The 59605-nt window shown below is 43.9% G+C and overlaps 1 protein-coding gene across 1 annotated transcript; it reads left to right on the top strand.

The window, feature by feature from the left end:
• The first annotated feature begins 22028 nt into the window (after positions 1–22028).
• On the top strand, positions 22029–50338 carry LOC144726515 (homeobox protein Mohawk-like). Its single transcript, XM_078605680.1, has 7 exons — positions 22029–22087; positions 32678–32923; positions 43510–43669; positions 45942–46098; positions 47580–47957; positions 48224–48257; positions 49135–50338. The coding sequence occupies exons 1-7, from the start codon at positions 22029–22031 to the stop codon at positions 49313–49315; spliced, it is 1215 nt and encodes a 404-aa protein (XP_078461806.1). The 3' UTR covers positions 49316–50338.
• Positions 50339–59605: the final 9267 nt, after the last annotated feature.

Raw genomic sequence — 59605 nt, 5'->3', positions numbered from 1 at the left:
TATATACATTATACACAAATACAAAGGTGCTCATATAGCCTTATGGACTGTTGGGGAAAGTGCTCTTAACAGGCACATACTACGGATAGCATGAGATTAGAAGGGATGGTGTGGCCAACACCACACTCCGCCACATTTGGCTCCCCAAGCGCTGATGATTACTTACCACACCGGGTATTAGTTTAAGGCTGAGTTGACCTAAGGGAGGCCCAAGACAAGTTGAAATATCACTCGCAACCCATGTGATGTTTGCCCTCGCCGAGAATCAAACACAAGTCGTCAAGTTAGAATATTGTGCGTTAACCACTGCACACATACGACATACAAACACTTGGATGGTTGGCATGTAGCCAACTCTTCTGTTTTGAGAATGAATTCGTACCGGTGAGTGCTTGTTAGAGAACAACTAAACTGACTCCAGAAACAGTTTTGCAGTGTCACCTTCCGTGCCGTTCCCTTATGTAAGGTGGTGTTCTGTTGTAATTCTGGAAAGACAATTATTTATATTGTGACATATCTATATGCGTACCATTAGGATGAATTGGTGATAAAATACCCAAGGCATATTTACTGTAAGCTGATAATAAAAATATCATTGGTTTATCCAGGAAAGCCTAAGTCGGAATACTACTTCCATCAGTATTTCAATGAAAATATTAGTGATTCATATGTAGAAGGGAAACTGGAGTTCCTGGAGAAACCACTTAAATAGAATGGGATAGTACTCAAAAGTCTACCCACTCTCTGTCTTGCCATATTCTGGTGAGCTTAGAAGACAACATGATGGAGGTTGATAATATAATCTCTCCATGATACATCAGCCCCACCCTCAACGCACTAGATTACAGGTGCGTGCCACCACAAGATGTAAGAGAAATGGAAAATGTGCTTTTCCAATGCCACCTGTGCCTATACCCAAACCCATCCAGAGCCTGCATCCAATTTTCGACGTCCCCCACTTTGGCGCAGCCTCCACAACCCCTCTCCCTCCAGTCAGTACACGTTCGCTCGCTCCATCCACCACCGATTCTGCCGCTTTCTCGCCATCCCTCCTAAGTCCTTCCCCCACGAAGACCTGGGACTCGGCCGTGGCTCTCCACTTCCACTGTTTCACAGAATTTGTTTGTTGAAAAAAGAAGAGGGGGAAAGTACGTTGGGCCACTAATCCGCGCCACATTTTCACAAGTGCGGCCTTAACGCCACAAGTATGTTGGCTCCGAGAACAAAAGGCGTCTCTCCTCCGTCTTGCTCTGAACCCAATATCGTACGTTGCGGAGGCTGCCGTGTTGGGATTGCAGGGACCTGCAGTTGCCGGGGTTAGTGCCGACATGCTGCCCGACCCAGGAGCACAGCGATGTGTTCTTTTGTTTTTGTTGTAAGGCTCCAAAGAGCATTAACGTTTATGTTGGAGTGCAAGAGAAACTCTTCGGCCTCAGAGAGACAAAGTAAAGCAGTCTTACGAGAGACGAGTGTAGTGCCATGATGCTGGAGAATACGTGTTATGGACGCCATTTGAAAAAACATTGTTTATGCTTACAACACAAATGAAATGGTGACGTGTGCCTTAAGGTGCATTCAACAGAAGGCTGTGTGGTCCACCTACAGAGCAACTGACCAGAAATGTGTATAAATATACTTTATTCAATTCTTGCAGAAAGCATTTTCACATCATCTTGGATAACAACAGGGAAAAGTGATATTTCAAAACAATATCTGGTGTCTCTTAAATAACTATTGAAGAGGATTATAATCCTCTTACCACACAATGCAGTACCTCTTTATGCTGTGTGAATGTGTTATTTCATAGAGTATATCCAATCTAAACATCACATACATCTGTAGTGCTGAACATTACGCAGACAACTTATTTTTCCGTCACTTTATTTTACAAAACTCTTCACATTCCACAACCAAGACTTCAGCGCGTTCTCTGCTCGCTCGCCGCGCTCCGCTGGCCTCGCTCGCTCCGTTCCCTCCCTCTCTCTCTCCGTCCCTCTCTCCCAGACTCTCCTCTCTGCTTCGACTGTCTCACTCCGACTGTCTCTCCCCCTCATCTCTCTCGTGTCTTCTCTGTTCCCGTTCCACTGCTAGCCTATACTATCTCTTCTTCTCCTGCTCCACTGCTAACCTATTCTATCTCCCATATCTTCTTCTCCGACTCTACTGCTAACCTATTCTTCTTCTCCTCGATTGTCTCCATCCAGCTCCCAGCACAACTCCCCGTTTAACTCTCACGCTCCCGTATTTATCCCCGTCCTCATTAATGACCAATTAATTAACCAGCATCCTCACCGACGCCCCGCGCCCGCGGCCCCCCCTGCCACCTGGTCCCATCCCCAGACTTGCTGGCGCCATCTTGTCCCTGACAACAACAACAGGCCAATCACTGCACTGAATCCCATATTCACCGAACGAGCCGTTTCTCTCCGGCCGTTATCTCCCAGCAACACCTGCTTGCCCTGATGCAACCCCACTGTCCATAACCCACACGTGTTTCCAATTTCCCCCCTTGGCGCGCGTTAATCCACTACACATCTAACACGCAGGTGATCTTCTTTGAGTGTGTGATGTAAATTATAACGAAATTCTAGAAGGCCACGATCTATCCACTGGTGAATGAAGATCTCACCATCCTTCATGATTTCACGATGCAACAATCCATCCGGCACCTCCAGATCCTCTACATTAGCAAATCTGATCGCTTCATCGCCACAATGGATGTCCTCTTGGACCTGTTCCCCTACTTTGGCTGTCACACCGAGACACGCACTTGTTTGTCTTGGTGTGTGTCTCGCTCGGTGTGTCTCTGCATGTGTGTCTGCCGATATTGTTTCTGTGTCTGTGTTTTATCATTCATTCTTACCTGATGATGACTGCTTGTGTTGCAACCGAAACGTCGTATTCTATTATCATTTGATTTGATTTTCTACATGACTTTACCAAAAGAACCAAAGAGTAATTCCTGCAGTCACGAAAACTTTTAATCTCGTCTGGTGTTAATTTTGGTAAATGATGAACGTCCATGTGAATGCCTTAAGTAAGTGAATTATGGCATCTATGTGGCCAATCGCTGGTCCCAAAATGCAGAAATTGGAAGGTTTCATTGGCAGAAAATATTTTTAATCGAGAATGTTTCGGGTAAAATATTGAGTGTATATCAACGGGATGAATCATCATTATGTTATCGAGCTGTTGGCTATCCAGTATGTAGTTAGGTGCTTGGGTGCGTATGCATATCAAATTCAACATGCGTACATTTAAGTAAATTATCGTAATTTTACCAGGTGAAAGTTCATTGAGACAGTTCAGTGCCTTTGCATGTTTGAGCCAGGTTCCTAGTAATGTTAAATTTACAATAATGATTAGACACATCTTTAATACACGAGTCTTGTGGTCACTCCCATGGCATAATAACTCTGGAGAGCAATGCAATGTGCCACATGCCATGCTGCACTTGGCCAGAAAAGCTGAAAACCCAATGTGCTGTTTGTTTTTCCAGATAGATTTTTAAACGAAGCCACTCCTGCGCACAGGTACTATATGTGTCGGCTAGAGGCCGACCTGAAACTGAATGTCTGGTTTCGGCCGAAAACGAAACCGAAAGTAAAAAATTTACTTTCGGCCGAAACCGAAAGTAAACCGAAAGTTAACTTTTTGGCTTCGGCCGAAAGAGGCCATTTGCCAAGTTTCGGCCTCTAGTGACCACATTTCAAGTCGAAAGTTTATCGCTGCCTAAAGGAGATACACATCTCCATTGGTGGACCGATTCCAGCGTTGGCAATTCCACATTTACATGGTACAGGACCAGTCTCTTCGTAAAGTGATCATGCCTGTAATCACACGATTTGGAGACAAGGGTCAGTGGCTCACAGGGATTTGTGACACTCTCACTCCGACCGGTATGTGAGGTTACCAAGATATTACAGTACAACACGTACATTTGTGCGCCAATCTCTGGCATGTATGGATTTTCTCTGGGTACTTCAGTATCCTTCCATATCCAAAATATTCATCCAAATAAAACTGGTCAAACATCCCAATGCAATACTTAAATAAGCATCCTACGTCTCAGTGAGGCATTTTTTGGTAAATAATGGCATCGTTATTATATTAGTACCATATATTATTATTTAAAAATATCAAGGCCTGTAAATCTCGTGGGGGTTTACCGAATGTTAATGGAAACCTTTTGAACACAGAAAGTTGACAAATATCGGTGGATTTCTATGGGAAGGATAGAGCCATCAGGCTGTCAAGCTAAAATTGGGGCTTTTATGAATCGCAGTTCTGTAATTAACCTGATACTGCTGCCTATCGTGTAATTATATTAGACATTCATGTTTTTTCCATAAATCCATCATTCTCAACGGTATACAGTATATTGTCCTGGCAAATTCATAAACTATATATTTGAGAAAAATGTACAATCAGTACTGCTTTAGTGTTTAATTATTGCGATCCACGTCTAAAGTAAAATTATAATTAATGTGGCATGGTACTAATTTCCATTGGCAGCCCAGGACCAGCAATAAGAATTCGTCTACCAAGACGTCAGGTCAGCAGGAAAGAATCGGCTACAATGCCATGGAGCTGTTTTGAGTGGAAGCCCTGCCACCAGCAGTTTGTGACCAAGTAACCAACGTATGAACTTATTATGTATTTTGATTATAGTGCACTGCTACTGCTATTGTTAATCCGGCTGTTATGGATTGAATTATGCAGTTAGCAAAGGATGCTAGATTTAGTGATGTGTGCTGTGTGTGTCGCTATTGTAAACTTTTTATCACATTTGTTGGGAAAATTGTTACGTTGTTTATATAGCATTGTTTGAGTAAGTTTTAGAGGGGCTTGTTTTGGCCCGATTTTTTGATTTAGCATAGATTTATACTTAAAATTTTGATCTGTATTGTATTATGATTGTTATTGGGATCAAACATCGAAATTGAATTTTTTGCACTTTTTTTACGCAGCATGGACGGGTTGTGCTTTTTCTGTAGGATTTAATTGTTTACGTATGTGATGTTTAGATTTGTGTACAATGAATTTTCGGTGTATCTTGTAATTGTATTGTTTGTTGCGGTTGAACCCAAATCAAGAGCCGAATGGCTCACAGGGTAAATCCTAATAACCTCTGTCAGAGAAAACTCACAAATACAAGAGGGTGACACTCAAGTTGCACGATGTAGATATCCTGCCATAACCCTACTTGCAGCACTGCTTTCTGCAGCATCCGACATCCGCCTCAGTATACTGTAGGGTTGGAGTCTCCAGCAGCCTCGATCTCTGCTTGTGTGATCCACCAAACCTACCTAAATGCAACTGGATTACAGGTGCGCACCACCACGCGTGGCAGAGGAGTGCTGTAATCAGAGCCGTAGCTGGATATTGTTGTGGTGTCCAAGGCGAGGTGCCATTCCCCCCTCACCCCCCTCCTCCCCGGTGTTTTTCAGCCTGCTGGTTGCGGGAGCTGCACACACGGCTTTGCTTCTCCGTGCTCTCTTTCTCGATAAGCAGACCAATAAATCTCGGCATAATACAGTGCATGCACACAGTTGGTCTATTCAACCGCACGATGAATGCTTTACCAGGTGTGACTACTGCAGATGTTACATTCGGTTTAGGCGTAGTTTAGAGCAGGGCTTGCAGATTATTTACGTAATCGATGACCGATTATCGGTGTGATTAACCAACGAATATTGCTAACATGAAAATTGTTGGGCAAAAAAAATATCTCACCTCTGTTACCATATGTGCCGCTGCACGGGAGGTGATGGCCGGGGTTTGTGACATCAACGGCGTCATCACGCTGGGCGGGCCTTGTAGGAGGGGTGAGGATTTCCCACCTTCAGGAGGCATGTTGTTGAGGCACCTGCCATTTTGAAAGTCACCACAGTAAGTGACGACAAAAGGTGGTCAATAACAAAAATTAGTCTGGCAATGGACATAGTTGGAATTGGCACGCTGCTCAGTGTGGGCACAAGTGTGGGGAGGCCTTCACCCAGCAGTGCACTGACAAAGGGCTGTTTGCGAAAAATAATTAAGCATACATTACAATATAATTAACTCCAAAGGTTATTTTAACATGAAAAGGTGCTGTTTGCGTGAAAACAGTGTTCACTATTAAGGCAATTGGCTTTCATGGGGGCAAAAGGATATTCATAGTAATAACCTCCCTCCCATCTATAACACCACATATGATCGCGGCTATTTCGATGGGTATAATTAGTCAAACACAAACCTGAGGTTGATTCCCAGACACGGCTAACATCAGCGATGTGTCATAACTGAAGCAGTCCTGGGCACCTACCTTCACCAACTCGCACTTTTCAGGGTGAAGTGAACGAAAAATATTGTTCTATTCCAGCCATTATCTCGGCTCTATTTGAGCACAAACAAGCCGGGAATATTTGTTTTTACATGTATACATATATATTTTCCGCAGACGAAATGAACGTCTAAAAAGCACAATGCAGAGACACTCCAGAACCCCTCTATGGGCATAAGAAGCATCAGGACCTGGGGAATGCCATCCCTTAATCCCTAAAGGTCCATCATTTTCCACCAGAACACACGAATATACACCCAGGACCCAATTAGTATACTCTGCTGCCATCGAATACTTTGCCAAATCAGATGACCCCCCCCCTCTTTTCACTGCAACGTCACAACAATGTGATACCTATGATTCTGCTCAACGTGTCCTGTACTTCATCTCTTAAATGAAAAGTCAAAGTGTGCATGTGTGAATGGTTTTTGCTCTCTAGACACTCCTTGCATTGTCTCAAGGTGTTCTGACTGTAAGCACACTGAACGTATTTCAAGAAGAGAACTAATATTAGCAGGTTACATACAAATAAAACAGTCACCAAGAGATCAGAAAGGGCTGATTGTGCCAGTTGACTGGCTTTCTTCATGATATATTGCGGGGTTATATATTGAGAGTAAAAACAATCAAATTGTCTTCCTGCTACTTTGAGCATGGGGCAGCAACTGCCTTCATTAGTGGCCATGAGCCATTATGAACAATTTAACTTTCCTTTGGCAATAATTAGGGCATCCTAAAATAACTATGCTGGACTTCTGATAAAGTCGTACGCTTATATGACCCAAGGGGGTGATGGTGATCTTTCTGTCTTTAACTTCACAGGGAGGAAGATGACGACCTACCAATGGTCTTCTCTGTTACGCGTGAAAACAATGAATGCCATCAAACCAGCGACCGATCGATGCTAATCGCCCTCAGGGTAATTAAACTAGCAGCAAAAGCTATGAGGGCCAAGTCTACACACCCCATCGTATATATCCTTCACAAATATAAAATAAAAGAGTCGCTCGATTGTGAATGTGGCAAAATGCAATCTGCTCGTCGCATATTCAACCACTGCAGGTTTTTACCGTTATACATTGAGAGCCTTCATCTGCTAAACCTGAACACAGTCCCTGTGCTCTATCACAGTGAGTTTTATGCAGCATTCATATTTCCCCTACCCCACATACATCCGCGATAATTGCACGTTACACACATCATTACCCTGCACCAACAAATTACTCACACCGGTGGCATATGGAAGTTCCTAGAATATGTAGACCTACACGGCCGTGTCATTATTATTGTTCATGTTGCGCAGAAAATGCCACTGATTAATGCTGCATTCATGTATAAACAAGTACATTTATTATAGCCTCTCTTAGCTTTGCAGTGCCTCTTTATTTATATATAATATGTGGATGTTGCACACTGTTTAGGCAGGCATTAAAACACATTTTGCAATCCATCATGACAAATAAGCCATGAAGGAGGCTCAGGATCCCCACCACTCAATCAGATTCCAAGTGTTGAAAGTGTTGTGGTCAGATGAGACCAAAATGGAGCTCTTTGGCATCAACTCAACTCGCCGTGTTTGGAGGAGGAGGAATGCTGCCTATGACCCCAAGGACACCATCCCCACCGTCAAACATAGAGGTGGAAACATTATGCTTTGGGGGTGTTTTTCTGATAAGGGGACAGGACAACTTCACCGCATCAAAGGGACGATGGACGTGGCCATGTACCATCAAATCTTGGGTGAGAACATCCTTCCCTCAGCCAGGGCATTGAAAATGGGTCGTGAATGGGTATTCCAGCATGACAATGACCCAAAACACACGGCCAAGGCAACAAAGGAGTGGCTCAAGAATAAGCACATTAAGGTCCTGGAGTGGCCTAATCCCATAGAAAATCTGTGGAGGGAGCTGAAGGTTCGAGTTGCCAAACGTCAGTCTCGAAACCTTAATGACTTGGAGAAGATCTACAAAGAGGAGTGGGACAAAATCCCTCCTGAGATGTGTGCAAACCTGGTGGCCAACTACAAGAAACGTCTGACCTCTGTGATTGCCAACAAGGGTTTTGCCACCAAGTACTAAGTCATGTTTTGCAGAGGGGTCAAATACTTATTTCCCTTATTAAAATGCAAATCAATTGATAAAATTTTTGACATGCGTTTTCTGGATTTTTTGTTGTTATTCTGTCTCTCACTGTTCAAATAAACCTACCATTAAAATTATAGACTGATCATTTCTTTGTCAGTGGGCAAACGTACAAAATCAGCAGGGGATCAAATACTTTTTTCCGTCACTGTAGATGTTTTGTTCATTCGAGAATTATCTTTCGTTGGTGTTTATCTCTATGGAGTGCCCTTGAAACTGATACTGGCAAAGGAGGTATAATGATGTAGATGCTCACCCCAAGCCCTCATTACTTTGATAGTGCATTGTCTTTGAGCTGTACGCCTTTTGGCGTCCTCTGGTCGAGCACCAATTAGGTCGAGGCTCAAAAGAAAGCCGCCCCTTGGTGTGGACCAATCAGTTTCAAGGACAATGCATATATTATCATAGTGTGTTTTTTGTTTGCATCTTAACTGCAAGTATTGTGGTTAATGCAGACATGAATCCTCGTGAAAAGGTTTCAGTTTTGTTGCCAGAAAAAAAGGGGAAAAACCCTATTATTATGTATTATTCTATTATTGTGGAGGAGATGAGCGTGTGTGTGTGTGAAGACGGTTGGGGGCGTTACGAGATGGGTGCAGCATTCGGTTTTCAGTGGCTTGCTGACTGAAACCGTTCGAGTAACCTCATACAACTTGGATAAAATGCAGCATTCCTGCTTGAAATATTTTCCATAAGGATAGCCGGCAATGTCTGGAAGAACAATTTGGAAACATGCACATTGGACAGCTCACAATTCAAATAAAGCCATTATGTGCAGCCACAGCACAGGCAAAACACCCACGGGGACATGTCCATCAATGTTACGCCTGGCCCTGCCCTGCCCAGCCTATGCACACACGCGCATTGTGCTCCTCTGCAGAACCCAAGGCTTGGTGGAGCCGCTGGAACATTTGAAATTGGGTCAATTTTGTGCCCTGGAACATTTTAAATGTATATTGCAATTAAGCTATTGGCATATTGTCACGGGACCAAGTTATTTTCATTTTGGACCTCTCATAGTGAGATAGTGTACCCTCACACTTTGTCAAGGAATGGGCCCGATAGGATAATAACATATAACTGTTTTCTGGAGTAGCTTCAATACGCATGTAATGAAATACTACAAAATGCCCTTTTATGTGCCCTGAAAAGAGCACTTGTCGCAAGACAATAAAAACCTCGTATTTGTTCAAAGCTGGAATATGTCAAATTAAGCGAACAAACTAATCAATCTTGACTTAAAGCTTTCGTTACTGCAGGGATTCATATTCTTTGGGTCTTTCGGGAAAGCCACGTAGATAGAGTTGCCGAGGCAGGAGAAAATACAGTGGGAGAGCTGCTTAAACACGAAGATATATAGGCTTGAGATGGGCTGTGCCCAAGGGTAAGCGGGCGGGGCTAGAGGTGGAATTTGCATGTAAATGTAAAATCGGTGATGTACCTCCATTGTATGGTGAGAGACACAGACACAATTTCAACCGACAAGATGGATACAAACTGAGCAATCATTGGAAGGAGGTTATTAACCAGTTTAAGTCATAACTGGCTGTGATGTTTCCATTCTACCTGCCGATACTAGCAGTTATTTCAGTCTCTCTGAGTTACATACACGCTAAATGTCTCATTAACACAGCCACCGTTGCTCCTTTTCCTCGATGTGGTGTTGTCCCTCGTTTTTTTTTACGAGCTGGATGTCTTACTAGCACAGCCACCGTTACGTTGGTTCGTTTACATTGACATGCTAATCTCTCACAATACAATGGCCACCTCTACAGCTGTGTCGTCGTGGAGGTACATCACCGATCTTACATTTATATGCAAATTCCACGTCTAGCCCCGCCCACTTACCCTGGGCTGAGCCCATCTCAAGCCTATGTAACTTCGTGTTTCAACAGCTCTCCCACTGTATTTTCTCCTGCCTCGGAAACTCTCTCGCTATACTTTTTTCACCTGATGATAATTGCTTGTGTTGCGATCGAAACGTCGTGATAATTTTATAATTTTTCTATCTATGTGGCTTTACCGAAAGACCCAAATAATATAAACTAATCAATGTTTGCCCCTTTTTTGCAGTTATGGTGATCGCTCTAAAGCATCAACTCAATACACCCAAACACCCAAATTAATAAAATACATCTGAAAATACATCTGAAACTCTTATTCAAACGCAGAATACCAGGGGTGACGGCACTGGCCTCAGACATGGCCATAATGAGCCTCGAACCAGTCACCTCAGATGTCTTTAAACTTGGGTTTCCAAGAGACTGGATTTCAGGCCAACGCATGAAGGCCAATGTTTTTGGCTGAACAAAAAAATTACAACCAAAATTAGTTGGTGGCATTTTAAGCAATGGCTGTTCCATATAAATGTCCTTTCTATCTTGGTAATGTGGGATTGCAGGACAGTGGTTTGTTGGCATACAGGAGAGTTTTCCTTCTTAAGCACGCTTTTACCAAATACACCACAATATTGACGCCAAGCGTTTGTGAAAGCTTTTTTTGTAGAATGGCTGCCTTGTGCAGCCCTGGGTAGCGCGCGTGGATAGGAAGAGGCAGGCAGGGGGCAGGCATGACACATGCGGAGTCTTCGGTTCTGCTTGATGCACCAACACTCAAGTAAGTGGGGGCTTAAACCCCCACTGCACCAGCCAATATGAAAGCGTTCCCATGTAGGTTTGCAGGCTCTCGCTGGCACTAAGACTGACTACCAACCAAATTTTCTCACAGTTTCTGCACACCCCATTCCTATTTCTCCCTGCAGGGAGCAAGGTGACAATTTGGCTTGGCTTTTATTGATTTTGTTTTGAATGTAATCCAAGTGACACCTGCTCCCAAAAGTCTTGACTTTATCCGAATTTCCAAGACGCATGATTTTTGTCTCCTTTGTTACGAAATTTCACCCAAACCCTCCCTTGCCATACTTATGGTATTGAGAGTACTGTTTGAGAAAAGTTATTCATATGCTTGACGTGTAATGTAATACCTTATTTGTCATTACTAACTAAATGTAATCTGATTACATTATTACTGTAATGTGCTGTACTTGTATTGTTTAATTCGAATATAAAGTAGCATGATTTAACCTACCAAGTCAAGCACATGACTGTGAATATAGATGGGGAGCGGTGGTGTTGTGGTTAGCACGCTGAGCGACCCGAGTTCGTTCACGGCCAACACCGGTGACAATTATCTGAACCGGTCCTGGGCCTCTCCTAGTTTAGCTCAGCCTCAAATGAGTACCTGATGCAGTGTGTAAACATCGCCACGAGAGAGACAAAGGCCTTCATAGGTGCTCGCTAACAGCACTTGCGCCAACAGTCTATTAAGGCTATAAGGGGGATCTTTGTCTTCATGGCTTGGTCGAAATACTTTTGCTGCCTCTGACTTTCCATCAAAACCCAAGCTTTTTGCAACATAATTTTTCTATTTTAATTATTTAGCAAATTGTTGTTTTCTTCATAATATAATGAAATTGTAAACAAACAAAAAAAACACCCTGGCACATACAATGTAATAGTAATCTTTCACTTGATTAAAATTAAGTCATACTGTGGGATTATCGGTACTGGCCTTTAACAATGTTATTCATTTGTCAACGATTTTACATCGTTATCTATCCAGAAAAGAGTCTTAAGAGTCTTCTTCAAAAGTTGTCCAGCATTAGGACGTTTATTTAATTCCATGTTACAGGAATACCTGTTTATGGAAAATTAACCGGAGTAGCCAGATAAAACCCAAACATTAGGAATTGGCAACACTCAAACCACTGCACCGATTGACTCAATAATACTGGTAGGAACCTCCTGGTCACACCAGCCCACAGGGGATTATTGTGTCCGTCGTGCAGGGAGGGGCTGGGTGGGGAGGGAGGGGCTGGGTGGGGAGGGGAGGGTGTGGAGGGGCTGGGTGGGGAGGGTGGGGCTGGGTGGGATGGGTGGGGCTGGGTGAAGAGGGGCTGGTTAACCCGTGGTGCCCTTATAAAACTCAACGTTTAACCTACTCACGCCGGCTTGTGCCCGCCCTCACAGTCGGGCATATTTGCGGAATACACCACGCCGCCGTTGACCCTGGCCATTGACCGAGCAACCCAACGTTCCTACCAGCTCCCTCCGCAGGAATGTGTTACATTGCTGTACTTCCATCTTCTGGCCAACTTACAGGTACAAGTCAAGCATTATTGTAATCCCATGCTTGCCACATGTTACTGCCCTACACTGAATACTTGTTACTGTATCTTGGAAATAGATAGCTCAAGTATTCTTTTTTTGTCTGAGATCATCAACATTTCTGTATTCGGTAAAAATGAACAAGACACTTATATTTTTCCACCGCAGGTCTTGAACCCACACGCTGTGCCCTGCCACGAATACTAGCCCTCCGCGAGTCTCCCAGCATTAATTAGGACTCACTTCCTCAACACTCTGTAATATTAAGCAGATCACCAAACCTGGTCTCATGGGATTTGTCTCCACCTTCCAGTAGGCATCCCATATCCTCCCAGCGAAATCAGTGCACAAGAACGGTAGCTCTCAGAAATTAACTTTTCGGAGACAATAGAGTTGAAGTCTTCCTGCCCAAATGAGCATTTGGTGGTACCTATCTCAATTGGTGGCTCTGAGCAAGTGGTGAAGATTCCGCATTCCCATGATGGGGACCAGTCTTTATACAGGACAAGCTACAGCAACTGTATAGAGAGTGGATGTATGCTTGTTGGTTAAAGTGAAGTTTACGGAAATGGAACACTAAGGGCTAAACAGTGTTGGTCTTTACTCAGTGTTTCCGTATGAAACTGCTCTTGACGTCCTATAAAGCAGCACTCATGTTATCAATCCTAGAGACATTATTACGGACGAAGTTTACTCCTTACCCACCCCCCTCCCCGGCTGGATATGGTATTTGAATTCACAACATTTAAATTGTGAATTGAGCACTCTGGCACAGTCATATCCAGCTTAAACACGCACACACACGTGTAAAATAACACAGCGCGAAGAAGAATCCGCGCACTCTTTCGTGGCTGAAAATCCTCACGGAGCACTTTTCACAGATCGTTCTACGATGCGTGGAAAACAAATTGAAAGGCACTTGTGAAAGCACCGCTTAACATCACAAAGCGCGGTCCTCACTCAGGAGTCTCATCTTGCAAGGCGAGGCAGCAGCACAACTGCCTGCTGCCTCTGTGGTGGGAAGCAGGCTGTCGGGGTAGCCATTAGTCACCCTGCATCTCTTATTGTGGCCGTTTCATTTACATAATTAAATGATCTTTGATTAAAATGCGGTGCGGAACCGTGTTATTATTGCAAATCTGGCTGCTTGTGTTTCCTGGCAATTTAAACCGTGGTGTTGCACGCTGTCATCATTAAATGTGTATGATTCCGGAACAAACTGAGGTTCAGTGTCTGGGATCGATCAGCTGAAATTAAAGTAATACTGCAGGTAGGTAGGTCTTTGAGAAACGAACATTACGCTGTGAACTCTATAACAAGACACAGAGCAACACGTGTGCATGCACCATCAGCGACTGAGTCTGTCTGTCTTGTTTCTAAAATAGAAAACGCTTTTCAGAATCACTCAAAAGTAACATGTATAGGAAAAAAGCATTAATGGTTTCCAAAAACGAATGGCATGAGGGTATTCACTTTTTTTAAAAAAAATTAAGCCTTTAAACTGCGGCACGAACACGTTGTTTGTAGGTACTGCTCGCATATGAACATGAACGTGGTTTTCTTTGGTAAATTGTGTGCCTCTTAATTTCATCATCGTGGAGTGCTTCTTAGAAGAGAAAAAAAACATGTTGATTATTTAAAGCAATCTAGATTTGATCGAGATTTGTTGTTAAAGCAACAACAACAAATGTGCCTGTAGAGGAAAGTTTTTAATCAGTGCGTATTACCCACTGTAACACACGAATCAGACACATTGGACACTGACGAGGAAAACCACTGTGGAGATGGAGCGATAAGGTTCATGTGCAGAAATGAAATCGTTTGATACATCACTGTACCATAAACGATGGTGATGGCATGGGTGGCCTTCATTTAGCAGTGGGTAGACAATTGCTGATTAGTATGATAATGATGAAATTCTATTAAGTTTTTTTTTTCAGATTGTTAATTTGTTATGTTTTCCCTTTCGCTTGCATGTTTGTTTTAAAAAACAGATGTATATCTCGATGTGGTTTTAAAGATGTTTGTCTATGCAGTGCTAATGATGAATGTGGGGAGTTTGTTTTATATATCGATATCTCTCTTCGGGAACATGGTAACACAATATGATTATCATAATTGTCCCTGTAATAGTCATGTGGATTTGCCAGCACTGGCTGAGGGCCTCCAACTGAGAAAAGCACCAATTAACACTTGATTAAGCAGAAAGTTTTTGAGCTTTCATATTTTTAGATTATGTCTGACTTTTAAAGCATTTTAGTCCATTGCGTAACTGCTCAAACCTCGGAGACCATTTTTTTTTAATTTCCAAGTTAAGTATTACAAATAAATGTTTACTTAAAATGTAGATCACGACCCAGGGACATCGTGGCACACTAATGAGAATGATAACAAGAATATGACAGCGAATTTGGTAAAACTCCTCTGAAAATTGCTGAGCAGCTCCAGGAATCACAAATCAAACCGGTGGCTCTGGAAACTTGCTCGGTGGAGAGGGTAGACTCACCGCAAGTAAAAGGTGCTTGTCAAGAATTGTTTCAGTCTGAATATCATACATTTCAAAAAAAATAAATGCATGCCCCTTGCTCTATTTGTACACAATATATATCTACATAAAAATGCACATAGCCCAAGTTAACTCTCAGATTAAAAGTAATGCATTCCAGGTACAACAGTTGAAGGAGTAAATTCTGTATCTTCTATTCTGTCCTTTGGAATAAATATTGTCGTGTCCAAAAACGAGAAACCTCCTGGAACGGATTATATAACTGTAGACATCACGAAAGATGCAGCACCAACTGACTGCTGGGACATGTTGATTAATTGTTTAAGCTGATTCGGAGATAAAAAAAACGACCTGATTTAGACCCATCAGCCCCTTATTTGCACATCAACCACGTATATTAGTTAGAGTCTAAAATAGACCAATGCATTTCAGTTACCATTGTGTCTCGCCTTTGTACACTATGAAAAAGCACTTAATTCAGAAAGAAATGATGCCGTCATCCAAGCTCACACAAACCTAAAATAAAAACTGCAAATTATTAAAAAACTAATTAGAAACCTTGAACATCGACACTAAGTATACACGAAGAAAGTACTAAAATCCATATATAAAGGGCTGTAAGAAAAGGCGATAATTTTACTTGCCAAAATTGAATTGGAGAAACTAATCCATCGACTGCTGCTCCGGCCCCTGCTGTCCCTCCGACCGCTCCATCTCATTCCCAACAGGCAAGTCGGTACACATCAGACACCCAGCCCATTTTGCAATCTCAGACATTTGATAATTCGGGGTTCATTCGCTCTCAGCATAACCCACACGTTGGCACCAGGCACCAGGGTTCAGTTGCGCGAGGGTGGCCTAGCTCGAGGACACAGTGGAAAAAATTGGCGCGTCGCGTGGTCGCGGCGGCTGCGGATTCTTCAGCGGTATCGGGTTCCGTGCAGGGAGTGGAGGTACGTGTCTTGGTGGACACAGGTACCTCGGCTAACATTATTTCAGACGTTATATTTCAATTGTTGTCGATTCAGGCTCGTCAAATACGACCTGCTGGTAATGCTTGTGTAGCGGCAATTGGTGGAAGCATGGGCATCATTGGTCAGGTGGATGCCCGCATCGTAATTGGCGAAGTGGCTGTGCTTGGGCCTATCTTGATCTCGAGGTTGCTAGCGGTCCCCTGCCTTTTGGGTACCGATTTCCTTAAGAGGATGCCCATCAAAATCCTCGTTGACCAGGGATGTTTGGAAATGCCGTCGGGTCAAGTTTGTTTTGCCGTCGTTGCAACCATATTCGGCAGCATGCGTCATGGTACAAGCCCTTGTTGATGTTGTGGTGGAGATCCCACCGGGATCCCAGATGCTTGTACTGCTACGCTATCATAAGGCAATTAAAAGTGTTGATTCGGCGGCTGGGGTCCTTTTGACCCCGTCGAATACGGCGACTCGTGGACTGGTGCTAGTTGGTGCACAGACGGTCCTTCTCTCCGACTAGGCCCCGTTCTTGCAAGTGCTTAACGGGGGCCCAGGTGCGGTGGTGGTTCATGCGGGCATGGTGTTGGCTCACGCCACCACCGCGTTTAGTGAACATAATGCCGTTACATCACAGACTTTTGTGGGTGCCATTAATCGCGTTGGGGTCATGGATGAGATGTGGGCTGAAGCTCTGTGTCAGGAGAATTCGCAGTTGTATTTTGAGCAACGGAACGACTTGCGGTTGCTATTGTGCGAATTCTCGGACGTTTTCAGTAAAAGTGAATTTGATATCGGGCAGACCTCCCCGTTGCATCACCGTATCGACACAGGGGAGGCCGGCCCTATTCGTCAGAATTCGTACTGTTTGAGCCCAGTGGAAAAAGAACGTATACAACGGGCGGTCGACGACATGTTGGCCGCCGATATTATTTCTCCATCTAAAAGCCCTTGGCGAGCGCCCGTCGTGCTTGTTAAGAATAAGGACAGTAGTCTTAGATTTTTTTTTGACTTCCGTAAGTTGAACAAAGTTTCTGTGGCTGACGCGTACCCACTCCCGTGCATGGTCGACTCCCTGGATGCCTTGTCCGGTGCGCGGTTTTTCTCTACTCTCGATTTGTCTTCAGGGTTTTGGCAACTTCCCCTTGACGATTAATCAAAGCTGAAAACCACGTTCCGCACGCCCTAGGGACTCTTTCAGTTTAATTGCCTTCCGATCGGCTTGAATTCGGCTCCGGCCATCTTTCAGAGACTCATGGAACTCGTCTTAACTAGCCTTCAGTGAGACTCTTGTCGTATTTATTTAGACGATGTTATTGTGTTCAGCTGCACTTTTGACGAACATCTCCGACGTCTGCATTCTGTTTTCGCTAGGATGCGCTCAGCCAATCTGAAATTTAAGCCAGCGAAATGTCATTTGTTACAAAATTCAGTGTGCTATTTGGGTCACATTGTTAGCGCTGAGGGCATCGCCATAGATCCGGAAAAAACGGCCTGTGTACGCGATTGGCCAAACCCTAAGTGTGTGGGTGATGTGCGCAGTTTCATTGGGTTTGTGTCATACTACCGTAGGTTTGTGCCGCAATTTGCTATGGTCGCCAAACCCTTGCATGCTTTGACTGCTAAGAATCAAAGGTTCCGGTGGGGTCCAGAGGAAGAGACAGCGTTTTTAGCCCTTCGTGAGCTGCTGTCGGACGCGCCAACCCTCGAATATCCCGATTTCTCCCTCAAATTTATCCTGCATACTGACGCCAGTGACACGGGCATAGGCGTCGTTTTGTCTCAAGTTAAAAACGGGGTTGAAAAGGTGGTCGCGTACGGCAGCCGTGTCCTCTCCCCCGCGGAACGTCGTTATTGTGTCACTCAGAGGGAATAATTTGCCATTGTTTATTTCATCCGACAATACAGGCCTTACTTCTACGGCAGAGAGTTCGTTCATACGGATCATGCGGCCCTCCAGTATTCCCTGAACGTCGAACAACCTTCTGGCCAACTTTCGCGTTGACTTGAAATCTTGCAGGAATTCTCGTTCCATGTGATATATCGGAAGGGTGCTCGACATTGTAATGCAGTTGCCTTGTCCCGGTTGCCTCAATCGCCTCGTTGTCCATGTTCGTCAGGGGCGGGCCCTTGTAGACCCTCTGTGTTGCAGCTGGCTGCCGTTATGTCTGCGGTTGCTGGTTCGGATCCCGCTGGGCCGGCTGTGCCGGTTGATAGCGTGTTGCAGCTTGCACGCTCTGCTTGAGTGCACGAGCAGCTGAATGACGATTCCTTAGGGGTCTTGCGGGGTCGCGTGGAAATGCACTATCGCGTCAGCTGATGGGCCCCTGTTGATCCTTCATGACGGCCTTTTTACGTGGAGAGAGGACATGTTGGATCGCTGGCGGCTTGTCTTCTCCACCACTCTTCGGGGTGACTTGGTTCGCGTGTCCAGAAGTCCCTCTTGACACTGCAGCGTGACTATTATTGGCTGGGGATGACAGCCGATGTTTCCAGATGGATCCAAGTGTAATAAACGACTCTGGACCACGATGTCTGGCTCAGTGTCCTTTATTATTCGGTTCGTGCTGTACACCCACACGGCTGTCTTGACTCGGTAGCTTCTCCACGGTGCTGACTCCAATATCAGCCCGATCCACAACAGCAGCTCCGCTGCTGTTTCTCTCACACAGCCCCCTTTGGCTGTACTCGCTGCTGCTCTTCTCCCTCCGCAGCTCTCACAGCTTCTTGCTCTCTCTCTCTCTCTCCGCAGCTCCTCCTGGCAGCCACACCGCTGCCTCTAACACACAGCCTTCCTGGCTGTACTCTCCTCTCTCTTCGTCGCTCCTGCGACTCTCTGCAGCCACACCGCTGCCTCTAACACACAGCCTTCCTGGCTGTCCTCTGGGGTCGGCCCCCGCTCGCCGGCGGTGCCTCCCTCCTCTCGTTCGCCCTCGTGGCCTCTCCACACTCGCCCCCGTGGCCTCACTCTTTTCCGCTCACACCCCGACTGCCTTCCCCTTCCGGTTTACCCGCTTAAAGCCCCGAACCTTTCACCCACGTCACCTGGCTCCGCCTCCTTGTGACGTCACATCCGGAAGGTCGCTTTCGCCCGCATTACACAAGGATGTGTTAAATGTGCGTGCAGGAAACCGCCACAACGGAAGTCCCATCTGCCGCTGCAATCCATTTCGGTTTCGCGTATCAACGAATTGGTGGCGCTCGATATCCTTGGGCCCTTTCCGGCCACTCCACGAGGAAATACATTTATTTTAGTGGGGGTCGAATATTTTTCCCGATGGCCGATGGCTTGGCCGCTGCCTGACCAGTCGGCGGCCTCCATTGCGGAGGCGTTTTTATATGATTATGTGATGGACATGGGAGCCCCGGAGCAATTCCTCACTGACCAGGGGCGCAATTTCTCATCTAAATTGCTGCGTGAGGTTTGCGACGCTTTGGGTACTAGGAAAATTAAGACGTCACCGTACCACCCACAGATGGATGGGATGGTGCAGCGCCTGAATATAACTTTGACCTCCATGCTCTGTCAGGCGGTCGACGCTGGGCAGATGGATTGGGATTTGCATGTGCCGAGTGTACTCGCCGCGTATAGGGTGGCCCCTCATACTTCCATGGGGTTTTCGCCGTTTTTTCTCATGTATGAGAGGGAGAATGTGCCCCCTATAGATGCCCAATTGGGTTTGTCGCTGGATAAAAGGAAGTCCAGATTGTCTGAGCATGTGCAAATTTCCCTACAGCGCATTTCTACGGCTCGAGAGGCAGCCAGAGTTAACGCCACAAAATCACAGGCACGCAATGAACGCATTGCGGGGAAGCGGGATCACGTGTTGCCATGGTCCATCAGCGACAAAGCATGGTTGCATTGCCTCCAGGTGCTGGTTGGTACATCTCCTAAGTTACATAAGCCCCAGCAAGGACCCGTGGAAGTGGTCGAGGTGAAACGGCCACAATGTGTGCGTATCTGGGTGGGCCGTCGCCATTAGTTCGTCCATCCTTCTGGATTGAAGCCGTTTGTCCCTCCACGTATCGCCTCTTCATCTCCAACGATTGGCCTGCCGGTATCTGATGTGTCCGACGGGCCTGGGATGGTGCGTTCGGAGGGCATGTGTCGGAAGGACTGTGTCGTGCCATCCACAGCATCCGGGCCTGTGACCGTGGACGGGGCTCGGGACCTCGCCGGGATCGAGGATGCGCCTGCTGCTGCTGAACCTGCTGCTCCTGTGCTTCCTGTGCTGCAGTCCGCGCCCCCGGTTGACCCGCTGGTTGGGGCGCCGCCCGAGCAGGAGCAGAAGTCCGTCCCCGTTGACAGACCAGCATTGCGAACTCGGCCCAAATGCTTACGGTTACGTTAATCCTTCCTCTGGAGTTGCTCGGGAATGTCGGAGTGTCTAGGGTTGTTGCATTTTGTTCCCTTCCTCTGTCGTGACCCTTATATATCCCCTTCTCATCGTGTTCCCTCGTATTGCGGGCTATTTGTTCCACGCGTTGTCCCACTCTTTAAGGCACACGTCACGAGTCCTCTTTTGCACCTCTTTTATTGTGCGCATATGTGCTCTTACGGGGGGGGGGGTAATATAATGAGATAGTGAAATCTACTGGTTGGTAAAGGGAAGCAGTTACCATTACAAACATTATCCAATCCCCAAAGGGGAAGGTATCTACGAGAACCGGCTACTCGCCATGCATCTCTCTTCGTCGTTCGGCCACGTGGCGGATCTCCGGCGGAGCTCCACAGCCCTCCCCGGCACGCCGTCAGCCAGCGGCGAGACCGGGAGCAGACGGGCGGAACCCGCCGTGTGATCGACCGTGTGTGTAGTCTGTAGAACGTAACATCTCAGTGTGTATCTTGGAAGCCGATAACGTTGGCCTGTTCCGTGTCGTACGTGAAATAAAGAAGAGTACCCTCTACACGACTTGTCGTGGAAGTCGCTCATTACAGTATTACTAAACGATAAATGTGTAATATCACGATCAAATATATAAACAAATATATACATATATATCTTTCTATCGAAAACAGTACTCACTTGTTCAAAAACACTAAAATTGGGAAATTCTCAGAAGCAATGCAAAAACATTATTAAAGTGGCAAAATTTAAAATGTTTAATTTAAGTTACAACTTTTTATATAACCCACTGTGGTCGAGTTTGTATAGTTGCATTCAAAACTTATCAAAAGACGCTAAAAAAAGGAATTGGCCAAACATCACATACAGGAGCCTCAATGAGGCTTTTCTGAGTTAATCGTAAGTTTTATAAATCATGACTTTATTTCGCTCAATTTTTTTTACACTTACACCGAAAGTTACCTTCATTATTTTTTATGGTCCAAGTTCTTCCCCGCAAAGAGATTTAATTTCTCAATTTGCCCCTCACTTGTTAATAAAATTAAGTTTTACCAAAACAGTACTTAACTGTTCCTCCTGCCATAAGAATGTGGAATTACCACCACTGTGAGCAGAGTTAAACATTGCTATTTATATTTACATTAGATTCTCTTGAGTGCATCTTGTATGGAAAATGATCAGTCCGAAGGTTGTGAGTTCCAATCCCATAATTCATCAAGAGTTTATAAAAATACATACAACTCTGTGAGATACCGAAACGTCCACCTTGTATAAGAGAATGACCTCCCCCCCCCCATCATAAGAATGTGGAATTTCAACCACTGCCCGGAGAAAATGCACCCTCGTCGCAGCACGTTTGACAAATTCACGTGTTGTTTTGTTTGGTTTGGCAATGTTAAAGTTAGACACCGGCACCTCCAAACGCCGTTCTCTGGTGTGCGATTGGCCGTGGTGAATGCTCCGCCTACCACATAAGGCATGCAGCCCGTGCACCGGCCGGGTGCCCTTATGAACGCAGCGATCATCACTTCTGATGTAGAGCAGCGCCGTCTCATGCGCTCCTCACCCAGCAGCGTGAATGAACCGCTTGCGAGGACCTCCTTCCTACATTGCAGAGTGGGTGCTCATCTGCCCGGGGTAAGTGCATCTCGATACGCGCACGTCATCGCCAACAAGTGTGTGTGCTCTTGTGTGCGTGCGTGCGTGCACGTGGGGCAGCTGTGGCGCAGTGGTCATTGCACTGCGTCTGCGAACCCAAGTTCATTTCTCGCTTATGGCCAATATCGGTGCCAATTAGCTGAACCGGTCCTGAGCCTCCCCTATGTCAACTTAGCCTGAAATGGGTACCTAGTGCAGTGTGTAAACATCAGCACTGGGGAGACAAAGGCGGGTGGGCGTAGTGCTGGCTACCAACCTCTGCTTTTAGCGTGCCGGCCTTAATTGGTGCTAACATAACTTTTCCAAACAGTCTAGTCAAGACTATATGGTTGATATTTGTCTTTATGCGTGTGCATATGCGTAATCGTATCTTGTAGTGCTGTGTTAGAATCTCGCGCTTGATTCACAATCAAAAGGTTGCGGCTTCGGGTCTTTGTAGCGGTCTACTCAACTCATTATCACCATCATTACCTGTTTGGGGTCGATAAAATAGGTACTAGTGTTTTGGAAAGTCAACGGTGGTTATTTTATTTTCCTGTGGAAAGTGATGAGCACAACCTGTGTGTGATACAGAAATGTGGAATTTCTACTTATTTGATATTCGAGACACCGACTGAAATATACTGCGTGTAACTAATGTACCAATCATCTTCATCCGAGAAAACTTAACCGAGCCTCAAGACTATTTTAAAATCAGGAGGATTTTTATTATTATTATCATCTTTGTCCATTTCCATTAATGAGCGTCTGAAATGAATCCGATCGCTCGCAGAAAACCCACGCATTGTGTACAGAGTCTCGGGAAATCAGATCATCAAAGGCAGGCGGGTACAAGTCGTTGCAAATTTTTGCTGCCCTCATGAAGCGTGCAAACAAATTATCGTAAGCCTCAATCGGTTGGTTGGATTTAATTGTTGATTTTAACCTTTTGAATATTATTTCAATCGGGATTAAAAATGGGGGAATATGACAACAACGCTGTTAAATTTCGATTTAAACTCACTCTGTCTTCTCGACAAACCTGTTCTCCACCTGAGGACGGCTGCTTGCGTTGTGGCCGAAACGTCGTGAGAATTATTTTATTATGTTTTATTTTAATTATTTTATTATTTCCATTCTACGTGACTTTACCGAAAGAACCAAGAAAAAAACAACGCTGTTACGTATTTCTGTGATAATTATACATAAATAACTAAGGTGCTATGAAGAAGGGACATTGCCCGAAACGTCGCCTATTATGGTTTAATTTATTTATTTGAAAGTCACAGTGCTAGTGGGCGGATGTGATGACGGGATTTTTTTTGTTCTTAAAAAAGTGATTCAAGCAATCGACGTTTGTGCAATTGAAAATGCGAATGCTTTTATGACATGGCGTTTCGAGTCCGTCAACGGGCAGAACAATGACCTCAATCAAGTCTCCCAACACGATACGTACAGCATATGCGTTTACATACCTGTCAACCCCTTATCAGTGCCTACCTCATTACAGACCAGTTCAGACCTTATTTATCACCCTGTGCCCTGATAAATCTCAACGTTCATCCTACAAAGTCCCATCACAAGGGAAAAACACAAACAAATCGATATTTTTTGCCCGTATTGAAACGGCTGATACGCCGTATAACACCTGAAAATTATATTTCCCTGTACAAGAAAACGAATAAACCGTATGAGTTGACAGGAGTGCGTTTATCTGAAGTCACCCGATACTGGTATTGTCGATGTTGCTTCTATAATTATTTACACAAATATGCGTTCTACATATATGGTGTATGTAAGTGTTTTGAATGAGAGGTATGAATCTTATACACGCTGGTATCAGTCTCGTAATACAAACGTCGCGTAACATCACGAAGGTGAGATCAAACATCGGATAAAGTTTTCGTGCGAGACCCTAATATAAATTGTATACTTGCAGTACATTGTACAGCACGTATATATACTTCGGCTATACATGTGAGTACACGTGCGTATGATGTATAACGTAATATCGTAATATGTCACACGAATGCAAACATATTGTAAATTTGGCATTGTATATGCTGCTTTGCCTTACAATGCACTTTGTTTTCTGATGGTTATTCAACCGAACCTGGAAGGGAGCGGCGGCGCAGTGATTGGCGCACTGCGCTCTGAATCCGGCTAACATCAGTGGTGACTGATGTTTGATATACGCATTAAGAACCGTTCCTGGAGTCCCTCAACTCAATGCCCAGCGTGGTGAAGTAAGATGAAACAATCCTGATGACCGACATGCGTGGGGGAAGGGGGTCATTGATCCACCAGTGGATTGATAAGGGTCAGCAATATATATTTTTAGATATATAGGCAAACAAAATGTACCTGAGCATACATACATGCACACCGTGCCGATAGCACGCATGCTACAACAAATACCATTTTAAACATGAACCAAGCGATGCTTGTTCCTGTGATTCTAATAGCGGACATTCCAAATGGTTTCGTGCGGTGGACGTGGTGTAGGCTCCCGTTTCATCTGTTCCCTGCGGGCACTGCGTGCTCTGACCGTGAGAGAGGATCGGCAGCAGCAGCTTCTGTGTAAAACCAGACGTGGAATAACAATGGACAGGCGACTTAACAGTGAACACGGTCAAGAGTCAAAGAAGTGTCTCCCTCCTCCCGCGAGCCATGAGTCCCGCAGGCATCGCCTTTCGCGGCGCTCAGCCTAGTGGAAATTGTACCTTACCATGGCGGGGAACTAGATTGTCCCCAAGACAACCAATGTGGATGTCTTACAACGTGGTATTTATTGTATCAACCATGGCGATGATAATGATGATGTGCTGAGTCGACCGCCGACCAAAAGTTGTAGCTGACGATCTCGCTACTACATTAGAAGTGATCGCTGCGTAATAATGATCGTTGTCAAGCCACCGCTGGATGAAGACCTCCCCAACGCCTGGCTCGTCATTGGGATGAGCGGGGGGTTGTGATCGGGCTGACCATGCTTAACCATGCTGGCCAGTGCCGGTTGGTGAAGGGGTGGGGGCAGGACCGGCTTAGATGTCACTCGCCTCTGAAAGTATCCCTGGCCGCGAATTAAACTCAGTTCTGCGTGCTTATCTAGCTGCACGTAATGGTGTCTTAATGCGAAACCCACTGACTGACGTTCACTCCTGTTGATCCTGTTGATCTGTGCCAGCCCGTGGCAGTGAGTATACTCAGTATACTGGACACTCGCAGCCGAGCCATGTCATATGCACAGGGATATTATCAATCCGCTGCTGGATGAGGACCTCCCCCCGCTCTGCGGGTCCATGGGGAGAAGGGATGTGGTTATTTGATGGGTAGGGGAAATTACAAACGTTCATCGTTATTACCAATTCGTGTTATCCGCCATAAAGTGGATATTAAAGACAATTTGTCTCGCTTGAAGAAATAGGTCATTGTGTTTGAGTGTCAAAAATAAAATCCTCACTGTGATCATCAACTTTTAATAAAGAAAAAATATATAATTGTTGCTCTTGTCAGAGTTAATACTAGCCCGGGATAAAATGTTATAATACATTTAATTGTATAAATTTAACACGTAGACTTTCGCTACCAATATTATTATTCATCATTTATATTAATTGTCTATGCCTGGTAGAAGAGGGTGCATGACATACATTTTACTTAATTCTGAAAAATTTAATTGCGTAAATATTGCATTAAACAATTGGGAATGTACGCTATTAGCATGATAGGGAAACTGTATTGCTTGGTTCATGTTTAAAACAGTAATGTTGCAATATTGTATATAGCTTCAGGTGAAATGTGCTTCTTCTGAGTTAATTATGAATAGTTGCTGATTGCTTGCATGTCTCTTTCACATGATAATGGCTATGTTAATGTGCTTTATACACAATGCGATGTCATTGATTGTCTGAAAAGAAGTAAGTTTATTTTATTTACTCCGCTTACAACCCACTTGGATTCGCGTATATAATTCAAGGTGGACGTGCGTGAATTACAAACACGTACAAGCAGGAGAGAAAAGTGAACACGTAAAAATGTAAATAAACAACCCAACATCGAAGAAAATACAATTACCCATGCAACATAAATCATACAGCAAGACTCGCGTTTTAACACGTCAAATCAACAACCTATATAACACCCAACATACATGTCTCGCATCAATGAAGCAGAACGTATACCCCTGCAGTGGTTGGGGAAACAACTTGCACGCCTTGACTTTGATTTGTCACTTGAAGCGTTACGATTAAACAACCGCCGTGGTTTCGCACGCCACACGCTTGCGTCCACTGGCCGTGTAAGTTAATTCTATAGCACGATCTGTGCCCGTTCCGGGCCCCAAGGTAACGTACTGCACGCGCTGTTCCAGTACCCAGGGGAGGCAGACGCCTTGGGTGCAATGCCAGCCCGGCGCTCTCTCGTTGGCGGCGTCATCACGGTGCCGTGGGACAGACAGAGAGACGGGAGAGTTTTTGCGAGAGCAACTGGTTAAGAAAGGGATAGTTCGCCCCCCCCCCTCGTGTGTCTTATGGGCTGCATCCGCATTATCGTTCGGCACGATGTCCGATGTTTCGCTCCGCGTGCCGGGAGCTCATTCTGGAACTTAAACGAGTAGCTTCCTCGATTATACGGTATAGCAAATAAATAACATCGGCCTCCATCAGACAACATTAGCAACAGCTGGCAACCCCTATATAATCCAGAGAGAGAACGTGAGCTGCTCTCATCAGTTCGGTGTTATGAGCTCGGAACTTTCTCGAGTCGACTATTAGCCCAACGGGATCTGCATCATCTATCTGGAAAGCATTACGACCCAGGGACTATTCAGTGAGTGTTATATTTAACGAAGAGGCAGCGCGTTTCGCCGCTTGTTGTCGATGTTTACAGATTGAGGAGAGCGGTCGCAATTACCGTAAATATACGCGCCGTCTGCTTCAAAGCGGACATTAAAGTATCCTGTGGATAGGCCGTCGTGTGGTCCAAATTTGCCAATTTAGAAAATTTCCACCGCAAATTACTCAATTGCGGTATTCACGGCATTCATCGCCCCCTCCTGTGAACATCCGGCAGGATCCTCCTGAAAAAGAGTCCATCGGTTGCCTGGGTAAACAAGCGTAATAAATAAATACCCAGACGCAAGCGTCGATTGCATTGCACCCACCCACACAAAGGGACGCCCGCGATTATCGAGCACCTGTTCAGGGCTGTGGGGCACGCGGGTGATGATGATCAGTGCGGAGTCAACAAAATCCAGCACCCAAAGTCCCCCGTGCTGGTGTGTGTATACACACACACACCGATAGCATATGCAAGTCTCAGTAAACACAGGCGTAGGCTGAGTCGGTGTATGCTCGAATACATTTTAACCGAACCGAGGTGACCGGGATTGAACCCCTTGGTCCGCCTTGCGTTACTAAAAATATGACGACAGTTTTTTTATTTTACCATGTAAGGCCCACTGAGCTATATAGCTATTTTTCAGTAGCGACTTGGCCACAAATGATAGCTCAACGAAGTGGCTTATCGTGTGGAAATTTATCGTAGCCAAATCCTCTAAACGCGTGTTTTCTATGTGGAGGGAAAAACCGGAGGACCCGGAGAAAAATCCACGCGACCACGGAGATAAACATGCAAACTCCAAATATACAACCCACAACCTTCTGGATACCAGGCGAGGTAGTTAACATCTTGCCACCGTGGCGTGCTATCCCAGTCATCTAGGTCTTACGCTTTCTCACGTTTAGAGAACATTTGTACATAAGTAAACATTGTACCGCATTGGAAGCAACACAATTTATTTGTATTTATCTGTCACAAAGTAAAAACGTTGTTTAAATTAAAATTAGACAAATACCTCACATTTTAGTGCCCTACAGAAATATGTATAGCGAATTTAAATGTTCAACTCTAACTGTCCGTGTAATGTGATATATTTATATATGTTGGTGATCCAAAAACTGCCCTTGTACTGCATTGCTTTCTTTACTTTTTGCAATAACGTAAGGCTAGCATAATTTTCGTGAATTCCAATAATTGTGGATTGAAACACGCTATGCGCAGTCGAATATATATATGTGCCAACTATTGCTTTGTGGCAGTTTGATTAAGAGATTCAACTGAAAGTCGCATTATCAATGACGTGTTTTAGTCATCGTGTGTACTCATACATACTTGACCATCACGCACAGCGCACAGGTATCGCCCATATAAATGCTGTGTCTGGATCAAAATAACACATGCCTCACACGAACTTTTTCAATTGTGCTGCATCAAATAATACTTGGCCTCTTATGCACCAATGAAAAAAAACAATCGTAGCCACAGTATCACAATGATTTCAGTGATCAAACAAGCATGGGTCGGTAGATGTGTCCATTGGCGCCTTAAGCTCGTGGTGGAAATCCAGTTACATATGTTGGTGGAAGTCTCCTTAAAAGACAATGAATGTAGACCTCCCATTAAGAGGCTCTCGTTGAGGATATATAGATACCAGGTGGCATTTAGTTTTCGTATGAGTAGGCTATTCTGGATGACAGTCCCATACGCGTAGGAATAAGACCGTGCAATACTGAATACTAATGTATCCTTGTAGCCTGTTGTCAATCCACTGCTGGATTAAAGCCTCCGCACGCCTTCACAGCAGGAGGGTGGGGTGGTGTTGGCGGGGGGGGGACCATACTTAACCATGGTGGTCAGTGCGGGTTATGAAAATTATTTAATAGTCAACGTTTCAGGCAATGGCCCTTGAAAAAGAGTCGTTTCCTAAAATGTCACATATATATTACATAACATATCTTTTAAGGCAGTGTTATTGACGGATGTGTTGAGTTTTCTGTTATCTGTGCTTGTGCACCACGTCCATCGCGAAGTACAGTACTCATATCAATAAATCTACCATGTATAATATAGTCGCTAATTTGCCACATTTAATGGTTGCTATAAGGGTTAAATCAAGGTTCATTCGGGTGTCTAATAATCATAACAATACGGTTGGCAGCAATGCATGCAATTTAATCATGGATGTTGAAGCATGATCGCAAATGCTTTGTAACAGATGAAGACAGACGTCTTTTGGTGCATACATATTCGAACATCGATCAGTCCCGTAGACTGTCAGGTGATCGCTGTAAAACAGTCAGAATAATTTGTGACTGCGTGGTGAAAGTAGTTTGCATAAATACAAATATACATGCAAACATGGATGCACATATTTTATTGAATATTATTTGAAAATTAGGGTGGAGCGATAGCGTGATGGAACAGTGGGTCGTGCACTGCGCCATGAATGCGACAGGCTTCCAATCTGGTCCACGGTTAACATCAGTAGCAAGTGATATCCGAATCGTTTTCCCACATTCCCCGCCGACTTATCTACTCTACCCCCAACCACCTCACCAACTCGCACCAACCGGCGTAGTGAAGTATGGTAAAACAACAACCTAACATTGGATTGTCAAAGGGCTGTAATTATTCTATAAATATGCGCGGCATAACGCGTGCATCAACGCACACACACCGCGCATAGCGTGGCGAATTGGTCATGGATTACACGATGTAATAAAATTTTTGTTCCTGGGTACGAAGTGTTATTTTTGAATTGCCTATGCCTAAAAAGTCTAGAAAATGGCTATTATTCCCCACAAACTTTGCTTTTGTGACCAGGACTTTACGTGAAGGAATGACACAAATGCACACGTTTTCTCATTAAAAATAGGTAAATTTCAAAATATCACTGTCCTGGTCACAAAAGCAAAGTTTGTGGGGAATAATAGCCATTTTATTTCCAATTAGGAAATAACACTTACTACCTAGGAACAAAAAAAATGATTGTGTTACACAGTGTTATTCATGCTTTTGTTTTTGTTACACTGTTATTACAGTGTCGAAAGAATAAAGAAAATCCCTTTGGTCAATACAATACTGGACATCTGTGAAAAAAGATCTTTAATAGCTCGTCGGATTCCTCAAGTATACATAAATATTCAGATTCTGATTTGTAGCTAATTAATTACCGAAATAATTTCAACACGCAACGAGCCATTATGGCTATTACTAATAGCGGGAGATCAAGACTTTTAATGGCATCGTTAAGTTCTACGGCTGCGTCCAAACCGCCCTCACAGTGCGCAGTTCACGGTTTAACCACGCTAGCTACTTTGGATAGTCTGGCCCCCGTCATGGCAATGTCGACTTCCATCACTGGCTCAGGGCCGTCAAAGGAGTTAAAGTGTCGCCCCAAAGTTTGTTTGAGCAGGGAGAATTCTGGATTGATAAAAAAAACCTTGCAGAATATCCTGGTCTCGCATTTGATTTTAGCGCGGAACAAATATGTGCAATGTGTTCGAAAAAAATGCACGTGCACAATTCTTGGCCATTGCCTATTTATTTATGTGAAGGCCCATGCGGCCAGTAGATTAAAAAAACTACGTTACATGAGAGTTTACTAATTTAATTATGTATGTGCGCTAAGTACTATATCTATCGTTGTGCTGTGTTTCTATATCAAATACCTGTTTGTATATATACTACTGTATATATGTCAAATATACAGTATGTGGTTAATATACAAGTGTTTTATATGAATGTGTGTTATACTTATGGATGTGCTTTGCATATACTGTCCTGTTTTATTTTGTGGATATGCACAATGCTTGGTTTAACGGGTTAGAAAACGGGATATAACAAAAAAACACAATTTATCCTCAGTAATTGTAAAATATATTTGCACCCTCATTATTCAATTGCGGTACACGGTATATATTTTAGTATGTTTGCTTCAACACTGCGAAGCACTACCGATATGACCTCTGGGCCAAGAACAGAACATTGCCCAATTATCAGTGTTCTGGAATATGAATCACCATCATAAATAACACGGCTCACACATCCTCAAGTTAACCTCATGAGAGTTTACTGGTTTGTTTATTTGTTTGATGCTGCTGCTGCATAATCAAATAATTCGATCTTAATCGTGGCCCACCTTGATTGTCACAAGTGGAATACCTGGAAATATTCAGTGATTGATGCAGAGTCCTTGTAACATAACAGGCTTTTATTGAAAAAAATGGAAGACATATACTATAACCACTTGGGCCACCCGATTCCAAATAAGTTTCAGTGTCTCTTACACCTTCCGACAGGCATGCACAAGGGTACACTTCACGCATTGTTAGTGAGCGGCAATGTCGGAATGTCTCCCTTGCTCTAGCAAGTGAGAGGTAGTCCTGGAGCATTGGTGGGAATTCAACATTTTATGGGTAGGAGGAGCAGTGATGCAGTGATTTGCACACTGCACTATGAAACTAGCGACGTAAGTCCGATTGCTGGTCACGGCTCACGTCCATGGCGAGAGATTATTAGAACTGGTCCCGGTTGCACCCCACCCCCACCCACCAAAGAAAACAAAGACAAAGATCCCCTGTATAACCTTAACAGACTGTAGGAGCAAGTGCTGTTAGCCTGAACCTATGACGATCAACACGGCACACGAGGGGGTAGGTGGGCAGCACCACGCCCAGTCGCCTATGCCTCCCTAGTGGCGATGTTTACACACCACACCAGGCACTCATTTGAGGCTGAGTTGACCTGGGGGAGGTCCAGGACCGGTTCAAAATGTTGGCCGTGAGCGGGTATCGAATTCGTGTAAGCCAGATTTATAGCGCAGCACGCTAACCACTGCACCCCCCCCCCCTTTTCACCAACACGTACCGACCAGCGTGGCAATGAATAGTTAACCAACCCCTTTTATTGACAAGTCTTGGGGAATCCTTCATCCAGCGGTAGATGGATGAATGATTCCAATTATGAAGCAACTGCAAGGGATGGCAGCAGGATGTACTAGCAGGTCACCAGTCATCTACAGGGTTAATCGACATTGAATTCTTCTTCTAGTGCTACTTAATTTACTGTTTAGTGTTTTATATATCAAATAGCAATTGCATTGGGCAAATTGAGTGTATATATATTGATATGATACTGCTGTTAACATTTATTTTAAAACTCGGCAAGTCATTCCTGGGTTTAAAAAATGCAACGAATAAGATGACAAAAATTCAACTCATTGTGGCCCCCCAAATTTAGACAATTAATTAAATTGGGTTTCCAAATCTCTGAAATTAGAACGCTTCTATATAAAGTTTCTCGAGACTCAGTGACGCTTGCCTGGTTAAACAGAAAATGTATTGAATACATATCCTATATACACAGTATTGAGGTTAACCGAGCTCATCGTCTTATTGGGGTTGATAAATCATAACTATCTCTGTGGAGAAAGTCAAGATAATTTTCATTATGAATAGAAAAATCCCAGTAAAAAAAAATTACACCACTGTCTCAGGACTATAAACAGAAGTGAGCATTGCCCAACTATTTATTTAAAGACTCTTCTAACCAAAAAATTATATTATTTCAATTACACCAAGGGTCCCAAGGTGCAAAGATCATAATTTTCAGAAGAGTCTTTGATTATACACTACGTAGATATCAGGATATATACATGTATACAGGTCAGAGATGACCACTGTAGTCGAATACATAATACACGGTCACTGCTTCCTAACAAACTTCTCTGTTACATGTGTGCATTTTAAGAGAACGGCTGCCTCCTGTCGCTGCTCACGGAACAGAGTGTTCACCGCCAACAGCAGCAGCCATGAGCCTCATGCCAGGCAGCCCTGAGCAAGTGGAGGTGCGAGGAGTGCCTGGCGAGAGGCAGGCGGAGCCCGGGGTCAGAGGATCTGCCCCTCGGCCGCCCATAGAGGCTGCCGGCTTCGGGGAACCCCCAGGGACAGACGCGTGGGACTCGGAGCCAGGCCATGGGGACATGCATCCCAGCAGGTACTCTGCTCTGTGCTCGACAACCCCGCACCCTGTGCAGTCGTGTTGAGTTCCAGATATGTGTAGAGGTGTAATTGTGTAGATGTATGGGTACGGATGGGAAACAAACACAAGGGGCGGGGTTAGGGCTGTACACGAAGGAGGTGCTCGCACCGACGTCCGCACCTACATCCCCCACGGGCCCCTCCCGGGGGCCGAGTGCTATAAAAGGTGGTGAGCCGGAGGGCTCGAGGTCGAGTATTAGCTTAAACCAGCGAAGAGCGAAGACCAGCTAGAATAGGCCCCGGAGCTCCCCTGGCTCGCTGTCCTTGTCAGGGCCAACCAGGGCAAGCCGGTGGCGTGGCCCCGAGAGCCCAGACTGACGTTCTTATAAGAGCCGGTCTGGAGACTCAGGGTGCCGGGATCCCAGCTTGACCAGGGCTGGGATAGGTAGCCTCTCCTAGCTCCGTAGTGGAGGACTCGGGCGTAGGTTAGTGGGGTTAGATGTTGCGTCTCCCTGTTAGACGAGTGAAGGGGACGATACCCCTCTAAGTGCTGTGTGTACCCGTTACTGTGCACAAGTTGGTGTTAATAAATAAGTGTGCCTCCGACTCCGTCGTCAAAGCCTCCTGAATACTTACTACATATGTATGCAGGGCTTAATTTAAGTTGGGTCTGCCCGGGTCAGCAATCCGAATAATATTCCTGTACTCGGCACACCAAATCTGATATACCTCTCACTGTGGCTTTGGCTACTATAGTTATATACATTATTCCCTCGTTATTCGCGAACTTGGCTATTTTGGCTATCGGCAAATCGCATCTGGAACTATACACGACTGCATCGAGAGAGATAAAGAAAGTGATGAGATAAAGTGATGAGAGAGAATGTGGTACGAGAAAGTGATGAGAGATAAAGTAATGAGATAGAGATGTGTTATGATAATTTGTATCTAATAGCTTATTTATGTATTTAAGGTAATTCATTAAACAAATAGGTTTTCATAGACCAACATAATTGTCCGAGAAATCTGCTATTCACCAGTATCTCTCGCAAATGAGGCAATCCTGCACCTATTCCAGTCTACCAGCGACCTGGAAAATATTCAGTGAGAAATGAAGGTCAGATTGTTTACATATATATTCAGCGGAGTGGCACTGTGATTAGAGCACTCAAATCACAATCAGATCGAGGATCTACTCAGTCATCATCCCTGTGTTTGGATGACAAAATTAGTGTGCACTTTTGTCGTATAGGAATGTATAATTTCCAGCACTGGCTTAGGGCCACCAACAGATGACAAGCGTCATTCCATTCCATGAATATTTTGGCACGTAAATGCAACACGATATTGAATTGCATTTTAGAATGTTATGGTTGTGTTGTAAAGGGTAGCAATTATACTTTTTTGTTTAATGATCCGCATGGTAAAACACATCCGCCTGTGTGTAAATGAGCAGGTGCGCCTTTTTTCATACTAGATTGAACATATATTTGGTGTTTTTGTAGTTTCTGAAATGTTCGGTGCAGTGTAGGACGAATGCCAAGCTGTGCGGTCTAATATTACTGCCTGAATAAACCGCGTTACTGCAGGTGCCGTCCAGCTCCTTCACCGTTAGGACACAGTCGCTCACAGTGGCAATGGCTCGTAGCTGTTTCCTTGAGATTAATAAAAAAAACACAAACCAAACGATTAAATGATTTTATGAAGGTTTCTTTGTAACAAAAGCCTGCAGTTTAACTTTTAGGCAGTGTTTTTGCACGGTTTTATAAGTACCGTGTAAGCACTAATGTGTATTTATTTTACATATGTGTAATGCGGGCGTAAATGGGCACGTCGGATGTGATCCGAGAGGGAGGAGTCAGGGTCACGTGGGGGAGAAGTTATAGCGGGGAGACAGGAAGACATCTGGAGCAGTCGGGGGAGTGAAGAGGGGAGACCACATTGGGTGGTCGCCGTGCCTCAGCCTGATGGCTGAGGGGCTCATGACGGCGCCAGCCAGCGGGGTGGAAGAGAGAGTTGGGGATAGAGACAGGGAGAGGCCACGCAGGGCGGAGGTTGGAGAGTGGCGAGATCGCCACAGAGGCCACGCAGGGCGGAGGTTGGAGAGTGGCGAGATCGCCACACACAGTAAGACTCGGCACCGTCGGCCAGCGGTGACCGAGCACGGAGGAACGGGGAGCAGCGGTGGAGCTGCAGTGAGAGCAGCCGGGGGACTGCACAAGGGAACCTGCAGCGGAGCTGGTGGAGCTGCAGTGAGAGCAGTCGGGGAGACTGCACAAGGGAACCTGCAGCGGAGCTGCATAGGAGTAGAGAAAGGCTACGGGAGCGACGGCAGCTGTCGAGCTGCCAAGCGGGGGAGGCTCTGAGCGAGGGCCGTGTGAGACAGTGTAAAGAACCCAAATAAAGGACAACGGAGACAGACCCAGTGAACGAGTCCTTTATTACATATGTATAGAGTCACTTCGGAGACGCTATTTAGGAGGCAACAACTTTATTCTACACCACATAACACCGTTACACACGGGACTACCATGCACCTAACTCTTACACTTGTTACATACGGGACTATAACACTCCTATCTCTTGCGCACATGGGGTAACTATAACCGGGTCAGAACAGCCAACGTGCTGTCTGACCCACGACGTCGGAGACGGAGACGAAGACGTAGCACTTCCACTTCACCTGCAGACAGCCCCGATATTCGATCGGGGCTTCCTTTTTATCCCTCTCGGCGCAGCCGGGCTCCACCCTCGGCCGAGCCTCCCTCTGGAACATTCCCGAAGGTTTCAGATCACCTTGCACATCCCACCTGCCCTGCTCAGCCCTTAACCACGCCCCCTTCGGGAACTCTCTAGACGACTCCTGGCTACTCTTCCCGTGTCCCCTCGGTCGCCTTTCCCCCACATTCCTCACTCCGGCCCATCACGCGCTTCACCCAATGCCAGGGTGACTCGTCCTCATATGTTCCCTTCCACCAGCAGCCCGCACCACTCTCCCTGGTTACCAATTATGTGGCAATTACTCGCTGCGCTGGTGGATTGGCTGCAATCACATACTCTGTTGGTAGGACTTATTTGCCTCTCTCAGCTAGCACCCGTTACCACGCACCTAGTGACCCACTGTATGGTACTGCACGATGTGCTAGCCTCTACACCCATATTTCCTTGTTCTACAGCACTTAGCGCTATGCGCCATAGTGATCCATTTAACATCACTACACATATACTGTACCTTTCGATTTAAAGCTTTCGTGACTGCAGGGATTCATCTTCTTAGTTCTTTCGGTAAAGTCACGTAGAAGGGAAGTAATAAAATAAAAAATTAATAAATATAAATAAAACAAAATAAAATAATTCTCACGACGTTTCGGCCACAACGCAAGCAGCCGTCCTCAGGTGAAAACCAGGTCCGTCGAGGCGACAGAGTCTGAATGAAACAGCACACGAGCTTGGAGCATATATATAAGCTGGGCGCCTTGACAAAGGAATTTGCATATCAAGAGGAATTTAGCATATTTATGGGAAATGCAGGAATGTGATTAGTACTACATATGCATGTGCATTATGCAGGATTAACAGCATCAAAGGGAGCTGCACTTGCTGCTGCAGTTGCTGCTGCTGCAGTTGCTGATGCTGCTGCAGTTGCTGCTGCTGCTGCAGTTACTGCTGCTGCTGCAGAAGCTGCTGCCGCAGTTACTGCTGCTGCAGTTGCTGCTGCTGCCGTAGTTGCTGCTGCTGCAGTTACTGCCGTATCCATTTTAATATAACACCATGTATCACTCTACCCACCCCAACGTGCATCACACTGCTGCACATCTACTATACAATTACGACACCATACATCACTCTGCACACTGGACCAAGCACACAAATGCCACACCATCTGCCACTATACACTGTACCATTGACCATCGTGTCAATGGGTGAGTGGTGACAGAAACTTGCAGCGGAGCAAAGAATCCATTCCCTGCGGAGAATACAATGCCAGTGAGTGGAACGCGGTCTGAAAGTCACCGTAAACGTGACCACAATCAGTTACGATCCGAAATGGTTTATTACGTCCTTCCAATGATTGCTAAGCCAGAATCCATCTTCTCGGTTGAAATTGTCTCTGTGTTTGTATATGTGGATCGCCTCATGAACGAATCTCTCATGATAGCCAGATGGCTTGCAGAGAACCTCTGTCTTGGAGAAGTCAATGTCATGTGAGCCCACTGAATTGTAACAGTGATCTGCCACGGCCGAGGTGTTTGTCCTACCGTGTTTCAGGTCTGCTTTATGTTCACGGATGCGGTCCGAGACATGTCGTTTGGTTTCTCCAATGTAACTGCTACCACAGAGGCAACTTAGTTTGTAGACGTCAGGGTACTGTATGTCTGGAACCACATCTTTTACAGACGGGACCAGATCACGGATTTTATGTACTGTGTTGAATCGGACCTGGATCTTGTGTTTAATCAGGATTTTGGAGATCTTTTTTGTGACCCCAGCAATGTAGGGTAAGGTGATGGTCTTTAAAGGCTCCTCAACAGGATTCTTCTTGATGGTTGGAGTGATGGCTTTGCGGATTGTATAGTCGGAGTAATCATTAGCCTTAAGAGCTTGGCGTACGTGTTTGAGTTCACTGCCAATGTGTTCCTGGTCGGAAATACATTGGGCTCTATGGTATAGAGTCTTGATGAGGGAATTTTTCTGGGATGGATGGTGGTGGGAATCCGGTTTTAGGTAAGCATCCGTATGGGTGGCTTTCCTGTAGACAGAGTGGCTCATTGAACCATCAGGTCTCCTTTTAATTAGGACATCCAAAAAGGGTAGCTTGCCATCTTTTTCGACTTCCATAGTGAATCTGATGGCTGGGTGTATGGAATTGATGTGGTCGAGAAATTGGTCTAGAGCAGGCCGGCCAAGGGCCTGAGTCACATCGCTGCAGATGTAGCAAGATCTGAAATCTCTGCAACCCTCAAAAACGCTAAGATGCCAGCTAGCAACATCAGCAAAGATGAGCGTTTTGAATTAGCTCAATTAAAAAAGACGGATGACATTGTCATCCTCTCAGCCGACAAAGGCAATGCCACTGTCATCATGGACAAAACAGAATACAACAGCAAAATCCAAGAACTACTCAATGATGGCAGCTATACAAAAATAAAAAGAGACCCCACCAACAACCTCGTCTCTAAAACCAAGAAAATCATTTCTGATTCAACCACAATAATTGATCAGACCAAACAGTTCTCGTTGAAACCTTCTGCAGCCAGGCCACCAAGATTATACGGCTTGCCAAAGATACATAAAGAAGATACACCTCTTCGTCCCATTGTCTCTACTATCAACTCCCCCACCTATAAACTGGCTCGTTTTTTGTCTGAAATCCTACGGCCTTTCACTGGAAAAACCACCTCTGCGGTACTAAACTCTACTGACCTGGTATCGACAATCAAGGGGATTGCCCTGTCCCCAGACGACCTGCTTGTCAGTTTTGATGTGGTTTCCTTATTCACCAATGTTCCTGTACCTGACACCATCGCAATCATTGAAGACTTGGTTCATCAAGGACTGAATGCTGGGGTACCCCCCCTGGTGAGACACTGCTTAACCAATACATACTTCACCTGGAATGGAACTTTTTACAAGCAAACTGAGGGCACCCCAATGGGCTCCCCCCTATCTCCGGTTGTAGCCAACATCTTCATGGAGAAATTTGAGACTGACGCCATCAAGACTGCCACTCTACGCCCGACCTTATGGAAGAGGTATGTAGACGACACATTTGTCATCTGACCAATTTCTCGACCACATCAATTCCATACACCCAGCCATCAGATTCACCATGGAAGTCGAAAAAGATGGCAAGCTACCCTTTTTGGATGTCCTAATTAAAAGGAGACCTGATGGTTCAATGAGCCACTCTGTCTACAGAAAAGCCACCCATACGGATGCTTACCTAAAACCGGATTCCCACCACCATCCATCCCAGAAGAATTCCCTCATCAAGACTCTATACCATAGAGCCCAATGCATTTCCAACCAGGAACACATTGGCAGTGAACTCAAACACGTACGCCAAGCTCTTAAGGCTAATGGTTACTCCGACTATACAATCCGCAAAGCCATCACTCCAACCATCAAGAAGAATCCTGTTGAGGAGCCTTTCAAGACCATCACCTTACCCTACATTGCTGGGGTCACAAAAAGATCTCCAAAATCCTAATTAAACACAAGATCCAGGTCCGATTCAACACAGTACATAAAATCCGTGATCTGGTCCCGTCTGTAAAAGATGTGGTTCCAGACATACAGTACCCTGGCGTCTACAAACTAAATTGCCTCTGTGGTAGCAGTTACATTGGAGAAACCAAACGACATGTCTCGGACCGCATCCGTGAACATAAAGCAGACCTGAAACACGGTAGGACAAACACCTCGGCCGTGGCAGATCACTGTTACAATTCAGTGGGCTCACATGACATTGACTTCTCCAAGACAGAGGTTCTCTGCAAGCCATCTGGCTATCATGAGAGATTCGTTCATGAGGCGATCCACATATACAAACACAGAGACAATTTCAACCGAGAAGATGGATTCTGGCTTAGCAATCATTGGAAGGACGTAATAAACCATTTCGGATCGTAACTGATTGTGGTCACGTTTACGGTGACTTTCAGACCGCGTTCGACTCAATGGCATTGTATTCTCCGCAGGGAATGGATTCTTTGCTCCGCTGCAAGTTTCTGTCACCACTCACCCATTGACACGATGGTCAATGGTACAGTGTATAGTGGTAGATGGTGTGGCATTTGTGTGCTTGGTGCAGTGTGCAGAGTGAAGTATGGTGTCGTAATTGTATAGTAGATGTGCAGCAGTGTGATGCACGTTGGGGTGGGTAGAGTGATACATGGTGTTATATTAAAATGGATACGGCAGTAACTGCAGCAGCAGCAACTACGGCAGCAGCAGCAACTGCAGCAGCAGTAACTGCGGCAGCAGCTTCTGCAGCAGCAGCAGTAACTGCAGCAGCAGCAGCAACTGCAGCAGCATCAGCAACTGCAGCAGCAGCAGCAACTGCAGCAGCAAGTGCAGCTCCCTTTGATGCTGTTAATCCTGCATAATGCACATGCATATGTAGTACTAATCACATTCCTGCATTTCCCATAAATATGCTAAATTCCACTTGATATGCAAATTCCTTTGTCAAGGCGCCCAGCTTATATATATGCTCCAAGCTCGTGTGCTGTTTCATTCAGACTCTGTCGCCTCGACGGACCTGGTTTTCACCTGAGGACGGCTGCTTGCGTTGTGGCCGAAACGTCGTGAGAATTATTTTATTTTGTTTTATTTTTTATTATTTTTATTATTTTATTACTTCCCTTCTACGTGACTTTACCGAAAGATCCAAGAAGATATACTGTACCTGTTTTAGTTTGCATACATATCAGTAAAGCAATTTAAAACAAAAGTCAATGTGATTTGTTGCTTAAATGAGCAAGATTGGTGGGAATTCCACATTCATATAGTGGGGGCAAGTCGATATACAGTGATACCTCGGTTCACGAACGCTTCTGTTCACGAACAACTCGGTTCACGAACAGAAAAGTTCATAAAAATATGCTCCGGTTCACGAACTCCGCTTCGGTTCACGAACAGGAGCCACGGCCATTTTAATGCTATTTCCAGGCTGTCACATGGTCGTGACTTCCTGTAGGAAGATCGTGGAGAGAAGAAGAGACACAGAAAGAAGTACTGTGAGTACTGTGAAGACACTTTCAGTGACTTTTTGCTTTTTGGTGTGCTTTTTAGCACATACAGTACTGTACTGTACTACTGTACTGTACTGTACAATACTGTACTTACTGTATTGTACAGTTCACCCGTTTGAGTGCTTACTGAAGTCATCTCAAGCAAGGTTAGTGTTCTCTCTTTATACATTACTATACTGTACAGTACTAATGTGTATTGTAATTTGTTTCATATTTTTGTGCTTCAAAAACCAAAAAAAAAGGTCAGAACGGATTAACCGGATTTACATTGAACCCTATGGGAAAATGTGCCTCGGTTCACGACCAATTCGGTTCGCAACCAGAGTCAGTTCACGAATTAAGTTCGTGAACCGAGGTATCACTGTATATAGAATAGCAACTGATTGATTTAATCATACATTTAAATACAATTTTGACCCCAGCGGCTTGATGTGCTGAGTGAACCTCCAACCAGGATTTCAACCTTCTGATTGTGAGCCCCTCACTCTACCACTGAAACACCTTGCCAGAAACACCTTGCCAGATGCTGAGCACCATCCCAAGCCGTTGCCATATCTGACAGTCTTGTGATGTAACAAAGTGCTTGCCACAAATTAACCACAACAATTTGTTGATCTCTTCAAAGAGCATAAACCATCATGCAAACTCCGGTCATCTTCGCAGCGGCTTTTGGCTAGCCTCCGAACAAAGACGGTCACTGCATCGTGCACTTTCAGATGCACTTTTGCGGCCGTCTGGAACGCTCTTCCTTCTGACATTAGGACGCCACTGGAGCTATGCACTTTTAAATTTAGATTGAAAACTCATTTTTTTTTATGTTTTTTGTTATTAGTTTGTTGTCCTTCCCTCGCACCTCCGATGAGCACGGTTGGCTAGGTACGGTACGAAAGAAGTTCAACATACATACGTATGAGCATATTTCGTCGCTCCATCTCCACGGCGAACATCTTGGAGACGCTCCATTCCTTGGCTGCCACTAAGCGCACACTTAGTTTTCTTAACGAATTATGCCTTCTTCCAGTGTACGTTAGAAAACCCATCTGTTCCTCTCTTTGTCGACCACCGACTATCATCCCTTCAAGTGATACGTTCTGCCCAAGCCCACTTACTATTCGCAACAGTCCTCATGGTGTCTCAAACTTTAATTATCTCATTTGTTTTCCTCTTTCTGTCTCTCAATGTAAATTTCAAGCATGCATCTCTAAATGCTTTTTGCAAACTTTTAGCTCATGTTCTACATTTGTCAGTGTCCACAATTTTTGTGCATGGAAAGTAATACACATTTGATAAGGCACTTGTGGCACGTTGCTTCACATGAACAAGTTCAGCTCCCATTCAGCTCTCTATTTCAACACGTTTATCTCGGTCCACAGACAATAACTGGTTAGGGTTTTCTGCTGGATTTTTTAGTTGTGCCCGGCCTTAGTAAGACTATGAAAATGCATTTGACGCTATAGAAATGTGTAAGCAGTCATTCAAGCTGTCACAAACAAAAGCCTCAATAAAAAAATATATTTAGATCTAATGAAAACCAGTCACAAAAAAAGAGCAACCGCACTGATAATGGCATGAAAAAATTACCAAGACAAATCCAAGGAGAGACAGACAAAGTTATTCACAGTGACATTGGAAGATTTTTACTTAAAATTCGTTTGGCAAAACACTGAAACATTATTGATGAAGAAAATATCAACTGTCTCAGATTTTCTGACGGCATAGTCATTATAATAGTCAAATGGGAATGAAGAACTGTTAGAGGAATTAAATAAAGAAGGCCGCAAAGTTGGACTCAAAATAAATGAGTAAAGCAAAAATCACGTACAACACGTTCACGAAACAGATCTATATGGTGGAGGATAAAGGAAAAAATATAATAAATATGCCCCCTTTATTCCCATCATGTAAAAATGTATATATATTTTGTATAGCATCTTGAGATCCTGTTGCATTTAGGTGCTGTATAAAGCCATGTTCTATTATAATTGTTTGTAGTTAAAAGAGTCCCATGAGTGGTATCTATTTTTAAGTGGTACTTGTTTTTTTTGTCCCAGACCTGAATGATGCTTCAGAAAAGCAGATAGTTCTTCCGGGAATTGTTTTTGGCCGTCATCATGATCTTTTGAAACATGACAACTTGGCTCAAGGACTTTTAAAGAGGCAATCCCCTCTACAATTCTGAATTGAGTGCCGTCACTGATTTCTTGGAACCAATCGAATGTGTAAAATTTTCGAGCAACATTTTCAGTACTGTTTCTCAATGCTGTTTACTAAACTTTTAGACACATATATGGTTTTAATGTAAATATAGCAAACATATAATGATCACTAAATAAGCATTCACATAAAGACAGAGTGTGTTCTCGTTCAAACAAGCATGGGGTGACTCTCATCTCTGTTTGCGGGTGCTAATCTCTCCATAGGACAGCAACTGTTGACTTACTGCAAAATATTTATTATTTTATTGACCCCAGAGGAATGATGGGCTAAGTCGTACTCTACTTGGGATGTGAACTTGCAACTTTATTATTGTAAAATTATCACTCCGCCAACATCAGCACCTGACCCACCACAGTAAGAGTGTTGACGCAAGGTATTATGCATACTGTCACAGCCATCAGGTTTAATATGTGGTCTTCTTGCAGTCATCCCAATCCCATGTCTGATGTATGTATATATGTTGAACTTCTTTCACACCGGATGTAGCCAAACGTGCTCATCGGAGGTGCAGCGTTGTCTGTCTCACTGACACTTTGACCCCATGCAGAATGTGGTGTCTATTTAACTGCATGTCTGATCCCATGTTTAAACGTGCCGTGTGTCTCACCTTGCTGGTGCCCCTGCGTAGCCGGAGGTCGGGAGCCCTGCGGGTTCGCCACAAACGGCAGGCCCTGCAGGACATGGCTCGGCCCCTCAAGCATTGGCTCTACAAGCACCGCCACAACCCCTACCCCACCAAGACGGAGAAGATCTTACTGGCGCTGGGCTCGCACATGACTCTCGTGCAGGTGATCACGAAAAATCCCCCTTGAAATAGGGCTCAGGCAATGCACGATTGAATTATGGCACGGTTGGGTAGCCGACCTGTAAGGGCAAAACCCAACTGAGCCAGTTTGCACGAAGTGCAGGGCATCACGACCAACACGTGTCGTATGCTGTGAAGTAGACTTCAAAGAAGACACTGTTGGCAACCTTGAAAGGAGATGCTGAGTGTGTAATGGTATAATAACCCAAATGTAAAAGCACTGTACCCAAATTATCATGTATAACTATACACTTATAGTGACTAATTCGGAGACAATAAGACTTGGAGGCACATCTTTATTAACAAGCACCATCGGAATTAACACATTTCATATTTAGTCCGTCTATTATTGGCAACGCTACTCAGTCAGGACAGTTGGTAGGCTGCCTGACTAGTGGTGCCCCGAGATGGTAAAGATGGAGACGACGACGAGAAGAATGGTGAAGACGACGAGAATGGTGAAAATGAAGAGAAGAACGGTGACGAAGGACTTCAGCAGCACGACGGGGATCCCACTCTCACAACAGCCCCGAGGTCCCCCACAGGTGCCCCTCTTATTCTGTCAGCATGGCCTGGCTCCGCCCTGGCCACGCCCCCTTTCTGGAACCTACTAGCGGGTCCTGGTGGGCCCCTTCTGTGACTTTTCCCCTAGATCCCCCTCTCGTGTATATCCTGGCCTGCTGACGTCAGGACTGCCATACGCCGCAGATCCCCTTTTCTGCCAGCAGCCAGTGCTTTGCGACTGCACACTCATTGAGGTTTTTTTTGTAATAAAAAAAGATCATTCCTACGTGTTCTCAATATATTCTGGCATTGTGGTTCGAAAATCCATTTACAAACAGAAGGTTGTGAGTTCAAATCTGAGTCGGTGGTCGACTCAGCCCATTATCACCTACAGCACCGATAATTTAATTAAGCACTGCCTTATGGAAATTTGAAAGGTGGTCACAGTATGGAAATACTGTCCCCCACTGTGGGATTGAGGAATTTGCAAAACTTGTTTTGGTGCCGCTCATTAAGATGAACACCACCTGATACTCTTTTGAGTATGAAAACGCTGACCTTGAGCTGATATGGTGTCAAACTAGATTCGAAGCTTTCGTGACTGCAGGAATTACTATTTGGTTCGTTTGGTAAAGTCACGTAGAAAGAAATAAAATTAAATAATAATAGAATACGATGTTTCGATTGCAACACAAGCAACCATCATCAAGTACAAATAAATGAGAAAACAAACATAGTAAACTTGGAAATATAATACAATACAACACAGAGAGTCGGCCAACACAAGTCAACACCCCACCTGGTTGATTACGTTTCTCCAAAGATTGCTCAATTTGAGAGACAAAACATAGACACACAGACAGACACACAAGCAGAGAGAGACTCACACAGAGACAAACAGAGAGAGACACACACATAGGCACACAGAAAGACGTCTCTATGTCGAGGCCTTCCTCCCCTCTTTAAGGCCTCGACACAGGCCCTCTTCATGCTCTGTACCACAAGTTTGACTTTAAGCTGCATTCATATTACCATTATGTAGTGTGTGTTACCGTGGTTTTCATGCTATTAATTTTTGCCACGTATAAAAAGTTAAGTACATTTTATATTTCATGATTCTATCCAGATTTTTGTTTCTTTCAAATTATGCATTTTCAAAATGTTTAAAGTAACCACTTAATTTTGCAATGTAAACCGTGACCACTACACACAGTGGCGTGCAATTATAAATGATTCTACGGGATGGTTAATGTTCTTATTTCAGCAAAGGTCTATGTGGTGGTTTAATTTTATTAATATTCTTCACGCTCACAACTAGGTACATGCGAATGAACGTGGATCAGAATTCCCAAACAATGTTGCTGTAAAGTTGATGGTAAAGGCCATTTGGCACCATCAAAGTTCATGGCTTGCAAATCAACTGTTGTTAACCAATATTAACAAATCCCGGGTGACTTCAGTGACCTGGGTCTTTCTCACAAAATTAACCATGGGCCTCATTGACTCCCAATGATTGTCACCGTGATTATTTAATCATAACTTTTCATCTTACTTAACTAACTACATAATCGTGCTTTGCTCAGAGCCACCTACCTGTGAATATGAGCACCCGAACCCATTGGCCTTTTGAGCAGGGAGGCGACACTCTTCTCACTTCCCTTTTGACATCGATTTTTTGCCACAATTCATCGGCCATCCCAGGGTGGCGTTAGGCCGGCTGACGCACGGCACTCTTCCCTGTGTGCATACAGGTGTCCAACTGGTTCGCAAATGCACGGCGTCGCCTCAAGAACACGGTGCGGCAGCCGGAGCTGAGCTGGGCCATGCGAATCAAACTCTACAACCAGTACGTGCAGGGCAATGCCGAGCGTCTCAGTGTGTGCAGCGGCGACAGCTGCTGCGCTGAAGGTAAGGGACACGTGTACACCAGCAGCAACAAAAACAACAACAGCTGCCATTCCCCACCAAGTGTCGGTGTTGTCACCACGGCAGCTGTGCCAGGCCAGGTGAACTTTGCATATGTGTAGTGGCATAGAATAATAGTAATGTAGCGGCATATTGCTGGCTGCTGGCAGGGAAGGGGACCTGCAGCTTCGGCAGCCCTGACGTCAGCAGGCCAGTTTATACACCAGAGGGGGATCTAAGGGGAAAGGTCACAGAAGGGGCACACCAAGAACCCGCTGGTAGGTTCTAGAAAGGAGGCGTGGCCGGGGGTGGAGCCAGGCCATGCTGACAGTATAAGAAGGGCCCATCTAGGGGACCTCGGGGCTGTCGTATGGAGTGGGATCCCCATCGTGCTGCTGAAGTCTTCGTCACCGTCCTTCTTGTCGTCATCTCTGTCTTCACCATCTCGGGGCGTCACCAGTCAGGCAACTGTCCTGACTGAGTAACGTCACTGACCATTGCCGGATTTATTATAAAAGTATTAACCCCGATGGTGCTTGTTAATAAAGAAGTGCCTCCAACTCTTAGTGTCTCCGAATTAGTCACTACATATGTACAGGCATTCATTTGCACCTCGTGGACATACGCATTTTCACATACTGGCACACACACACTGAAATATATATAAGACAAATATCCCCTGTAAAGCCTTACCAGATTTTTGGGGCAAATGTTTTTAGTGAGCACCTATGAAGGCCGGCACGGCACACGAGGGGGTGGGCTGCCAACACCACGCCCGGCCGCCTTTGTCTCCCCAATGGCGATGTTTATGCACCAGGTACTTATTTAAGGCTTAGTCAACCTAGAGGAGGCCCAGGACCGATTCAGATAATCGTCACTGGTATGTGCAGGAATTGAACTCGGGTCGCCGGATTCATAGTGAAGCGCTAACCGCGACACTACCACTGCACGTCCACACACAAATGGATATGCATATACAGAGCATATGTATATTTGACACATTTATGCACAGTAAACATAGTCGCTGTCCCCAAGTAGGGTTTGGCCCCACCATGGGAATGTGGAATTTCCACGTTTGGCTCAATGAAGCACCACATGAGCTCATTCGAACATGAAGACACTTTGAATAGTTGTTGTGAGCCATACATCACAGCCCCTACCCCCCTCTTGCGCCCACACCTTTGAACCACAATAGCATGCTCATTTCGATGGCCAGCGGATTTTAGCTAGCCATCGAACAAAGATGGGCACCCCATCGCACGCTTTCAGATTAGCTTCTGCAGCCGTCTGGAACGCTCTTCATTCCAATATTAAGAAGCTACCACAGCTATGCACTTTTAAATGATCTAGATTGACAACTCACTTGTTTAGAACTGCTTTTTGTGTTTAGTTTTTTGTTGCTTTTCCCCGCACCACCTACGTATGGTGCAACAATAAGTTCAACATACGTACACACACATGTGACAACGTGTGTGTTGTCACAGAGGGCGAGGCTCTGCTGTTGAAGGAGGCGGCCGACGAAGACCGGGGCCGGGAGGCGGCGTGCGGCGTCCGCGCTTGCGGCGGCCCGGACGCCGTCGACTCGAGCCTCACGGTGGAGAACGTGAGCCGCCGGGGCCACGACTGCTCCCCGCCACACCAGTACAAGAAGAGCCTACTGCGGCGCTACCTGCGCGACTCCTGCAAGCACGTGCTGGCCGGGCGAGCAGGGCCAACCGGCCCACCGGGCGCCCAGGGACCGGTTGCGAGAGGCGGCAGTGGGCAAGCGGCGTCGCTGGGCTCGGCCTGCTACGAGGACGGCTCCATCTCACCCGTGTCCAGCGAGTCCGACAGGAGGCCCTCGCTGCTTCTCCCCATGCACGGTACTGGACGTGTGCGAAAATAGAGCTTCATAGGTCATCGGATTTCTCCAGGATGAATAACGATTCGGTACAAAGTGTTGCGAGCGAGCGGCTGCGTCCTCCTCTTCTGGCAGCAGCAGCAGTTTGTTGTCACTCACATATGGCGATACTTATTTCATGCAGGGGAGCGTAAAGGGTTAAACAATGGGGGCTTCTCAGTACAATTGTTTTGCATTGAACCAAACATGGGTGTCTGATGATTAATTGTACTTTGAAACTTCTTACAGGCATTTCAAAATTACGGGGCCAAGTTCCATCCAGGTAAGCTTTACATTTTAATACACATCATTGTAGGGTGTTCCATCAAACGACATTTCATATTCCTGTGATTCAGTCAGTTATTGCTCTGAGTATGTGACGTCACTTAATGGGGGACATTTGTGACTTGTTCTCTCGGCAGTTATTGATCCTATTTTACATGCTTTTATTTCTTGTTGTTGTATCCTCAAATCTTGTAACTCAATTTTCACCCACTTCACAATGTGGTATCGACTGCAAACTTGGTATACTTATGTCATACTGATGGCAATACAATATTCTATCATAAAAAATAAAAAACATATATTTTAAAATATTATTTTTAACATGTAATGTTTCGGCTTGACGGTAATTGTTCACGGTAAACTGACGTTGGCTGTAATTGCCCACGGTCCCTTACGTTATGGCAAGCTTCTGGGCCACTTCCTGGAGTCGTGGAGTTCTTCCATTACTAGTACGGAACATTTCATAAAATCGTGAATTAAAAAACAAGTTTTTTAAAAATATTACTTATTTCATTTCAATAAACTTTATACATTTGGGATTTTTATTCCTGGTGGTTCTAGTTTTTTGATTGTCCATCAACTGCAAACTGTAAATTGTAGATCGGCAGACGAATAGCACTGTGGCAATGTGCTGAACTCACATTCAGAAAGCTGAGTCTGAGGTTATACAATTGTGGGAAGTCAACAGTGGTCATATTTTGTATAGATTACCCCTACCCACACGATACTGAACTTTAACTGCTTTCTCGGGCCACTTAAAGAGATGAGCACTGCCCCGCCACACGTTGAGCAAAGCAGGCACTTTCGATTCTGAGATGTGAAACCGTAGAATCACATTGACAGCTCATGGTGATGTTGTTTGTGTGGTCACCCAGTGTGCAGGGAGCCAAGGAGCTGACCTACTGGAAGGAGCTTCATGCCGCCATGGCTCTTACCAACCTGGGCACCGCTCACAGCCAAGAATTGGCTGGTGCGAGGGCCCTGTGGATGAAGCCATCGCCGGCCATCACTGCCTCGACCGCCCTGCAGCTCCAAGAAATGAAGCTCGGGCTCTAGGGACGAGTGTTTATGGGGCTGACACGAGAAAAAGCGTGCTCTCCCCGCCCGCTGCAGCTGCGACTCCCGCAGGGGCCAGGATCGTTACCCAGTGCTTGAACACACCGAGGAGAAAACCCTCGCGGATGGTGGTGACAGTCACAAAAAGGACAAATGCGTTGTGGAGATGAATTGCTTCGGCGCAGTCTTGTGTACAGTGTTTGTTTGTTAGCTGTACAACAGTCATCCTCATCGGCCCAGCAACAGGCTGGAAGATAAACAGAATCAATGTCAAATAGAGAAAGGTCAAATCCCCAAAGCAGAAACAGTCGAACGATTTGTTTAATAAATTGGGCATCCATTTAACTACAGTGTGAACTGAAGTTTTTATGAAAAAATACAATTGATATTTTTTCAAATAGCATTTTTTTACTGTGCTTTCTGCCAAAGAAGCAGAACTTGCCTAGCAAAGTGTCAGCTTAGCTGTGCTTTCTTAAGTTCTTTGCAGCTGCCTTGACTTTGTTCCTAAGGTTGGCTTTTGACTACACTGGCATGGGAGTGTCGAAAAGCCATTTTGAACAACAAACCTTTCACATGCCATTACCACAAAACACGTGTATATATACAGTACTTTATATAGTTTTTACGAACTTGGTATGGAATTCCACAGAGATTAAATCCTGTTTTGTTTTTCCATCGCATTCAAGTTTTTTGATGAATGAGTAAAATAAACTGTCAATAGTCATTTCTTAAAAAAAATGAAGGCATTTAGAGCTTTGGTCATTTACTTTTGTGAAAATAATGATTAAGATAAGTGTTATGTGTGAATTGCTTTGTCTACTGAAAATTATAACTTCATACATGTCAACTTCATGTAAGATATATAGTTTACTTTTCAAACCAGGTGTGAGTCCCTTGACACGAGGTGTATCTTTATTATGAAGGACTTGGGTCACAAAAAATTAAATCAGGCAAAATGCAATACAGAAAGAAATTAAGAAAAATTATAGCAATCCAAACAATCAAAAGAAATGTATCATTTTAAATGAGCCTATAGTTAAAATGATGATATAATTTTGAAATCAAGTATTGATCAAAAATCACTTTCATTCACTTTTTATAAGTAGTGAATCCAATTAAACTGTCAGATTTTTTTTTTATGTAGAGCAGATGCCATGTCGTTTCATGTTTGTGGAACAGCATCGTTGAAATATAATGCCCAACTTTAGTATTTATTTTCAGAACATGGACAAATTTGGTGCATGTTTTAAGTTTATCATTTATTTTGTTGGTAATTTATTTGTAGATGCCTTGAAGACAACCTTTAAACAAAGTTCTGCTAATTGACAGGAGGTAACCAGTCTTACTGAGATCAATGTATATTGGCAGAATAGTTCTCATTAAGAATGATTCATGATGCTGTATGGATAAAAGTGAGTACAGACTGTTTAGGCCTGTGATCTGTGCCACTCAATAAACTGTACGGGTCACTTAAATTGGTAGGTGGATTGGTAGTTCCACAAGTATTTGCTTACATTTTATAATTGATTTTTATAACAGACTGGCATATCAGAGCTCTTTCACAGGCCATATGGGTTACACTTCTAGTCACATTTATGCCCTCTTGTAACAGTAATAATAAGCATCTAAAGTGTTTTGAATGTGCAATTGTTTCTTCTGAGATATCTTTAATAATTTCTCTTGATGTGAAATTTTTTACGTAACTGTGCTTCTTTCTTATTGTTTCATTTGGTTTAATATGAACAAAAGCTTCCCTTGCTCCTCCGTTAAGAGCCAGTAATTCTGTCTCTGACACTTTGTTAATGGATGCTGTAATGCCATGATAAGTCGTTTAAGTGCCTTGCTTAAGCAATATGCAGCTGCAGATTCATTTTCAGATTTAAACATAAGCATATTCCAACAATCAAGGCAACAAGTCCAGGAATCATTATGTTATTGGACATTACGTAATAATTTTACAGCGCTGGAATATACTTTACATTGTGTGTTGTTGAATTAATGTCTAAAAGAATGAGTGTCTCCCTACTCAAATGAGCATGGGGTGGTGCTCTATTCCACATTCATATGGAAAGATCCAGTCTATCATGAAGACAATCACTGGTGACTGCAAATAAAGTGGTACTCATTTTATTGAGATGACGAGCTGAGTCAGTTCCCAACTGGCGGAATGAGATTTGACTTCCCACCTTCCGAGGAGTCCGACGTTCACCACCACCCAGCCAAAAAATAATGCCCTCCATGTGTTTTTTAAATCCTTTATATTAAGTTCACTTGCTTGCTTGCTTGCGCGCTTACGACCGTGCAAATCTTTCGGTCGTTTTTTAACCCACTTCCCGTGATCCAATCGAGCTGACATTTTGCACACAGACTCGTTGTGCGTGACAATTTATTTTCGTGAGAAAAATGTTCCATAACTTTACACTTTTTAGGAATTTTTTTTTATATTTAATTACCAATTGCTTAATGGTGGCAGGCAATCATCTGACCCATAGGTGGCAGCCATCTCAAGCCAGAGGACGAGAGGACTCTAGCCGCCACGCATATAAAGGATTTATATTCATAATCACCGTTTTTGGGTTTAGATCGCGTTATTTATAAATGTGTCGTAACCCTCCACCACCCGACACGGCCAATCAGTAAAAAAGTGTCACGTTGACAATTCGCCGAATTGCCCGATGATGCTGGATGCAATTACCAGCGAAACGTCGTACTCAAATTGTAAATGTTGTGGTTTCACGCTTCAACACACAGGTGGGCTAAAGCAGTGAACTATTTGTCTTTTGTTAACGTGACACTTTTTTACTGATTGGCCGTGTCGGGTGGTGGAGGGTTACCACACATTTATAAATAACGCGATCTAAACCCAAAAACGGTGATTATGAATAATATTGGTCGCGAAAGCCTACGTGTTAAAAGGATTTATAGTAAAAAACTTTGTTTTTACGGGTTAATTTTTTTAAATACTGCACACTTATAAAATGAATAGCTACCTGAAGAATCGTTCTTGTATTTGTACATCATTACTTGAACAGAACCTTTCACAATGGTTGATTTATAGATTGGGGATCCAAAAACTATCAGTACGTGGTACTTTAACGCATGTATTTTGAACCATTGCAATGGTCAATTGGTAAATCAAATAGGTGTACAATGCATTTTTGGACTGATTTAATTACACTGTGAAGCCAGGAGGTGAATCAAGAAGCTGGAGACGATGTAAACACAGTATGTCATTAAGACCCAACTTCAAATGTATACATTTGCACATGTTTGTTTCGCAAGAACCTGATTATTAATCACAAATGAAAATCATTCTTCTTTCGCACCGTACGTAGCCAACCGTGCTAATCGGAGATGCCTTCCAACAAATCAAACGTTATGTTCGGATAGATGTGTTATTGTGATGTTTTTTCACACTTGATTCTTTTAGAACAGCTCTTTCTGTCATTGCATAGTGGTGGGCTAGAGGCTGCTGTGTATTGATGAAGGAAACGGCAGTAAAGTATATTACATCGGATAATGTTATCATATATTTAATGTAGCCGACCAGAGGTATTATCCCTCCACCTTATTTACTGCATCTTCACTGCAAGTTGTACATTTGCTTTACATTTTTGCAATAATTGATAAAGTGTTTTAAAAAAATAGATCATGCAGCAACTGCTTTTGCTTCTGTGTATACTATACTATAATTGGTCATGCCACTTTTCACAACGTAAGGATCAATTTCGTATATTTCACGCTGGGTACAACTGATTCATAGTAGTTTTTTTTAAGAAACCAGCAGTGAAGCAAATCAATATTGCGTATTTCTCACATCAAACAATAAATATAGCCATTAAGTTATTTATTATAACCTTGATGTTGATTATAAAGTGTAAAATAAAGTAATCTTAAGTGCACTTTGCAAACAACACAGCTGCACACTTTTGGGAACGTGTGTTTATTCTACAGGGACACAAAAGACTCAGGTTTAAAGTTATTTGTTATTCCACATTGGTTTGGCATAAAGCGTTTGAACAGAACAGGCATTGCGATTATTTATTCCAGTAGTTATCAACATCACCCTTTGCAGAAATCTGTCAATACGAGCAGCCTCTTAAAGTCTTTGAATTGCTCCCAGCTATCATACTTGAATTACAATACTGCCATTCGTCTAGACGTATTGCTGTACCTATTTAAACTCAATGGACATCTTACACATCCGTAATATTAACACATTATATGCGAAGTGTCTCTCTGCTCAAGTTAACCTGGGATAGCGTTAATTTTCGTCGTCGGTCTTAGCTATGGACAAAAACGCAGCATTTTTATATTAGGATCCAATCATTCCATACAACAACACCTGTCGACTTGCCAAAAAGTGGTACTACTTTATCAGCCACAGAGGGATAATGGTATGAGTCGATCTCAGACTCAGATATGGATTACAGCACCCGTCCGGATTTATTACAAGAGGTAAATTACATTTCACGTGTCTCTTTGTTGGTATACGTGGAAAGCAGTGGCTCACGGATACAGCGTAGAAAGACGACAACCCCCACTTTGGCTTATCCAGTTTAAGGTGCTGGTGGATTCATGAAAGCATCATTAGTCAGTGCTTATACACGAGTGGATTAAAGCCTCCACATTCCATCACCATCCATCATGGTCCAGGGCTGCTACCATCCATCTCATTTCTTCACGTGAACTGATTTAATTGCTCCATCTAGATTAATTGAATCCTGTAATTTGCATTCAGGGGCTACGCACTTTAACAGTACATTAATTCTGGGCTGTCATCAGACTGGTTTTCACAGGTTATGCTTTGCTTTAAGTTTAACTCATAGTATCTGGTAGTTGAGGCTTTGATGATGAAAGCACTGTTGTCATATTCTGGTTATTCAAATTAACCACGTACATGCTTGACAAAAAAACCTGGAAAACCCAAGGTGGAGGATGTTGCCTCTATAACCTAGAGCCATAAGTGGCATGCTTGAGGAGGCAGCAGGGTGAAGTAGTACAATTCAAGATAGTACAGATTTCTTCCGAAGACAGTGCAAGTATATTTGCAGTGTTGGACGATTGACATGTTGCTGAAATTACATTATATCAGCTAGTTTCAACCAACGCACAAAAACGTGTACAAACACCACTCAGCCTTGGTGCATTATGTATAAATCATCAATTGCTGAATAATTGCATCGTGGTCCTCTTCTCTTCGGTTACCATCAATGTAAATTTGAGCAGTGTGTGTTGTTTGAAACTTGTTTTCTGGCCTGCATTGTTTTTCTTTTATAATGGGTTTCTCATCATTTACAGATGTGAACATTACCAACAGCTCATACATCTCCTGTAGTATTACTGTCTCCAATGTCTATTCAGATTACTGCATGTCCCAGTTCATTGCATTTTGTCCTCAAAATAACGTGCTCAGGTATTTTAATGGAGTTTTCTGCGAACATATAAAATAGATGTTTTTTTTTATTTCACTCCCGAGTCTAAAAGATTTAACAGTGTGAAGAGCAACACTGATTTTGTGTTTGCCTTGTCTCTGCAAACGCACAAAAATGTCACCCGCCAGGCAATCCCAAATTAGTCCTGTACTGCACATTAATTATTATAGGTTTTATTATTTTTAATGGTATCAGTGGTATTGTCTATCTTTCTGTTATACTACTTTTACTATTATTTTGCAGACATAAAATTACAATATAAATAATACGACGATGTTACAAAGGCGTTAAATTTGGTCATCATGGAAATAACAGGGCACCCAACCATTAATTAGCCCAGTATTTCGAGGACTCACTCATTTTAAGATTACATTCACTTTCACAACTTGAGAATGATTCTCATGAGCGTATCAACAGCTTAGTTTCAAGGATGGATCGGGACAGAAGCAGCCGGTACATATAGATCATGGTACAAAGCCTTCAATTGTTTGAGTTTATTAATAATTGTATTTATCTGTTTTTTGCCTTGTGTTAGTATTTACAATGGAGCCTTTGCCAAATACTGTCATATACTTAGCAGTAGTAAGTTCCTTTAAACCGTTTCATTAAAATAACGTTATGGTTTTTGCACTTGTCTTTAAAAAAAATGTATTATCCATAATTGTTGTAAAAATGTATTACTCTTGCACCTTAAATAGCTCTAAGGAATTCTGACTCTTGTGCATTTTCTGGGAAAAATACAAAATTTGCACCATGAATTACCTTCTCTTATGTGTATTTTATCGCTGAAACAGAATTATCCTCGCGCACACAATGTAAATTTTATACGTAGTGTAAAGCAAGTGCGTTCGTGAATTTGTTACCTATGGTAGCTAGAATTGTTTAAGTAATTGTAATATCAACATGACCTTTATATTTCATGTAGCGAAATCTTTTTATAAATAAAAAAAAACATTCCTGATTAAACATCGCCTACTATTAAACCTCCCACGCATTGCGTTTCCACACGCACATAAAGTGGATTTAGTGTACCAGCTCAGCATTAAAAGTTCAACATTGCCATCTATTTGAACCAATATACACACAGAATTTTGTCATATATATCAAGCCATCAGGTCTTTTCTGCTCAAATGAGCATTGGAGTGGCACTTCATTCTTTTGGCAGTCCTGAGTCTGTCATGAAAAAGTCACATTCCCATGACAGGAGCCAGTCTAAACTTTTGATGATTACTGTTCGGTGGCCGCCTGAGGCAATGATGGCTTGACTTGAGTCTCAAGTGAAATCTGAACTGGAAATATTCCAATTGTGAGTCGATCACTTTGAACACAGCATCACCCAGCTTGCATAAAAAAGTACAAATTCTCAATAGATGCTATTCATCCCATTTCTAATATATTTGTACGGTCATGCAACAGCATGACTCCTCAGTGTTCTGGCTACTAAATGGAACCGAAAAGGTCTTGTTCAGGCCTTGCAACTGGGCGTCATAAATACTTGGCTGTGAAGGCACCAACACCAAGCCACCCTCTACCCCATGCGACCGTTTAACAAGACATTGCCATGTTGTGTTTACTCATTTGCCATGTTAGTACGTTGTGCTCAATGTAGTGTGCAGGTTTGTCCAAATTGAGCAGCGGTTGCCTGCAACTTAGACGCTGTTTTCTTGTATCTGCTCTGCAATGGCATGCATGGATATATAGTCGGATGTATTTGCACGAGTGGCCATGCACTGACATCTACTCCAATACACTGCAGTAATATATGGCACTAAATACAGTGTAATGACATGTATCCCTGTGTACTCATACACCCTAACAGGTACCATTATGATATGACAGCCAGTCATGTATATTAATCCATACAATAGCCAAAACATGTATTTAACAAGGTGAATGTGTGAGTTGTGGAATGGCCTGCATACTACTCACTGTACTAGGCAACCTGAGATAGATTCCCAGCCAGGGCTAACATCAGCTGTGAGCGATATAAGACCTGGTCAAAGTCCCCTCCCCTCCCTCACCATCCTGCATTGACCAGTGTGGTGAAGTATAGACAAATAAGCCCCATGATTAACAGGGTTAGGAGGTATTCGTTTATCAGTGGATTGAAAAGTTCTGTAAAGTAATGAATAACCGGTGGATATCCAATACAGTAGTTTCATTAGTGTCATCGAGGTAAGGTTTTTTTGTCTATTTTTCAGAAAATTTACTCATTTTAAAATATGGAATTTAGCCTATAAAACAAGGCCAAAGATATCCACTCTTGTAAATTATATCACCGCATTCACTTTCCAGTGGACAATGTTCTTTCGCAATTTCAGAAAAATTATTTCTATCATTACATTAGAAGTACCAAGTATGTAATTTGATAAGCTATTAAGTTGCATCATTTGCTGGAAACAAATTGGTTTTATTATTTGGCAATTATGTTACATTTTTGTAACGTAATAAGAACAAAGATCCCCTTTATAGCAATACAACCTTTCGGGGTAAGTGTTGTGAGTGAGCACCTATTAAGGATGCCATATAATTTGAGTTAGCCGTGTGTCCAACACCATGTCCAGACATTCTTGTCGCCCCAGTGCCAATATTTACAAACCAAATCGGTATTTATTTGAGACCAAGCCAACCAAAGGGTTGCCCAGGATGGGTTCAGGTGCCACGTGCCAATTGTGTTATCCATGGCCAGGAATAAAATGCAGTGCAGTGCATTATCTATTGCTCCACCACTTCACGATCACACACGTATACCACCATGCAATTGTATGATTGTATACTTGAGACAGACTAACTGAGCAGTGTTTTAGAGTTTGTGTCTTGAGATCCTGACCTGGATCACAGTGAGAGAAAACAAGCACTCGTTAAAATACATACACCAGAATGCACTAGAACGCACATGTTCTCCTCATACATTACTCCGTATAAAGGCAAGCACATGCTCACTTGATGTGCACACGCATACACAATACAGCATGCCCATACATTGCTTACACCACATGCATTTTATATATACGCGGTACGTACGTGTACCCATACAGTCCTTTGCCAATCCACTGCTCGGCGAGTGTCCCAATGCTAAGCGGGTCACGTGGGTTATTTGACGAAGGTTAGTGTGGGTTGGTGAAAATATACAAATAACACACGGATACATTATAATTATTTCTCCAGATATTCACACTGGTTTACCGTTAATCTCCAAAAACAGTATAATGCACACTTGTGCTGAAGATAACGGTTAGGGGGGATAAGCCTATTGAGAAATTTCTGTTTGTGAGCAACTATTAGAGGAGCGTATAGCAGCTGGCCCTATTACCTTTGTTTTCGAAGTGTGTATTGCAGGACTTTACGCAATTGTGTAAGACTGCGTATGCCTGGGAATGGCCCAGACAAGGTACGGCAGTAACTACCAGAGGTGTGGACTCGAGTCATGTGACTTGGACTCGAGTCAGACTCGAGTCATGAATTTGATGACTTGCGACTCGACTTGGACTTGCATAACAATGACTTTGTCCCACCTATGAGATGTGGACTCGAGTCATGTGACTTGGACTCGAGTCAGACTCGAGTCATGAATTTGATGACTTGCGACTCGACTTGGACTTGCATAACAATGACTTTATCCCACCTCTGGTAACTACCATCTTTCACAGTTTTACATGGGAACGTTATTGAGCACAAAGTGTGAGGATTGTAACGTAGTGTATTAGCCATCCTGCCACTGCTCCCCACGTTTATAAACATGCCTGGCGTGAGCACATACGCTCGCATGTGTAAAGACTTCCTTACAGATCAAGTCTATACTCACGTGTTCAAAAGCTGGCGGGAGCCGGACAAACTGAGCATACATTTCTGAATAAAATATTTACCAAAAGTCATTGGAGTAAAACGAAATGCACTCTATTAAATATCGCTCAAAAGTTTCTCAAACACCCTAGTGCCAAATGTATATTTATTTAACTAAACATTTAGAGTAACTTAAGCGATAAGTAATATACACACTATAATCTGCAAAAAGTTATTAATTACATTTTTATACATAATCGGCACTTGTAAAGATATTCTGGTCGATAGAGTGAAGTGGATTTTTCGGAGGTGGAAATAAAAATGTGTTTTTTTGTATGAATGCGTCAATTTGTAAACTTTTCAACTTCAGCACGGAGGGGGTGGCGCATGGACAAACGCGGTTCTGTTTCACTCTGCTGTGGCGCACACGCAATTGTCAAGGTGTAAGTTCAGGAGCTGTTGCAGCCAAAAAAATTTGCCAAGAAAAACAAACCCAGAGCTATTCTCATTTGCAGTCAGGAGCGCCATAGGCTCCGTAAAAAGGTGTGAGAGAAATTAGAGACCGATCATTTACATCGACTTTCTTAACAATTGTTTTTTATTTGCGTTTGGGTTCCTTTCTTGTCAACAACAATCTACGAGCGAGCTTCAATGTGGACATGCTCTACAGGATGACGTGTTGCATCAACACTGGGCATGGAGCAACGCGTTGATTCATCAATTACAATACAATTCTGACGTTCACAATACAAGTCACACATATAAGAATACATTTATATTGAGTCGATTCTTAAATCATGTCATGACCCCATATTATAATTTTAAAAAATTGCTGAGGGGGTGTGAAGCCTTACATACCTACTTAATACGTTGCTTGATTTATGTATACACATGTGCACATGTCCACTTACATTTATCCCACAACAAATTACTTATGTAGGTGTAATGCGAGCAAGGAAAGAGGGGGCGGAGTCTGGGTCACGTGAGGAGAAGGAGGAGTCAGGGTCACGTGAGAAGGAGGATTTAGGGGGAGAACCGGAAGGGATCTGGGAGTTGAGAAGGAGTGGAAACA

The sequence above is a fragment of the Lampetra planeri genome, chromosome 1 (assembly GCF_965212315.1).
Source record: "Lampetra planeri chromosome 1, kcLamPlan1.2.h2, whole genome shotgun sequence".
In the NCBI taxonomy this organism is placed as follows: Eukaryota; Metazoa; Chordata; class Hyperoartia; order Petromyzontiformes; family Petromyzontidae; genus Lampetra; species Lampetra planeri.
Note: the sequence above shows the minus strand (reverse complement) of the source record. Positions and strands in the feature narration are given on the sequence as shown.

Coding starts and splice junctions, on each gene's coding strand:
- LOC144726515 (XM_078605680.1), top strand. CDS start 22,029: ATGAACCGCTTGCGAGGACCTCCTTCCTACATTGCAGAGTGGGTGCTC. Junction 32,924..43,509: donor GGGGACATGCATCCCAGCAG/GTACTCTGCTCT, acceptor GCCCCTGCGTAG/CCGGAGGTCGGGAGCCCTGC. Junction 43,670..45,941: donor CGCACATGACTCTCGTGCAG/GTGATCACGAAA, acceptor GTGTGCATACAG/GTGTCCAACTGGTTCGCAAA.